Genomic DNA, 72,089 nt, shown 5'->3' on the forward strand with positions numbered 1-72,089 from the left:
CCAGCATGAGAATAGGGACCGTGTATAGCATCCATGAACGGGTAGAAATGAACACCATTTTATCTTTAGGCAGTTTGATGTAGGAAATTCTACTTTTATCTGGTTAGCAATTACAATTTGGATTGCAAAGAGATTATTGACGAAATTATCTTATACTAGGCGAACCTGCCCGATCTCGCTCGGGTTTTAATTTTGATCTGTCCATCATTTAATTGATTGAGGCGTACACTCTAGATCGATTTTAGTTCGAGCTTGATGGCTTTCTTCAGAACTCATAAAACCGTTGCATTTAGACAACTTCTCAACTTCCCCCAGCAACTTGTTCTATTTTTTCATATGCATAAACAAATAAGAGCCCAAAACGATTCGATTGATGAGTAAATCTTGCAAATTGACAAACCCGTTCGTAAGTTATAATGCCTCAAAGGAAAAGCAAACTCATTTTTATATATAAATAGATAGCAGATAAGATAGATAGATAGATAGATAGATGATGATGATGATTGAAGAAGATGAAAAGGGAAGGGCCAGGGAGCGATCCCTTGATCGTAGTGGCATAAAGGCACCAAGACCTTCTTCAAAATATTGTGTAAACGCGTTAAAACGCGTGAGACCCAAAATCCGCATAAAAAGGAAGCCTCATATTAAACCGCATGAAAAGCGACTCCAGTGTATACCGTTTTGATCGATTAATACAAGATTTGTTCGACTGCTTCAATTTTGAATGAAAATTATTAAGCTCTTTTAAGGGAATGTCTTCAACGTGTAAAAATTAAATGGAACAGTCCTAAACACGCATTATGACAGTGATTGAATTGTTTTCTAAACAAACACGATAAATACAATAACCTACTGGTTAGATTAGCCAATTAATTATCATAAATTTATTCGCCACCACCAATTCCGTCCTTCGGAAAGAGGCTCAAAGATACTCAATGAGCAACTTTTTTCTCACCTAGGGTTTCTTACCCCATTCCCGGCCTAACATGCATACGACTGCATTATTTATTTGATATTTATGACAGGAAGCATGTTTTCCTCAATTTCGTGGGCCGTGCAATACTACAATGGGGTTCACTTCTGCTTAAAAATAGCTTTTCTTGGTAAACATCGTTTGAAAAGGCTTTTATTTGATTTAAATAAACGATGTCCAGCACTAATTTCAGTCATAGCGATTTCAAATCCGTCCCACTTCCAAACTAGTTCCCGGCCTAAGCAAAATTTCGCTCAATCTCTCAACATCTTACTCTCATTCTCTCTCGGGACGGTAGAAAATGCGACGTAAACAAAAATATGCACGTTCAACGTCGACATGATGCCAGATGTTATTATTTATAATAATTTTTATTTGGTTGAAAAGATATATTCGCTCATTCAAATTACTTCCAAACGCTTAAAAACTATATTTTTTTCACTTTTTGTAATCGAGAGAATTATAAATAACATGATAGCGTCAACGTATTAGATAGTTTTACTATGAACGATGAAGGATTTTTTTCATACTAAAAAAAATCCTGGCCTTTTCACGGTGCCCCGGTAGACCGTTATTATAAAATAAAAATGTCCATCAAAACCAAGTACAGGGCTCGATTCCTGTGGTAATTCCGCACCTCTGGACCAATTTTTAAAAAAATCCCTAGGAGGAATCTCGAGAAATCTTGATTTGAAGTTTTTAGCTAAGAAATTTCAAAAGAATCCATATGAGAATCCAAAAATATCACCAAAAACCCTGATTAATCCACCTAGATAGATGTCCTTCAATTCTTCTTGAACCTGCCAGTCGGAAGTAATCACCAGCTTTGCAGGGTTGCTGTCCGACATTCTTGAAATATGCCCTGCCCATCCAGCTTTACCTTCTTAGTACTGGGTTCGCCGTAGAGCTGGGCGAGCTGTTGTTTCAACCTTCGCCGCCACACACCATTCTCTTGAACAACGCCAAAGATAGCCCTAAGCACGCGTTGCCGTTATACTATAAATATGACCAAACTGACTTAAGGTGAAGGTGGGTTGAGTACCAAAACAAAGCTTTGAAAGTACTTGTAAAATAAAAACTGTCATATACTGTAGTAGTATTGGTGTCGTATTAAAAAAAACAAAGAATATTAGTAGGGTGGTTCAAAAAACGACCCAGCACTACCACGCTCACTCGATTCCGTCCCATGCTCCGAGTGTCCTCCAAAAACCGATTTGTTGAACAAAAAGTGGTTGAGCCGGTTCAAGTTTGTATGAAAACTAGTATGGAAACTGAACCTTTTATTACACTGGCTACAGTGCCTCCCCTCCATACGCTGGCGAAAAGAAAATCCACATAGCTGAAAGCAATATTCCAGAGACTTCACTGAAAGAAAACCGCACCGCAGAAAAGATCCATTGAATACGTAACGCAAAAATAGCATGTTATACCCCACTCACCCCCTTGTCACACTTTTTGTATGAAGCATCTGCCCCTGGTGCAATAGATATCATAGACAAATTCTGGCTATTTTGTTGAATTACACGTTTCACTGATGCTTTCTGAGAAGACTAATTATCATGCTAAGGGTTCGCAACCTCGATTAAAATCGACTCCCAACTATTGGAACGACCATTCAATATGGATTGTCTATGGAGTTGAAGCTCTTGAATATTTCATCCAGTCATATGGTCTCCCCCCTCGCCAGGGCCCAATGACGAAGCACCACAATCAGAATAATATTAAATTCTATCTCGCCATATAAACTGTCATACAAGCCTGAAACGACTTGTGCACGGTAAGCCTCTATTCAAACCAAACCATCGGATGACACACAAATTATAAATCACAATCGACTGAGCGGGAGCAAAATTATGTTTTGAACCACCCTAATTATTAGTTTGCTGCTGCCGGTGCCGTTGTTTACATTCGCTCCGCGATCAGTTTTTAATCATTATTTTCGGGCAAATATAGCAGTTTATATTAAGTTTTCGGTTTAAACAAGTGACTGATTTCGAAAAGTGATGTTCAATTTGCATTCCATCAACATTTCGGGCTCCTCATGTGCGGAGAAGTGAGTAAAAACTTGAGAAGAAGTGAAGTGCAGTGATAAGCCCACCAAATCGCGAACGGCTAATAAATTGGCACGAAACTGCTGATTTATGATATTATTCGAGCCGAAATGCATGGGACTCTTTGGATAAACATGTTCATTATCACGGGAAGTGAATAAATATGCTGTGAGCAGGTTAGTAATTTGAATATTAAACTTTTGTTCGATGCATTCGAATGTTGGTGGGAGAGGAGTGCGGGAGGTGTGGGGTTGGTCCGTGGAAGGTCCGGTGCCATATTGGCGGCCATCGTGGTACTCTTCCAACTATGTCCTTAAGTGTGTTGTTGTATGGCGAACTTGCTCGATTTAGTATAAGTGTTGCTTTCAATGTTTAATAGAATGAAAGGTGAAAATTAATTTTAATTTAGTGTTTATGTTCATAATGTTTATGTTCATAATGGAGAGAAGTAAGATTCGTGTAGAATAATAGTAGTTATTAGCTGTTATACTCGATCACAGCACTTATTAACCGATCTTTGCTGCCAAATCTCGTCAAAGTTCTAATCAACGGACTAGAAAAAGCATGTTTGATATGTAAGCCAAAACCTATTCCGGTACCTCTACAGAACTCAGAAACATGATAATTCAAGATATGGTACTTTGACGTGAATAGAAGCTACGGCTTTTTCCAGCTGCTAGCAAAGCCATCAATTGCTTCCTCAAAACCATGCTCGAATTTCAAAGAGCTGTATCTTGCGTACACTTTTTTTTGAAATCATTCAGAACCTGCTGATTGAAATATTAATTAGAAAACTGTTAATGTTTAAGCAGAGTAATGACGTAATCCGAAAGATCAGGATTCTAGTGAACTCTATGCAATTTGTTAATGCCTCATCTGTACTTGGTTCACCCATAAATTTACTCTACATGGCGCTTCTCGAGCAACTTTAAAATCGTATTAACAATTCTGAACTAGATGTGTAGTGACGGAGATAAGCAAAGGTGCATTTTGTTTCTTTATTAAAGTGTTTTTAAAAGTTCAAAAATTGAATATTTCTTCGTCGTAACCGAAAACCCAAGATAATATGCACAAAGCTAGTAAATTTTTTTCTTTCTCTTGTGCATTTTTCCTAATGTTTTCCTTGGTTCTCGAGATCTCATTCTATACGCCGAGCTCACTCGTAGCTTTTCCTTACCGCCATCTTTGGAGTCATTGCCAGTCCGATGATCCTTTTGCGGGGAAATCTCAGAATATGATAAAGCTCCGTCAATTCAATTGTTACAGCATCTGACGAAGATCTAACCTGTTATATAATGCTAAACAACTACACTACTTTAAATAAATATTGAGGCTGTTGTTTTTTCATCATTTTTTTTTCCATACTCCAATCTTTACTTCTGATGCTCAAATACATTTGTGAACACAATAAAAAAAATACAAACTTTAATCTGAATGGCATCCAACAAAGAATCTGCAGCCTGCACGTGAATTCATGAATGGTTCTGAACGTGATGTAGCATTCTTGAAGATAGACGGCTTCAAGCCATACAAAAAACATACCTAAGTCAGTTTGGTGAGCTTAATCAGTTGTAAAAATTTATAATTGTAATAAAGGCAACAAATGCAAACTGGTTGAAAACAACTTGGACCAATTTTTGGACGGCTTTGAAGGTATTTTGGAGATATTATTGAATTAAAATACAGATTCTTTTGAAATTTCTTAATTAAAAACTTCAAATCAAGATTCCTCGAGATTCCTCCTAGGGATTTTTTTTAAAAATTGGTCCAAAGGTGCAGAATTACCACAGAAATCGAGCCCTGTACTTGGTTTTGATGGACATTTTTATTTTATAATAACGGTCTACCGGGGCACCGTGCTTTTGGCAGCACGGTGCGGCTAGAAGGTCTTATGCCGAGGTGAATTTTTGTTTGGTTTGAGGATACATTTTCAAATGTATTCTAATATGTTTATATTAGTTCTTGTGAAACGAACAACTAGAAAAGATGAAAGTGCGTAAGTTTACAATTATTGTGTGGTGATTAACAGCTTCAACCAATGATTGTATCGAGTACTGTGGCGATTTCCAGGTAGGTGTTTATATGAAAATACTGTTTTGTAAAAGTGGAAAGATTCACTTCGGCTCAGTGGTGCAGCAACGGAGCGAATGTTCGAAATCTACATTTTTGTTTTCTATAATTGGACCAATTAGGAGTGAAATAAATGGTTAAAAAATATTGAGTATTGTGCGAAATAAACGGGAGACTTTTTTAAAATTATCAATCATAAGCCTACGGCTTCCAAAAAGTATAAATCTTTAGTTTTCTGTGCAGTGAGCCGGGAATCGGGTCCATAGGCCCAAGTATCGATTTACCCTAATTGAGTCAAACCATTTAGTTATCATTGAGAAATGAATATATTTCGGAGCTACCCGAAAAAGAGAGAAACGCAAAAGTACAAAAGAGAAGAGCAAAGATTCGTGTGTCGAGAGCAGTGTGCATTTTTTTTCTACTCCTGATTCGCTCTAAGGAGCATTCCATCCCTGCCCGGGAACACTTCCGGACGTGGCCAATGTGTCCAAAATCTCTGCAAAATTCATCTAGTGATCTTGTCTTAATTATGGAGTTTGATATATCGCAAGATAGGCTTTGGAGCTAATCGAAATTTATCCACTTCCTTAAGGGAACCAGGGGCCTCTTTGCGCATCTCTTTTCGACAGCTCTTTCGTATGACAGTTTGTATGGTTTGCTCGTTTCGAATCGAGATGCGCAATGCCGCCTCAGGTTCCCGAAAACACTTCCGGACGAGGCCAATGGGTCCAACATTTATCAAAAATGCATTTTTTGCTCTTGTCTTTCAAAATCATGAAGCTTGATATGTCGCAAGATGGAGTTCGGAGCTAATCAAAATTTGTCCACTTCTCTGAGGGAACTAAGTTCCCGGGTACACTTCCGGAGGTGGTCGGTGTGTCCGAAATCTCTCCAAAATTCATCTATTGATCTTGTCTTTTAAAATTATGGAGTTTGATATGTCGCAAGAAAGAGAAAATGAGCCCTACGGGTTATTTTAATTTTGTTTTCAAGGTCAGACCGAAACGATCAAAATAATTTGTTCAGATTCAGAAAAGTCTGAGTCTGTTAAACACGACTTTTAACTTTTTAGTGCCTAGTAATATTCGAAGCAAATATCACATTGATTAGTGTTGATAGCGAACCATTCTCAACGGCATGCGCAAACCTTCTGTTTTACTTATGTTGGCACTTGTAGTTCTTTGCATCTATTTCAAATCAAATGGGTGTCTATTTTAACATCTTTTATCTTTCATAAGCATCCAAAAAAACTTGGATAATCCATATATGTGCGATCATCTTACAAAACGCATGCCATTATCATGTCATGTTTACAAAATGATGAATAAATTGTAAAAATGTAATAAGTTCTTTACTGAGTGATTGTCCCTTTTTCGAATTTTCTTAATATTGCGGGACTTCAGGATAAAAGCGAAATGTGGGACGTTTCGCGGGACACTTTTCAGCACGGACAGTTGATAAAATTGCGGAACTGTCCCGCGGAATGCGGTACATCTGGTCACTTTACTTACCAAAACATTCAGCTTTTAGGGTAAAACGTCCTATCGTTGTGGTATGCCTTAATGTTGCGGTAGTGTTAAAGTAGTACATTCTGGATATAATGCCATTGAAAACAATTGTGGGTACGCTAAAAATCTTCGGATTAACGACTAGAACTGCTTTTGTTTGACAAAATTCCGTTCAAAATGATGAAAAATCAACATTTTTCGTTAAAAATTTGAATCCTTTGAGCCTATTATTGCGGTATCGCTCTCCATAAGAATTACATGCAATACCGCAACAATAGGACTGACCTTCAAAAAATATCGCAACGATAGGCAACTGCGTCCTATTATTGCGGTAGTTTGTTTTTATTGTGATAAAAAAAACATGAGTTTAGCACAATTGATGGAATATTTACGAAACTATAGTTAACGAGCATTCTATTCAACTACTGCAATGTGGAAATCGACCAACAGGTAATTTTTGAAGAATTTTTGTTATCAATTTTGTTCCGACAAGGTGCTTAACCCCTCCATAATAGGTCGTTTTACCCTACTAAACTTATTCGTATAGGGCACTGCACGGAAAAATCTCTTTCTCTTTCGTTCTTCATAAATTTTGACATTTACTGGCCTTGTTGTTTTCTAGTTTCTTTGCAGCGAGAAAGAGACAAAGCAGCCCGTGCAGTGCTCCATTGGGAATTATTAGTGCTGTCCAATGAGAGCTCGAAGTAGCTCGAAGTTTCTCCCTGTCCTGCTCATGCCCTTTTTTGTTGACAAAAAAGAACGAGCGGGACGGGAACAACTTCGAGCTGCTCATTAGACAGCACTATTATTGTATTATTGGTTCTATTTTCTGCAAATCCTCAAACAGAACTCATTTTAGTTTTATGCAATGAGGCGGCTCAATCCTAATTGGAACTCCTCTAACTTATTGTGGAAGTAAGTTAAACAGTTCTGCTGTTGAGATTGCAGTAAAAATCAAATGAATCTGTTAAATAGACATCAATGTATTGTTCCCGGACACAACGGTGAATTAGCGTGCCCATACCGATGTACATGCTTACTAGAGTGGGGCGTCATGGTCATTTTTTCAAATCAATGGTTTTTCGAAGCCATTCTGGGTCCTGAATAACTGTGCAGAATTTGGGACCGATTGGTTGCTTCCTCGCTTTCCGCATCGCGTTTGAAGTTTGTATGGAAATTAGTATGGGAGAACGTATATTTTTGCATTTCTACTACTAGAGGTTTCAGTTCATCGTAAACCAAGTGGCACATCGCGTTAAAGTATAACCCAAAGGATGCCGAAAAACTTTGCTGAAGAAGGCACGTTGCTGGAACGTCCACAAAAAAAGTTATAACGCTTCGAACATTGAGTGTTCAAACCATATGCAAAAAATCGTTTATTCTGCCAGCACTGCCGTACTACGTAGACCAATAATTTTACTGAGTGTTATTTCAAAATAATTGATCTTATAGGGCTTTAGAGCTAATGGGAGCTATCCGGAATTATTTCACAAAGAAAAAAATCCGACAAGAAGGAAGATGGGTTTTGCCCTTCGATAACCATAGGTTTTCCGGTAGTGCTGGCAGAAACATTGATTTCTTGCATATGGTTTGAAGAATCAATTTTCGAAACGTAATAACATTTTTTGTAGACCTTCCAGCTACGTACCTTCTTCGGCAAAGTCTTTCGGCGTCTTTCAGACTATATGCGTGATTGATGATAAATTGAAGCCACTAAGAGCAAAAATGTAAAAAAGTACGTTTTCCCATACTAATCTCCATGTAAATTTAAAACGCGATGCGGCATGCGAGGTTGCAACCAATCGAGCCCATATTTTGCTCAGTTGATTGGGGTCCCAAAACGATTCAGAAAAACCTTGATCTCACTTGATCGGACGAAGTTTGCGTTTTTTCCATGCAACTGCGCCCCACTCTAATGCTTACTGAAGCAACCATGGCTCGAAAGAAATACCGTCAGGTTAAAGTTTACTTCGCCATGTTTTATGTTTATCCACATCGACAGGTTTGGAATGAGCATGACCCACCTTCTTTTCCGCGTACTGTCGAGCTCCTACTGCCGCCTCGCCATTGAATAGATTTTCACCATCTTTCTCATATTTCTGGTGTCTCTCCGCTGATAACACTCTATGTCTACCACCATGATGACGTAGGGACACGGCAGGTATTTCCGTCCATCGTCGTAGGGTCTAAAACCAATGAAAGCAACGTCCATTTGCCATAATTTCACTATAGCTGAACGTTTCTCCTGAGCTTACGATTTGGTATGGATGAGTTTAGCAAAAAAGTGTCTCCTCTATTTTAGAGACTATAACGAAAAGACGAAAATACCTGCCTTAACCCTATATGGCCATAGCAGGAACGCACTTTTCAGCTTTTTGTGTTTCCGCTTGGTTTCCAGTGCATAACCCCTAGCAGGAACTCCATACCGAAGTATCGATGACGAGACACTAGCTAGCTGACCCCTCGTGCTACCTCGTGGACCTACGATCGGCAAGATCCACGCTATTGCGGTTATTGATTTCGTCGACTTTTTACAGGCGATGTAGACAAAGCTAAGTAAATAAGAAAGTGGCGTTATCAGTATCTTGAAGGTAGCTACAGCTGGAAGGATACGATGGACAGGGTATGTTGGAATGCAAGAATGTCGGAATAGCAAGAATAGTGCCACGTTCAATATTCCATCCGGATCAGTTACTTTCTTCGTTTTCAGTAACTTCGCTGTTTCTGCCAGCTCGCCATTGGACACTTGCCGATTCTCAGCGTTTTCTTCTCCTTCTTCGCCGCACGGTGTCTGTGCGCCTCCGTACTCCATATTAATCTGTCAGGATTGCATCTCACTCTAGTTAAAGTGCGCATTTAGTGCACCCCTAAGCTCCTCTTCCGACGTGATCTCGTCTAGATTCCTTCACAAAATCACCGTTACTGGAGTTTTTTTTTATTCTTTTCTTTATTTGTTAGGCACTATGTGTTACTTAACCGCTACTGTGCTCTACAGAATCCACACAGAATCTATGTTTAGATTTACATTACCATTATTGTTGTCGTTGCCAGTCCATCTAATCGTGAGTCCATTGTGTCCGTTTGTTCATGCCGTGTATTCAATAATCGTTGCATTGTTCGGTTGCCATTAATACGGGTAACGTTGGAGGAATGCCTCCGAGAAGAATAAGTTGTCAGTCGTCATCATGCAGCCGTGACGGTAAGGCGCTTACCCCAAACGCCACCGTATAGGCTGCGGATCCGGCGACTGACGAGGGTTTGGTGGAAGGGCTGGGAATCGAACCCATGACCATTCGCTTGTAAGGCGAACGTGTATCCAACTACGCTACGAGACCCCCCTAACCGTTACTGGAGTTAAGACTTTAATTTCCTCCTCAATGCCTAACTATTTCGTAATTCGGTCCTGCATAATCAAGCTATGAACCGCAGGGTCTTTCTTCAACTTGAAGAGCATCTCTTCGCGTATGTATGTTGCCCACAACAGTCTGTTTATTGTTTCCTTTTGAAAATTTTGTCGGATCGGACTATCTATGTGTTCAGAAATTATGGTCAAAATACGCTTTTGCAATTGAAAAAAATCTTTATAAATAAACACTTTATTTTTATCCAATTTGCTTCAAAACAACAACAAATTGCATTCAACGCAAAATTCTGTCCTATTATTCTATGTTTAAAACTGGGCAAATCGGACTATGGGCTAGAAGTTATAGGCAAAATATTATTTTTTCAATACACAAGAAAGGCACCATTACCGATAGGTGGGTTATTAACCTTTTGTCTGTGCTCTGGGGTCAATATGACTACCAGTTTTTTAGTTTTCAACCGATTCTCCTAATTTAAGTTTGGTAAAACCCGCCGAGATCTAGACCCTAGCTGCAAATTCGCTTGAAAAATCTTAAAAATAAGCGCTACAGTGACTTTTATCAAAAAACTTACGTTGTCTGTGCTCTGGGATCGTATTGACCCCATATTGAAATTGCTATAACTTTTTTATTGTTTGGTCAATTTTGAATTTTTTGGGCTGTTTCGGGAGATAATTAAAGGACGTTACCCAAGATTGACCATAGATGGGCGGGTTACTAGCGGGATTTAGACTACTCAAGATATTTCAATATATGAGATTTTCCACGTTGTAAATATTCTTATTGCACAACTTTTAAATAGGTAAAGATGATGTCTTCAGCAAAGTTCGTCTGGTGGGAATGGGCTGTCTTTTGACTGAAAAAAAATATGAATTTTACAGGTGGCGCTAATGTGCTTGCAATATTCTTGTATGTTTGAAACATTGCTCTAGCTTGAGATCCCTCGTACCTACTCCCAAATATGTATTCGGCAACATTGTTCAGGATGTCCAGGACTAAAAAGCGGTGCGCAGTGTAATGAGCACTTCTTCCAAGAGGCGGTGCTAGTAAAAGTTTGTGTTTGAGTATATTTTTCCATGTGAGTCGACTCTCTACATCTCGATGTCCAAAGATCAGTCAGTTTGCCGCCTATTTGTAAAATTCCTAAATATTTTTTCTGTCACAAGAAAGTACATTCCCACCGGATGACTCTTGTTTAAGACATCATTTTAATAAATTTCAAGAAAATTCCAAATAGGGAGCGGGACCATTTTGGCAGCACCCCCTTTTCCCGTCCGCAACGTTAATAACTCGACCGCGTTCCAACCAAATGACTTGTTTGTTTGTACATAACTAGATATCGACAGAAACTAACCATGTACTAAAACAAGTAATTCGGTTGTAATGCGCACGAGTAATGAACGTTGCTGACGGGAATAGGGAGTGCTGCCCAAATGGTTCTCTACCCTATCTGAATATTTTCAATAGTCTAAAATAATGATTTCTAAAAAAAACACCACCTAGCGGCCAAGTTCTAAGTTAATCAATGCCTCATGCAAAGCAGCACACACATGCAGGAATAACCTTTTTGAAAAGGTGCAGTTCAAATTGGATAAGTAAACTAAGCACAAAAAAACACTGTTTACAACAAGGATTCAACAAAAAATGCTTCCCGCGAGGTACCCACCTATAGTCAATCTTAGGTAACGTCCTGAAAGATGATTAAATTATCTTTCGAAACAGCCCGAATAATCCAAAATTGGCCGAACAATAAAAAAGTTTTGACAATTTCAATTTGGGGCCAATATGACCCTAGAGTACAGACAACGTAAGTTATTTGAGCACAGACCGAAGGTCAAAGGTTTCCTTCTTCAATTTTCTTTCTTCTTTTTTTCTTTCTCATTCCTTCTTCCCTCTTGTTTTTAAATTCTTTCGTTTTCTTTTGTTTTCCTTTTTCCTTGTTCCTTGTTGCCAATTAATTCTTCCTCCTTTATTATTCCTTTCTCCTTATTCCTTCTTCCTCTCCATTCTTCCTATTTCCTTCTTCCTTCCTTTTTTTCTTTCTTTCTTATTGCTTCTTACCTGTTCATCTAGAAGGACCGTCTCCTTTTTCTTTTTTCTTCTTTATCTTCCTTATTCTTAACTCTTCTTCTTTCTTCCATTTTCTTTGATATTTTTTCCTCTTCTTTCTCCCTTATTTCCTTATCCTTCTCTTTTTGCCTTATTCTTTTTTCTTCCTTCATTATTTATTCCTCCTTTATTTTTCCTGTTCATTCTTTCTTTTTTTCCTTCTCTTTTCTCTCATCCTTCTTTCGCGGGACACTTTTCAGCGCGAGACAAAATGCGAAAACGCGAAACTGTCCTGCGAAAACGGAACGTCTGGTTACTTAATGTAAATCAGACGGAAATATTTTGGTCCTTCTTTTCTTTGCTAAAATAGTGTATGCAGCTTGTTGCAAAACACGCGCAACTCCTGTTGAAAAGGTAATCTTATTGCAATTAGTTACAAAATTAACTACTTCAGCAGTGCTTTGGCGATACATTTATTGAAAGTAAAATAAGACTTCTTATAGTACTTCATAGCGCTGAATCATCCAATTGTACTTTTTCTGACCTTGATATTCTTAATGTTGAAGTGATTCCATGAGCAGCGATGTCGAAAAAATTGAAGCAATTCGAATGGCATCCAAAATTTATGATCGTATATCACTTAAGTCTGATCTGAGCACATCACCGATAAAAAATTTGCTATAATGATGCAATATAATTAGCACAGCATTTCCAATCTCTGTTCACTCCAGTTTGTCGCGGATCAGTCAGCCATGGTGTTGACTCTCTCACGCTTCAATCTCCATCGCTAGGTAATTAATCGTCTTTAACCAGCGTTTCTCAAACCATCGAATAGATCGAAACAAAACAAAGTAACACTTATATCTATCTGAATATCTATTCCTTTTCGAAATTCGTAGCATACAGTCACTAAAACAGTTTAGTCTTCGAAATGTTAGTATTCTTACTATGGTTTATCATGCAAATTGAGCGTAGAAAGACCGAGCCTACAGGCATACAACATAGCTCACGATGCACAAAGTTTTAGAAACACTGGTTTTCAACAATAATGGCCTGTTCGAGTTCGTTACTTTTCTACCATCATTTGGGAAGGGACACACGTCGCATCTACCTACGGTTTGCTCTTTATGTATTATGACCTCAGTGAGTACTCCAGTTTACATTTGCAGCTCAGTAGTGGTGACCTTGACTTTGCCACCGTTCAACCGTTCATTGGCAGAGCTGATCTAATACAAACCTAGTCAGTTATCTATTCTATCCAAAGTTTCTACCGTGGTGATAACGTTAACAAGACACGAACAGACTGGATCCCAAAGGCCCTATTAAATCCCGATCGTGACTGGTTAGTAGTTGGTGCCATATGTGATTAAGGAAAAAGTTGTTTCAAGTCCAGTTCTGAATACAAGTTGCGCGGAAAATTGCGAACCCTCGAACGGTATGGAATGCGATATGCGCGATAGACAAAGTCTACCAAGAACCTACACCTGATCACAGGCAACTGACATTTAACTTCGGTGTGAATAGTGTGTAAGAAATTATTCTTGTGACATGCTTGTGGAACAATCATCGCTGAAATACAAATAAATTGATGGATTCATTGCATATTAGAGTAGTAAAGCTAAAGAAGTGCATTTGGCTCAATTTGTATTTTAACTAAAATTGCAACGCGTGTGATTCTACTAAAGTCAGATACAGCTTTTGCTTAGATGTCAGTTCTCTGTGATTCTAGTTCTATTCTAACAGGGCCGTGAACTTGCCATTCTTCGTAGGGCCATCACATACTTAGTGAATGCTAAACCATAAGAACTTGCCAATTGACTTCGTGCTATGGCTGGTTTTGGTTAGGTACCTTATCAGAAAACCACTCCGGGCTCCTCGAACTTGATCGATGTACCGTGAAAATGTACAGCAACACGCCTCCACAGCGCATACCGTTTGACCATCGTTGATCATTGCTGTTATGATGTTTCAATGCGACCGACAGACGTTTGCCGGCGTTTTTCTGCATTGTAGAATAGGCAAATTGAATTTGTAATGTGAGATGATGCCTTACATTTTACATATCGTACAACCCAGACGGTATGTTTGCTAATTTTTTTGCCAAGTTAATAAGCATGATGAACGATGTAATCGTTTATCGTTGATTGGCGGTCGATGGTAGCGGAAGTTCTGAGGATTTGTTCAGTTTGTCTTGTTGACTAGGAGGTATCGTCGGTGTGAACAGCTGTCCGCTGTCTGGGTGGGAAAATTGGAATTTGTGTGAAGTGAATCGAGTGTTTTCCAAGTGGAGAGAGCCATAGAGCTAATAATTGCTGTGCACTTTTTACGACACGTGATAATTAACGGTCTTCTGTTTTTGTAATTATGTTTGATTTTCTAGAAATGAAGATTGCCAAACTGCAACAACATTTGCTTCTGCTGAATACGCTGGTGTTCCTGCCATGGATGTCCTGTCAAAGTGAGTATTGCTGATTTGTTATTTAATACGTTATTCAATAATATGGAAATTTTCGAAAAACTCTGCAAGCTTCAGAATTGTTTGTCTGATTGACATTCAAATTTATTTAACACTAGTTGAACCCAGCCGACCTTGCTCTATATAGATGCATAGATAGATAGATAGATAGATATCGCACATAAGAAACAAATCATCTGGAAGGTAACAAGATTTAGAAACCTCAATAGAATGTCTGTATAATATTTCTGAATTACCCAGGTATTACTATAATAGATTCACTTGAAAGTTATTCTAGATATTACTACAAAAGCTAATCAGAAATTTATTCAATGATTTTTTAGTTTACCATTTATTTAAATTGGCCTTACTGGAATTCATCTTAATTTTTTATATTTAGCATGCTATTATTAAGCATATTGGTTCAATAATCTATTTGTAAGTTCGTTGTGGTATTTCCTACACAATACCTCATAATGTTTATTAGTTAGTTTCTCAAGGACATTCAAAAAGAATTCCTCCAGAATTCATAGAATTTCGACCATAAATTTCATCAGAAGACACGTATGCGTTAATCTAGCTGTAATATTTGTCTTATTCCTTGTTCGAATCAGTGTTGTTTTAACGGTTGAGAGCATCATAGTTAAAAATTGGCAGGTATCTATTGATTTAAATTTGAATCATATGCGGATGTTCCGGAAGGTGGCAGTGTAGAAAAGCAATGGATGACCATCAAGAATGCCTCTATTGAGACAACGACCTGGGTGAGCTGCGCACTCAGCAGAGAGTGTGGATCACAGATGCATCGTGGCGGAAGACTGAGGAGCGTAGAGGAGCGAAGGCCGCGATAGAAGTCACCGCATACGGGACAAGCAAACGTGGATCGAGTCCCTGGCCGACGACACCTCGTCGTGGTGTGAGTCGCCAAGGGTTCGACACACTACTCGCGTCAACTCCGAAGCTCCATCATTGTAGGAGATTAAATCAGCCATCCGAAGCATGAAATCCAACAGGGCTCCCGGGGTCTATCGCAAGTCTGCCGAGATGCTCAAAACTGCCCCATGCTGTCTGCGCAAAAATTGCTTAGATAGGCACATCACGACTGGATACAGGGTGTTCTAGTACTTACTTGATACTTGATAGGCTACAGCTCTTCGCAGAACCTACGCCGAATGGAGTATCCTTCTCCACTGGACTCGATCCTGGGCCAATCACTTCCTCGTCAAGGTCCTCGGAGTCTCCATCGACCGAGGACTGACCTGCGTCCCTCATTTCCAAGCTGTCAAAGTTGGCTGCAAATCAAGGATCAATCATGTTAAAACATTATCAAGACCGCATAGGACGAACAACAGGGCCACTCGGTATCGTATCGGCCAAGCGCTGATTGACAGCTGTCTTCTGTACGGACTGGAACTGACTTGGGTAGCACGTTGTGAGCTTGTTAACATACTCTCCCCAGTCTTCAACCAATACATCCGCATAGCTTCCGGAGTTCTTCCTTCCACATCCGCTGAGGCTGCTTAGGCCGAAGCAGGTGTCCTCCCATTTCGCCATCATGTGCAAGTAACTATTTGCCTAAAAGCCGCCGCATACGCTTCCGCCACATCCGGAAACCATATGAACTCTCTTCTTGTTCAAGGGGGTCGGATCATACACACGATAGGCGGCACTCATCCACAGCCAACATAAAAAGCTCCATTGCGAGGCGCTTTTAAAAGAGGGGACAACACAGAAGCTCTTCGAAGATCGGTCGCCGGGTTGCTGAACACTGAGCTTAGGGACCATGAGCATCGATACACTGACGGTTCCTGAGACAAGGGGTCGGCTTAGGCGTTACTGGAAGCAACCTAATGATCTCGGACAGCCTTCCTACACTATGCAGCGTCTTCTCGGCGGAAACCACAGCTCTGTTGATTACCGCTACTACCCCTCTGACGTTGAAGCCTGGATCAAAAAGATCGTCAGCCAGGATTGGGAAAACCAATGGGCTGCTTCCAGAACCACGCAATTGCGGAAGGTCAAGGGATCCACGGCACGGAACGACATACCCAGTCTCAAGGACCAGCAAGTAATCTCCCGCCTCCGCACCGGCCACACTCGATTCTCACATTATTTCGGCGGAAGGCCCTTTCGTACTGTTTGTGACATGGAACATGTGATCTGCCGATGTCCAAAGTTTGACGTTCCTCGCTCCAGCTACGGAATACCGAAAAACATAAGGAATTCCCTAGCTGACGATACCACTAGCCTATCTGTCCTCATCAGCTTCCTTGAAAATTTGGAGGACTGTACCACTAGATCTAGATCCAGCTTGGACTTTCCGGGCACCTCAACCCGGAAATAATTCCCATCAAAGGAGGTGTGTGAGCCTCCCTGGTCTTCCCAGGGCTGTGGTCCCCACGCTCCCCACAGTCCCCATGGTTGCGTTTCCTCCCCAATTTCGCTCACATCGTATCCTCATCTTGATACTAACCTACCAAGTCCTGTGTAGCAGGAATACGAAAGCTGTCGCTCTCATATTGAGCCACGCTTTCTTCGAAGTTTTTTTTTGTTTTTAAATGCGTTCTGAATTTTGTCATCGTTTAACTTAAATCAGTTTATTGCGGAAATCCTTCACTCCGAATATTTCTTGCGAAAGTGCTTCGCTCTGAAAATTTTTCCCTTCTTCGGTTAGTTTAATGGATCGATATTATGCGCTAAGGTTGGGTTTCCTATCTGGCTGCAGCGATTAAACTCCGGAAAACAGCCCACAGTTGACCACCTGGCCAAAGTTTATCGAAGGAGACTCTTACCGCGAAAGACCGTGATTGATGTCCGTTTTTGTCGACCAGCTTAATTTTATGAATAACCAAATTTTTACCGTTTTTTGAAGGGTATAATTATAATTTTATTTGTTAATTATTATGTATTGTACTCTCTGCTTGCGGATGGTCCTTAGGTTGGACCTGAGGGTCGCTGCTTTCAGCGCTCACCCTTGCCAGTTGCTCCCTTAGCGTTGGCAATATCATGACAAGTGAGGAGCTGAAGTAATTTCAAAATTCACAGAAATAAATTAAAAAAAACATTCGCTTCCAGTCGCACTGAACGTTCTCTCCAACTACAGGAAGCCATCGTCTACGTGGCTTTCTACGAAGCCTGTAGTAGTGATGTAGTGATGTAGCCCTGAGGGGCCCTCCTTAGCCTAGCGGTAGGACGCGCGGCTACAAAGCAAGATCAAAGAAAGAAGGTGCTTCGGACTACCATTCCGCGGGAGGCTGCGAAGTTTATGCATCGTTGGCCGTTGTCATTCGATACGGTGTGCAGACTATCCGGTCCGATGACCGGTCTATACATTTCCTCCCTTCCTACCTGTGAGTTCATGTCACCGATGACGATTTTGACGTCCCGCAGTGGGCATCCATCGTATGTCTGCTCCAACGTGCGTAGAACGCTTCTTTCTCGTCGTCGGGTCTCCCTTCGTGTGGCCCTGCACGTTGATGATGCTATAGTTGAAGAAACGGCCTTTAATCCTCAGCTTGCACATCCTTGCGATGATTGGCTGCCACCCAACCACACTATGGCGCATCTTACCCATCACTATGAAGCCGGTTCCCAGCTCGTTGGTGGTGCCACAGCTTTGGTACAAGGTAGCCGCTCGATGCCCGCTTTTCCACACTTTCTGTCCTGTCCAGCAAATCTACTGCAGCGCCACGACGTCGAAGTTGCGAAACCTAGCGACTTGCAGTTCCATGTTCCAAGCTTCCAATCGTGATCCTTTATTCGTCGCCTAGGTCATTGCCGATTATATCGAGTCGCATTATCTCTTATATTGTTCGTAATTATTGGTTTTCCAGGCGGCTGATTGCGCCTGCGCAAACCTCCTGTCTCGTCGGAGGGCCGTCGTGTCAGGGCTGTTCAGCGTCCCACCTAAGCACACGGTCGCTTTGGTGGGGCCTACTTGCGGATACATGCAGCTTTTTATAGGAACTTAACAGGGCCCACTGTCAAACCCCACCACATCCTAGGCAAGCCCCACAACTCGCAGATGGCCTGGGGAGGGATCGTCAAGTTCTTGGACATAGTCCCTGCTGCCCGCAAACTGTTTCCAAACACTGAACTGAAACTTTCGTCTAAGCAGACAATGATTTTCCCCGTTACCAACGATATCTACTGATTTGTTTATTTCTCTGTCAACAAAGAAATTTACACAAAAGTTGCAATAAGTCGTCTTGGGATCCACAACAATGCCCCGGGCCCCCACATAACCTACCTTATGTACCAAAAATCAACCTTTTTCGTACATTTAGGGGACCCCGAAAACTGTCAGCCCCGGGCCCCCTTCCGGTAAAGTCCGGCCCTGGATTCACCGAATAGCAACATTTTTTCACGAATTAATTCTTCCTGGGATGAGCAGTGTTTATTTATGTTTATGAAAACATGAAACGTTTCACTGTGAAATACAAGGTTGTGGTTTAGTTTGAATAAATCCTTTAACCGAAATCGATTTACAGCATGGCGCTGCTAGCAACCTAATGATTGACAATAAGAGAGAAAAACTAACCTAAGCTTATTATTTAATTGGTCACAACTAAAAAAAAATGTTTTCAATAAAAGGACGATGAACCGTATTTATCTAATTGATTGCAGATTCGCTATTTTGAACTAAATTCGGTTATCATTTTTGTTATGTTGACTGGTAATTCTAGTTATCAATATAACTGGTTAATAAAATTTGTTATCAATAAGTTATTCTGCTTTGCACTCTGTCCAGCCGACTATTATTTACCTAAATGGTCATGGCATTATTATTTGATTATAAATAGTCTCCAGTAAGTGCAAGATTGTAGAAAGCGTAGTACTTTTCTCTACTGCTCCTCAAGAAAGCGTAATTGGGTGAGTGCCTAGAGACGATGCCGTACAATCACTCGATTCTAGTTCGAATCCTCATAAATGCCAACATTTTTTTGCGTGATGGCTGATAACTAAATACAGTAATATCCCGATTTTATCACCCCCCCTGGTGAATTTTGGGGTGATAAAACAGGTATGTGACAAAATTGTAAAAAAAATATTTTCATTTTTTTTAATTCATTCCACAAATATGAATCATTTTATGCCTTGGAAAGGCCAAATGCGTGAACGGTACCCGTTATTTATTGTCGAATTGCTTACAGAATATTTCCCAGATACTCAGAAGTCGTTCGTAATAAACTACAGGCGGTGAAAGTTATTTTTATTTTTGGTATTATTTACGAAAATAAAAGAATGACAAAATTTTTGGGGGTGACAAAATCATGTCGAAAACGTGATAAAATCGGGTGGAAAACGTGATAAAATCGGGGGTAGACAAAATCGGGGAGTGACAAAATCGGGTCAACACTGTAATAACTAAATTAGTTATTTGAGAAAATAACATGTATAACAAAATGTGTTATCAATTTGGTATCAGTGATAACCTAATTTGTTTTCATGTAGTTAATTCAGGAACAAAATTCTGGTATCCTTTTTGTTATGTTGGCTGTTAATTCGGCCAAAATGATAACAAGTTCAGTTATCAATATGTTCGACAAACGGATAATAGAATTTGTTATCAATTATTATTCATTTTTGCTGAACCATAAGAACCATAACCACCCCCCAAAAATAGTATTTCCACTCTACACAGAAAAAAATTATGAAAATTAATAATCGCGTAAAAAATAAAGACGCGGAAAATTACACTTTTCGAGGCGTACATGGTTCTTTTCCAACAAGTTCGCCCTAAATGTATGCAATTTCTATAGCATTATGTCAATTGCTATAGCATAAATCATATGAAAAGTGGCATAATGCAATAGAAATTGCATACATTCAGGCGATAATATCGTTTAAATTTACACTCTTTTTGGCATTCCCTTTATGTGCATTACTTTCGTGTAAATTTCAACAACTTTTTCTATCTGTGTAGCTCAATCGTTTTTAGTATTATTTGAGTTCTCGTGGAAGCATACGAAAGCCAATGAGATTAACTTTCTTTCCAGATATAAAATGTGTAGTTAGTTCAGCCAAGTATATTAAAGAATTCACAATATAACGAAATTTTCCTCCAAATATATAAAAAAATACTATAATTTGGCTTCTAATCAATTTTTTTGCAAATAATTGTAATACAAGTGTTGCATCACATACCATACAATAAATTTAGACTTATTGTAATTCATATGCACTCTCATGTGCTAATAATGGGCAAGAAATATATGAGTTATGTACAAATTTATTTTCTAATTCCAAGAGGTGTACATTTGGCCGATGTAAGTCATACTTTCTCACTATTTCAGTAAATATAAACAAATCAAGATTTTTTGCTACACAGCAAATAATTTTTAAAATTCAACGACTTGTAAAATTGCAGCTTATTCCATCAAACGAATTAACATTCGACATTCAATTGAATTTGATTGCATTTTACAAGCGAGCATTGTTTAAATTTCATTCGATTTAAAAGAATAGGGAGATCGATTGAATGTTACGTTTATTTGCATGCTCCAAATGTGTGCATGAAAATACATTTAAAATCACAACATATTTATGTTCACATACTAGCTTTAAAATTTTGTCGGCTCATTTTCGAAGAATTCAGGTTTAAAAAGTTATGTTAATGCTGGACAAAAAGTGCAACTTTGGTTCAAATTTCAACACGCATACCATTAAAAATGTGTTCTGTCAAGCATCTCAAGCTCAATATCTACTCATTTTCTTTCGAATGAGCCATGAAGCTCACAAATCGGACATAAGACTGAAGAAGTATGTGTACAACATTTTGCCATATTTATAAAACGATGAACTTATGGCCGGGAGTATAGATGGGGCGATGTGTTTTAAAGCGGGTCGAAGATGATGGTCTTTCCCAGTCGGCTGTATCGTTGCGCTATCGTAGTCTCTTTTTGATGTTGAAAGGAGAGACTAGGATTGTGATCTGCATTGGAAATGATTTCTCGCCTAAAGGTTGGAAACAACTTCCCACTTTAGTTTAGTGTCACGTCGACGGCGGTAGCGGAGTGGCTGAATAGGACATTTGGCCGAATATGACATTTGGCCGAATGGGACATTTGGCCGAATAGGACATTTGGCCGAATAGGTCATTTGGCCAAATAGCACATTTGGCTGAATAGGACACTTGGCCGAATAGGACATTTGACCGAATAGGACATTTGGTCGAATAGGACATTTGGTCGAATAGGACATTTGGTCGAATAGGACATTTGGTCGAATAGGACCTTTGGTCGAGCAGGATATTTGGCCGAATAGGACAATTGGTTGAACAGGACATTTGGCTGAATAGGTCATATGACCGAACATGTCATTTGGCCGAGCAGGATATTTGGCCTAATATGTCATTTGAAAAATGAGTGAAATGTGAAAAGTGAAATGTTGAATTTTGTTGGTCTAGAAACCGATTCAGAAATTAGGATTATGTCCTCAGAAGTATACGGAGGGGCGCTGCTGTTGACAGGACTTTCTTATAAGGCCAACCTTGAGTGACAACCACACCCAGAGATAGAGTGAGTGGAACTGGTGTGGTTGGCTGACATTATGATCCGGGTTGCCTGGCACGCAGAATCTGATGGGACTTATAATCCGGGTCAGAATCCCCGAAATGCCCGTAAAGCTACTAAAAGGGATGCGGCTTTCGATACTCTTAACGTCCGAAATTCTAACTGTTGTCTGATGTAGCTTTGTTGCTTGATAAAAATTATTCCGCGAGGGAATACAAAGAAAAATTTCCAGAAATTCAGAAGAACGTTTCAAAAATCTAGAAGAATTTTCCATGGGAAATAAGAAAAATTGCCCCACCGGGAATTATTTCATACGTTTACAAGCAAAAAAATGTTCCCGAATTCGTAAACCAGCAATAATACACCGTAATTTAAGTCAAGGATTCGGGACCAACAGTCACGTTTTCAAGAACGTTCAGGAAAACGTGGCTGTTGTTCCCGAAATCGTGGCCAAAAATACTTCGTGATCTTGTTAGTTCACGAGTTTATGAACGCTTTTTGGCGTGTATTCACTAATTTCTCCCGAAATTCACCTATGGATTCTTCGATTATTTATTGTTTCTATGAAGCCATTCGTAACACTTTTTGACCTTATTTCAAAACCATCTATAAATAAATTTTCCTAAAAATGTAATTAAAAATTCTAAAGTGTCTTAAGCGATATTCTCCTGAACATTCAAGAAAGGGATTTTTTCGAAGGATCAGTAATTTAGTCAAAAGCTTTTATGAATTAAAGGTTCTTTTTCAGTTAGTATGAAGTTTAAAATCCTTTAGAATATCCTGAAAATGCATCAGAAGAAATTTATTCAAAAGTTCCTTAAAAATTCCAGCTTTATTTTAAAGAGTTATTTCGTTTGTTTTTCGGCAAATTTCCCAAGAGAATGTAAACTTTCTGACACAATTTATCTTGGCAGCAGTCTTCCTTGATTTCCTTTAAACGCGCTGTAATTTTTCTTCAACTATATGTTATAAGTAAATGTGGTTGGCATTTGTTCAGTAATTCTAATCAACGAATCTCCTCGGGATTTCTAAAAACGTTTTCCGGATTTCCTCCATGCTTAAATTTTTTTTAAATTCTTCAGTGTTGTCACAAGAAATTATTGTTAACCAATGATTGTATGAGTTGATAGTTGATACACTGGAGTCCCTTTTTACGCGTGTTGCTTTTGCTTGATTCTAGTCTTTGGATTTGATAAAACATTGAGTTAAACCTATCAAAAATTCCTCAAAACGTTGAAGAAAAATCAGGTGGTATTTTAAAATTGTTAACATTTAGACCGAGAAATTGATAATATTTTTGAGCTTTTTGCCAATAATGCTAAAATACCGTCTTATTTTATTTGATTTTTTTTATCTTTTTAAAGAGATTTTCAGCGCACGGCTGGCTCATCTCTAAAGCGTCCGAATCGATAAAAACTAGATCTAACGCGATTATCTTTTTTCCGTCTTCCGCAGGACTTGACACGCACCAACGCCCCAGCCGGAGCAATGAATTTACGACGACTCGGCCAAGACGGGCCATATCCTACCGCAATGACAATGACCGACGGCTCGGTCTCTTCGGAGACTATGACAGCGAAGAGGTCAACTACAATCCATCGCCCAGCCGTGCGCGGTTTGGCCTTAACGCGAACCCGGACTTTTATTTCGATTATGCGCGGGATTTGCCGACCACCACTCGACGCAGCCAAAGTATCTCGCTGGTTCGGGAAAGGCCCCGAAATAATGAAGCCGCTGGAGGAGCGGAGTTTTCCTATCGAGAAAAGAACAAGTATGGGCCTGCCAATTGGGATCAGATTGCACCACAGTGCGGTGGGAAGTACCAGAGTCCAATTCTGTTGAACACGAGTAGCGCGCTTTACGTCAGAAATAAAAGACCGTTACAGCTGGTAGGGCAGACCAATCTTCCACAATCGATCAGACTACAGAATGATGGTCATTCTGCCAAATTCACTTACGTGTGGCGAAACGGGGAAAGGCCGTACCTCCGGGAGGTCCCTGAAGACTAAATACTATTTCGAACAGTTCCACTTCCATTGGGGATCAGACAGTTCATCCGGTTCGGAACATGTTTTAGATTTCCAGCGATACCCGATGGAGCTGCATTTAGTCTTCTATAATTCTCTGTACTCCTCCTTTGACGACGCTCGCTCCGAGGTGGACGGTTTAGTGGTGATGGGTCTTTTCTACGAATTGTACGAAATCAACGATGAACCTCTCAATACTTGGACACGTTTCCTGCAGGAAATTGTAGTACCAGACTCGGAATACCCCATCCAATTCATCGACACTTTCCCGCTGTACGACCTGATTGGAGATGTGGAGTGGCCATACTTCTCGTACGAGGGAAGCCTGACGACGCCACCCTGCCTCGAGACGGTAACCTGGATAGTGTCGACCAAACCGCTACTGATTACGCCGCGGGAAATTCAAGAGTTCCGCAAGATCAGATCCAAGAGCGGCCCAATGGTGAACAATTTCCGCCCGGTGCAGAAGCTCTACAATCGACGAGTTTACCGGTACTGAGCGACGAAAAGAAGTGGTTAGGATTCCTACGACGCGTGATAATCAAATGCATTTCAAAGACAAAATGATTTCAGCTGATTTAGTTTAACTTAGCTCAAAGTATCAACCAAAGTATTCGCTTTCGAGCGGGCATTAATATTAAGCTTATTATTAAGTAATTCTTTTACAAGGGCACTGATTGAAGAATGTTTGAAAAGTTACCCAGAAGGTGTTAGCAGATGATTGAAAATGTGTTCCACTGAATGACATAAACCAAAGCTGTTTATTCAAGCTTAAAATAATATTCATCCTAATATTTTTTTTTCTTTCTATTTTACACACCTATTTCAATTGTTACATACATTATACATCAAGATATTTTATTGAATAAATTATTATTAAACGTATGCAAAATGATACCTTTTCGAAAGAAATCCATGTCCAATACCGATCCTTATATTACCTTTTGAAATTAAATCTACGACGCGACGGCTTTAAGTTCGATTTAGACGTAACATTAAATAAAAGTTATATTCTCAGGTCATGTTCTGAATGCGGCAATGATTATCTTTTAATCATATTTCTTAGGTACAAAGAGTTTCCATTGCATGTCAGAGAATAGCAGATTTTGCCCTGGTGGCATCCAGTGTTCTCTATTGTTTGGCCAACGAAGTCCACACAATATTGTAGGTATCGCACTATTGCTAAATTTTGCTCGTTGTCCGATGTTTTGCGTTGACAGTCGTAATATTTCTGTACATCCGTTCAAGTTCCTTATCCACCGTGATTGGGCTGCTGATTATTTGGTTTTTTGGTCGTTAAAATGATTAAAATAACAAAATATGCAGCATAAAAATCTTATTGTGGAATCAAATTGAAAACTGTTTCTGCTCTCGATGAGAGCAAATTGAAAACTTATTTTAATGTGGTTAAAACTTATTTTTATGGTTAATGTGGTGTGGATAGAGAAATAAGTAATCAGTTTGCTATCAGTTCCTATAATTTAGAATTCAAAAGCAAACTGTAATCAATTACGGAGACCAAGATTTGAAAACAAATTATGATTTCAATTTGATGTTTTTATGTTTTCTATTTGCCCTCATTAGGCCTATAACAAATATTAAAAAACAATAACCCCTCCCCCCCTTTCGGTTTTTTTTGCCCAAAAATAATATTTTGAGGGGGCACCAAAAAAATTTGGAAAATTTTGAGGATTTTCAAAACAATCTTTAACAAATCCGGGTTTTATTGATTTTTTCCATTTTAATATTTATTTTTAATTATACCTCCTCCCCCCCTTGACCTTTCAGAGCCCAGTAGGACATAATTTAAATTAAATATTTGTAACGGGCTTATGATGTCAGGCTTTGCTCGAGCTATATCCAAACATTTAACAGATGTGTTATGTTATATTAGGTTCGAGGCACCATTAGATAATAAGAAATAAATACATATTGAAATGAAAAAAAAAATGACTCCTGGGATTTGTTAAAGAATGTTTTGAAAATCCTCAAAACCACCCAAAATTTGTTTTGCTGCTGCCTCAAAATATTGTTTTTGGACAAAAAAAATCCGTGGAGGGGAAACCGCCAAATAATGAAAAGCTAGTTTTGTCGCCTATTGTTGAACTCCCAACAGGAATGCACGTGCGTTCAACAATAGGCGAAGAAATTAGCCGTTCAACATTCGGTGAATTACCTTAATTGTTTTTAAATATTTGTATCGGCCTTAATAGGATGACGCCAGGGTACATCGAACACAACCGTATTTTTCTTGGTGTATCATATCACAGACTTTGGAAGTGCAATGTATGGTTCATGAATGCAAGTGTATCCATAGTTAATTGCCGCTGATAAAAGAAATGCATTTATAATGTGATTTGTCACACTGAACCAGTAATAAACCTAGTTGTTTGTGACCAATTTAACTGTTTTTTTTTCCGCGAAGCATTAGGTACCTTACATTAGAGAACATTATGCATAGCGGCAGAGTGATACTAATGTTCCTCACATAGAAGCCTCACGTGACAGCTGTGATCGATGAAAAGCGGCAAACGTGAAAGTACTCAACGCGCCCTAACGAGATACCCTCGGGCAGAGTTTTTCATTAGCAGCAGTAGCAACAGTGTAATAAAAAAAAATGGCGATACCATGTGGCAGCAGGTTCTATGAAAATTCAATTTTTCCTTATCTTTTTGAGCATTGTCGGGGGCGAATAACTGTTTAATAAATACCGATGCTTTTCGACGATTTGAACCATTGCATTAGAAGTGTAACAAAGTTCACAATGAAAATGTGTACGATCCTTTTGGTGCTGCTGGGCCTGTCAGCCCATTTGGTTATCGGTGGTCAGCGTAAGTAATATTGAATTTCAACATCAGAGATCGGAAGTCTTCATACGTCACGTGATCGTACATATTTCACAGCCTTCGGACCAGCAGGCGAGTCAAGGCAGGGTAACGATTATCCAGAGTGCAGAGGAACCATGCAGAGCCCAATCCCGCTTTCGGCTTTTACCGCTCGTCCTGGTTACGAGTCGCAACCGTTAGAGTTGACCAACTATCAGATGGATCCCAGACAGGTCACGGTCACAAACGATGGAAAATTAGGTAAGTTTGCAATTCAGACATTGAAAATAATCATAAAAATCTACCATTTCGAAGATTGATCCAGAGCATACTTTGATGCTTTCAATGGTAAAATTATTTAAGAACGACTGACAGCAATCTAATCGTATGTTTTTTAAACTTTGATCACCTAAATGTTGGTCACGAGAATAGGACCGACATAAAGCAATTTTACACTTTTGCTTAACTTAGCTTGGACTGACTGTATATATCAATGGTTGCTACTCCGTGATTGATCAGAACTGGTGCGAATTGCACTTCGATCCAAGTGAATAGTGCTTGGGATTTACAGTAGAAGCATAAGTACTAGAACGCTAGTGGCGCTGTAGTCATTTAAATTATTTTGCCAAATTATGCTTCAACAAGCTTCAATTGGCCATAATTTATGCATCATGTTGGCGGTGTTGAACTTAATCTATATGTTGAGAGGAGTTTAATAACTTGAGTGAAACTGGCAACACTGGTGGTTCAATAATATCAGATTAGTGATTTAGAGTGGCGATAGAGCCTGGGATTAGTGAATTGAAGTAAAACTAGATTGTAAATCATGCACATGTATATTGACTTTATAATTTATTAATAGATAATAAATTGCATTTTTTTAGAGCAGTCTTCCATTACAAACAGCTTCAAAACTGGAATTTATTGTCTATTAATAAATTATAAAGTCAATATGTAGTGCAACTTCAATCAAGTTATTAAACTCCTCTCAACATCATTATTATTATTCTTGCCCTGGCATTCCCTGCTCCACATCTCAGCGTTATTTTTGTTCCAAATCACATCTATCGAAATACTTTCGATCCCGGTGGTCGTGTTCAAACCAGCACATTATTGACTTTGTTAGTCTAGCAGTAGCACTACGTAGTATGTAGAAAAGTAAATTTTTGGTAGATAGGGCTACAATCTCTAATGTCACTAGTTTCACGGGTGGGAGGATGTTACGAAGGTTTAACGAGAATCATGGTGAAACTGGCGACACTGTTATGAGGAAGAATCAACAAAGGTAGAAGTAATTTACAATCAGTTGGAAAGGATTCGTTATGTGTCTTTGACGTCGATTTCAAACTTGCATGTAAGAAATATTGGTAAAATAATGCATATATTGTATGAATTAATGGAAAATATATTTATAGCATTGAAGCTGTCGTAACTAATACGCTGCTATCAATATGTGGTAAATCGAACCAGTCACAATTTCCAACACTATAGATTGAAAAACACTTCAATAAAGTTAAAAAATGCATCACGTTGTAGTGCATGTTTGGTTTCATCACCAACATCGGTTTGACACTTGTAGTACTGGTACTTTGGCTGCCAGGTCGAAGTAACCTAGATGTTAGTCACGTGAACAGGAACGACATTAGCAATCTTATACTTTTGAATCAACTGGATTTCTGAATATCTATTCTCGAAGTGCTCGTTTCAGCAGCTCGCAAATGTTAATTAATAACGGCGCCGGCCAAGCTCTTACATTCAGTTAGGAAAGTGAGGGAATGTTAGTGTGTGATGATTTTTGCTACTAGAGACTGAAAATACCTCTGCATCTCCACAATTACCAGGAAGTTGGGTGGGGTAATCAGTAACATAGATTGGGATTCACCATGTGATGTGATCTATGCAACTTCTACACAACAGTATTAGCATTTCCTCAATTTGTTCAATTGATCATTTTTCACGAGAATAAACAATTAATCGCTCAAAGTGAGCGATTGTTTATTTGAATTTCGGATTAAGTGCCCGCGTCATTATTTCTTTGACGTAAGGAAAGTAAAAAAGAAACGGGATTAAAATTGAAAATAAAGTAATATTCACGGTTCACTGTGGTCGGTTATCATGAAGTCCTGGCATAAATAAATAGCTCCTTAGGGTTGCCTCGTAGAAGTTGGATGTCTTCACAAAGTTGCTGCATGATATATAGGCTTCATATGGTTATGAAAATATACTTCGGAACTCTCCCGCTTCAGCTAACTTTTTATATGAGAGGATAATGGTGTCTTCAGCGAAGTTCAAGAATTCAGTATTATGATCAACTCTTGTAAAGGAACAATCTTTAAAAAGGCTTTTAATTCTGATACACAATGCATTTTACGTAAAATATATCCAAAATTTGATTATTTTTAGCTTAACTTTGTATCTATGTGCAATATTTATTTCCGCATACTTTTTCTGAAGAGCAATATCTAGTAGTGTCTGGGCTGATTTGGCCAGGAAATAAATTGGAGAATGCCTTATTTATTATTGGAAAATATTCATTATTGGAAAATATTCAAAAATATGAATTATTTTCCTACTCCCTCCACTTCCCACTTAGATTTTATCTTGGATAGAATTTTTGAATTATAAAGAGAAGGATCGAAGTAAGCTTTGCGCGCGGACGGAAGTGTGTTTCATCATAACAGTTTTTTTCTATCCGTTTCGGCTGAAAACTTCGTGAATTTGGCTGGTGCTAAGCCACCATTTAGTGATGTGAAATGAAGTGATGTGATTCTGGTCATATTGATGACGCAGAGCAGGTCATGTTCGAAATAAGGGCTAATTCTTGATTATTTGAAAACCTAGTCCTGTTTGCTGTGTACCTCTAAAATTTTTGTACGGTCGGTAAGGTTTATGACACTCTGGAATCAGAATCGTTTTCTGGTGAAAGAAACGACGCTAGTATCAAAAGATATTTTAGTTACTAGATAAAGATTGTCGCTGTCGTCCCTGTCCGGAACATCTTTTGCCGGATCTAAATGTCAATGAAGGAAAAATATATACGATTTGACAGTTAGGTACCACATATGTTTCGGACAGCAGAACAAAGGGAACCGAAGCGACAATCTTTATGTGGTAACTAAAATATCTTTCCTAGTATCGAACAATCATCCCACCAAGAGTGAAATGAAATTCTTTTTTGTGTGCCATAATGTTTCCATACAAACCTGTTTCAAATCAGGTGGCTTCTTTGAATGCGCCAAGGAGTAACATCGATTCTACGGTTCTAATTTGGTGAGATCTATCTGATTCATATTGTTCTTACACTTATGTGTTATATCATATCTGAAACTTTATCTACGTTCTGGGGGAAAGGCCCATGCTAATTTTGGCTTAGTTCTTGTCAGCGACAAGATAGTATTTGAGATGCAAGACATTTTTAACGAAGGAAAGAGCTTGCCGATCTAATCACAACCGATTGTATGTCGTTTGTCTCTTTTATCCTCTGCAGAAGTATTAGTGCAACTCTCAGCGAAAGCCCTAAAGGTTCCCCCAAACACACGCGATGCGACAGTCGCGACGCGATTCTATCGCTTGGCGACAGCGATTCTGTCGTCGTTAGTATGGAAGTGTAAATAGAACATTGCCTGCAGCGACCCAACGATAGAATCGCGGCGACTAGTTGTCGCCATCGCGGCGATGAAATCGCTTAGGTCTGGGGGAGCCTTAATACTCTCAGTGGCTGTTTGCCGATTTTCTTTCCTCCTTAAATGTACGATCCGAAAGAATGAGATACTTTTCCATAGCAATCAATTTGTTACTAAAATTAGGGTTTTTATAGCAGCTACAAGTTGCATATAAGATAATTTCTACATTATTTGGCAATTGTTTATGGGAAGCATGTGTTTGTCCATCTCGTAGAATACTTATGCATATTCATTAGGAAAAGATCATCGCTACCGCCTGTTGGTGGTACAGCTCAAAAAATCATGTTAAAATTCGAATCTGTATTTTTTGTTGACAAAAATTATGATTTTTATCTTTGCCGAAGTTTCTTCTGTAACCAATAAGGGAAGTGATTATTGACATGTATTGGGAGGTGGATGGGGCAATTTTTTTTCTTTCTCGTTTCAGAGAGCGAGTATTGGCGCTTAAACCTAGGCTAATTAGCCAGGTCAAGTCTACCCACCCCAAGAAGAAGCAACACTATGGAGAACGGAGGGACGTAAATTTCTTAGCATTGTCACTCCCAACGTCTGTACAAACTTATATAATTTGCTTATGATGAAATTCCTAAACTATATTCCCTACCAACCATCCAACTCCTTGACATCTATGAGGGCGTCAGTGAGTCGCTGGCCTCTCGTTAAGTAGATGTCATATCATCATTTCCTTCCTTTCTCTAGTAACGGAGAAGATGGGCATGGCCGACAATGGTAGCTTTCATGCTTTATCATTTTGGACCTCCAATTGGGTTGCTATTATATCCCAAATAGTAATCCATAAGCAATTGGGGTAAGAAAGTTAAAGAATATACATGACAGCTATCAGTATGCAATCTACGAAATACTCCGTTACCACGCAACGCAACGCAACGATAGAATTTTTGAATTATAAAGAATGTTACGGATGCGAATTCGGTTGCAGAAACTTGCCGTAAATCTTCCACAGTGTCTTAACATTTATTGAGTTTCGCATGTGTTTGATGGAAACCTGTCACTTATTCAATCAAAGTAGGCCGTAAAATTCATATTATAATGAGCACATACACTTTCTGGGCCGTGTCCAAGCTTCGTTTTAGTTATGTTGCAGTATTATTTTAAAATTTATTGGTCTGGAATTTAGTTGAGAAATCACTAAATCTAGATTGCTTTGAGAATAGGTCGTATGTGCAAAAAAGAGGCTTTCTTTGTTCACGCTCTCTTTCGCAATAGATGGGCTAGTTATGGATTTTTTGCTACTTTTTCACTCATTTAATGGCGCTACAGATTTAGTTCCCTTGAAGTTGAAGTTCGTACACTCTTGACGTACTTCGAAACAAGAAGGGTTTATTTTTATTAAAAATACAGGAACACCGTCTTCGACCAGAGGTCGTACAGACTGAACACTTAACACCTAGATCACGGACAGGATACATAACACCCAGTGGACCGGTGGAGAATTTTTCGTTCTCGAAAAGTTTTCTCCTTACTGGACGGGAATCGAACCTACGCTCCATAGCCCTTGCTTCTAGACGATTGACGTCGCTAACCGCACATTTTATCCATATTCTGAACAAAATCTGAGTAGTTCATATAAAAACGTTAATTATTTAACGTTGTCCGTAAATCTATGTCTATCTCGAGAAGATTCGTCAGAAATACCTACCACCTGGGCCAGTATATTTGGCGATATTCTATTTTCGTCTTCAAGCACTAAATCGTTGAAAATGGGCTCTCATGAAGCATCACCGGAAACTGTGAAACAGCTCCTAGTTCTGAAAAAAGATGATTACGTTCTTTGATGATTAATATACAAAACATTTTGTGTTTATATTATATTCATCAAAATCAGTTCCTATACCAACGTTAAATAAATATTTCAACTATTATTTAAGAAAATATAATATCAACATAAAATTTCTATTGCATCGCACTATAAATGCTAATTTACATTCCAAGGAATTCGTGACGTATGTTAAATATAGCGTAAAATTACTCCATTGAACAAATAAAAAGTAGGTCGTAACAAAGCTACGGCAAAATTCTGCAACCACCTCCTTTACATTCTTTATAATACAAAGATTCTATTCGAGATAAAATCTCGGTTGGATGTGGAGAGATTGGGAAAATAAACCGATTTTTCTATATATTTAAATATATTACTATAATTAAGGCTTTTTTAGGTTTTTCGTTGGTTAAATCGGGTCAGACCCTACCATATATTACTCTCCGGGATACAGAAAGATTATGCGAAAATAATATTGCACATAGATACAAAATTAAGCTAAAAATAATCAAATTTTGGGAATAAAAGCACATTTTTTACAAAAAAGGAATTGTATCTCAGAATCAAAAGCCTTTTCAAAGATGGTTCCTTCACAAGAGTTGCTAAAAGACAAAATTCTTAAACTTTGCAGAAGAAATCATCATCCTATCATGCTCATACCGACCGGCCGGCCGTCTTCGTCAAAAGGCATATCGAGAGTTTGCTCGTTCCACTTCTTTTCTTGTTCAGGTCTTCGATCATCAATGGTATTTTCCCCTCCTGCTGGAAGTTTGCACTAATGTTTCCAGTCCACAAAAAGGGAGACAAACGCGAGGAACAACTATCGAGGGATTACTCGCATAACTTTTCAAAAGCTTTCACATTGGTGTGTTGATTGCGCTATTCATATTAATTCATGAAAAAAAATGTTACTTAGGACCTTTTGAAAAGTTAAGCGAGATTACGTCATTGTGTGCCGTCTCGTAGCGGTTCGAACTCGTCATTATGGAACCACTGCTTTCACACTGTAAGCCACTGTTTTGTGATGATCAGCATGGATTTACTGTCGGTCGCTCAACTTCCACCAATTTACTGTGTCTCACGTTCTACGTCACAAACATTCTAACATAACTGGGTCAAACGGATGTTATTTATACTGACCTCTCTGCAGCTTTCGATAAGATTAATCACTCATTGGCCATTGCAAAACTTGACCGATTCGGAGTCAGCGGCGGTCTGCTGAACTGGTTTCATTCATATCTTTCTGGCCGCTATCTGACCGTAGCTATTGGGGAATGCACCTCTCAAAGTAACGCAGATGACCTTAAAATCTTTTTGGAAATACATAGTATCGCCGATTGTCAGCTCTTACAACGTCAACTAGATTGCTTCGTGGATTGGTGCTCTCTAAACCGAATGGTGGTAAACCCGGCCAAGTGTTCTGTCATAACGTTTTCACGAAAAAAAACAGCCCATCGTTTGCAACTACAGCCTTCTTGGTACAGAAATAGAGCGAGCGAGTCATGTGAAGGACCTCGGCGTGATCCTAGACTCGCAACTAGTATTCAAGCAACACATCTCATTCTTCGCCGACAAAGCATGCAGAACTATGGGATTCATCTTCAGAGTTGCGAAGAATTTCACTGACACTGTTTAAAAGCTCTCTGTTGCTACCTGGTGCGCTCGACTCTAGAGTACTGTTCTGTTGTCTGGAGTCCGTCTTACAACAACGGTGCTGTGAGAATCGAATCTGTTCAACACCGTTTCCTTCGATTCGCGCTTCGTAGGGAACCTTGGCTGGATCCGTTTCGCCTACCGAGTCACGAAAGCCGATGTCAGTTGATCAACTTAGAGCTTGGAGTCGACAAAGCTATTATGATCGCCGATACCCTATAGGGACGAATCGACTGTGGAGCTATGTTGGAACAAATAGACCTGAACTTCCAGCCACGCATGCTCCGTAACAGCCATATGTTGAGGCTGCCCTTTCGTCGTACAAATGATGGCATGGAGCTATTTATGGCCTACAGCGTGTCTTCAACAGAGTCGCATCACTCTTCGATTTCCACGCCACACGGAACATGTTACGCCGAAGATTTTCATCGTTCTTCGCAGACATAAACAGACGAAGACAATGACTATGCTTGTTTAAATGTTTTATACCTATTTTATGTTATCACTTGACACCATCTTTTAATGTTCACTTTTTTCTCCAAATGCTCTACATCATTGGGGCAAAATGAAGCCTGTTGATGCAACAACAATAAAGATAAAGATAAAGATATAAAAAGTTAGCTGGAGCGCCACCCTTGCGGGAGAGTTCCACATGCTTATAGTACACGTTCACATTGGAGGAGCGTGAGTATTTAGAATGTCTGGCGGCTACACACATTCTTCATCAGCAACTGTACTGACTGATCAAGTGAGGTTGTGTGAGCTATTTGCCAGTCGGTCGTCAAGCTCAGACCCGACCGCATTGCATAGGCAAGAGCACGCAACTCAGGGTCGTGGGTCAAATCACAATCTTCCACATAATGTAGATATTCACATATGAGTTTTCATAACATTGTAAATTAATGTCCAAGTTGGGTGGTTTAATCCCCGGAATATAGGAGATTAACTTTGATTGAACTGAACTCTGAGGAGTTATTAATTAATGCCATGATTTCATGATATCCGACCACAGTGCGATGGCCGATCTCGTCTCTCGAGAAAGTTCCAGAAACTTTTTGCACTTTGACGCAACTTTGCATCGACCCTTACATATTATGCAACCTTCAGAAACATGCTCCGGATGTTTAGATACTGAAATATTATTACCCTCTTTGGAACGGAAAAGTGAGAACGAAAGATTTCAGATGGTGGGCATTGGACTTGGAAAACGTCTCTTAATGGGCGTTTAGATACACATTGGATTTCCTGTGGCCCCTCACTTCACTATGCGTTGGTTTCATTTCGTTGAAGTCAATCGGGAACACAACAGTGCTAGCTGCTTCAGCTAACGAATACACCCAATTGCCAAAGGTCGCCAGGTTTACCCTCTGAAGTGTCTGCCGATGTCGTGCCCAGTCTAGCTTGAGCGATAACGGAAGCTTGTGTACCAACTGATGCAGAAGGGAGACATTGTACATATAGTCGTCCAACTCATACGCATCCACTGTTGTGCAGAAGTTTTGCACGTTGACTGCGAACTCCACCAACGTTTCTAGCTTGTTTTCTAGTATCGCTGACAGGGCGTTTACCTTCTGGATTAAGGAATGAGCCACGGCTTCTGGTTGCCCGAATCTCATCTTTAGAGTACGAATGACTGCAGGCACGTTTGACGGATGCATCAATAAATTTCGCGCCGTGTCGTACGCCTTTCCTTCCAATGATTTTTGAAGCCTGATAATGTTTTCTTCGTTGGTGAAACCACACATGTTTGTGGTACTGTTGAATATGGGCACCACTCTTCAAACTTGCCGGAGAATTTAGGCGAATCTTTGGGAACACCTTGGCGAGCAGCCAACTGCTGCCGAGAATACGAACACGGCTGAAAATCATCTTCTTGTCGTTCTGAGCGAAAGCTTGGCTTTCTAAAAAAAATTCTTTGCTGCTGTTGTGTACTCGGTGCCAGAGCCACACCACTTCTGGCTGAGTGAACGGAGTGCTCGTGATGTTTTACTGACTCCTCATTCATCTGATGGGTTGAAAGAGAATATCTTGCCGGCGAAGTAGAACCGATTTGAACCTGTGCCGAATAGTTCTTCGTTGAATGCCTCTGTCTTGAGCCCATTGCCTGACTCGGTTATGGGAACCGCTTGTGAACCGATTGTGGAACTGCTATAGTAGTTCATACTTTTTCTCCCAGTAGGCACGGTGCTTTGAAGCTTCATGTTCCTCGAACTGCTGTTCTTCCTCTAGTCTTTTCAACTGCAGTTTTAAGGGGGAAAGGCCAGATGAAGATGAAGAAATCGATGATGTTTTCTTATCTTGATTGGAGACTCCACGGTTTAAGGTGAACTTCCCTTCTACCGGTTCTAAGCGCGTGTTACCGCGAACAAACTCCGAGTGATGCTTTAGAGATGAGGTGTTTTTCAACTGCAGTTAGCTCCTGTCGTGCTCCACGATAATTCGATCCAGAGGGCGGGGGATTTAGGACAGAAGTCGTTGTTTGCTGGACCCCGGTTGTATTTGCACATTTGGGACATCTCCAGCTTTCGTTCGCAATTTCCTCAGTCACCCCGACGCACTCAAAGTGGATCCATCTGTCACATTTGTCACATTGGACCATCTGATCATTATACGAATGTGCAACTTTGCACGTGTTTAGGCACTAATTATAAGAAATTCAGATAGTTTTAGGTACACATTTTTGACGAGTTCAAATTACCTGTTATAATTAAATTTACTTGAATATTAATTAGATTTCTAGGCTCAAATAGGAGAAAACGACTATCACTGTTGTGTAGGTACGATTTAGCACTTGTTTTCATCTACTCACGAATGTGACAAGCGGTAGCCATGTCACTCCAACACATTGCCCGAAGAGCAGCGAGCAGGGCTGTTCTTCAGGCACATTCAAAAAGGGCGCGTGCTGCTCTATGGGGCAGCCAATACTTTTTTTCTTCTTTTTTTAGGGCAGCCAATACTTGCAGTAACAAGTGACACGTTTAGCTATAGGCAACACTGCATTTTTAAATCAGTAACGGCAATAACCAGATGATCCAATACGTTTAATCGACCAATATATTGGCATTTCGTCTAGCTTGAATCCAGTTGTGCTCGTGCAAGCACGGATATTCCTTAGCCGACTGGAATATTAACCAATGTTGTGAATAAAACTATGTTTTGTATAAATATATATAATAGAGTTAGTGGCTGGTTGGTTGGTTTGGGGGCTGGTTATAAAAATCCGACACACTGGAACACGGAATATCGCATCCAAACCATTTCGTAGTTGATTTAATAGTTGTATGGTAGATTCCAAGACGTTTCGATCGGAGCTCCATCGATGAAGCCCATCATGTCTCTATACTTCGCTATTTTCTTGCTGTTGTGGTGGGTTTCCTACTGCTGTAAAGCTGCCAAAATAAATCTGGTACGTACCATGTAAGTCAGAATAGTAAGGGTATGCGATAACATATTTTTTCCTGACGAAACGAAACGAAACAAAATGAAATTAGAAATGCTACAATTGTTTCGAAACGGAATTGAGGCTTACTTCCGAGTCTTCGAAGCGAAACGAAATCGAGGTCCATTTAATTCAAAATTTTACGAAACGAAACGAAATTTAATTTTTTTTCGCGGAATTTTTATTTTCTAATTTTTGTATAATATATGTACATAAGGCCGATACAAATATTTAATTTATTTTATGTCCCCCCCCCCCCCCCCCTTTAAATTTCCCAAAATATTGAGGGAACGAAAAAAAAAATTTTGTTTTGGGTTTTTATACTTTTTTTATATTTTGAACTTTATGCAATACTGTTTTTATCTTGATACGAAATATAATATATTTATGTATTTTAAATGAAAATACGTGCATTTATCTCTATCGACATAGATATTCTATATCCTATCCTTACAGATTCCGTATAAGCTCCCTTACAATATATGGCCGACCCATTTCCATCCACGTTTTCGAACATCTATTGTTATCGGTATTTGATGTCTTTTATGGTGCGCGGCATACGACATCCAGCTGTAGGGCCGTTTGCATTATAAATTTTAGACATCATCGGCGTTATTTTTGCCTAAACACAATACGTTTCACGATAAAGTAGTACATTCGAATGTTGGTGCGTGGATCAATCCGGTTGGGTATCCAAATATTTCGAAAACTCGCGAAGGTAGCCACAGACTTCATGACTCTTGGTTCTATGTTAATCGCAACTTCGCAATCTGATGATAGACTGTCAAGATATTGAAGTCCTCCGATTGTTCGGCTACTGCAAAGTTTGAGGAGCTTTTCCCGTTGACACTCAACCACCTGGTCCTGCGGGCGTTGAAGGTGGTCCCGCCGCGAAGAAGCATACGGTCAGCTCATTAAGCACACACAAACGACCATCGCAGTACTAATATGGCGTTTCGTGTTCATTAGCCAAATCAGAGTCGTCTAGATATTCCACAACAATAATCTGCCAAAGCAGCTCAAGGTATGGTACACGGTCAATCGCACCCACCAAGATCTTTTCGATTACGCTGAGAAGTAACAGTGCAGATGAAATGCATCCTTGCCTCACATTAGCGACTACCCAGATGAGGTCAGACAAAGCTCTGACCCTATTTGAAAACCCCTTGCATCCCTGGGCGCCAAACAGATTTTTATGATTCAGACAGACATCAAAAACAGTATAGGGTCTCCTCCACCAACTTCCAATCGCTTTTAGATTTAGCGCCGTTAGATTTCTTGCTTTGGATGGCTGCTTTTTGAAGAACGCTGGGTGAGACTTGAAGAAGCTGTCCGAAGTGATCGAACCAACATTTCAGCTTTCCAAGCCATTGAGTTTATTGAGGCGATAATCTTCGGTTGTTGCAGCCATCTTTACTTCATCGGCCAGGATGTTCACCCACGCTAGCTTGTCCTATCTGCAGCAACGTCCGACTCCCACTTACAGAGATACATACCCTAGACGGAACTCGTACTTCACTCCTCTGATTCTTCCCGTTCCTCAGCCTTTGATTCTATACGCTTCTCAATCTCCAGTCGGGCTACATCCATTCTATTCGCTGAGTGCGCAACTCATCCAAGTTGATCCCACCGGATTCGATAAAAGCATTCTTCGCCGCCCACTTCTATTTTACGCGGCCATCTTCCAGAACATCCACTAACTGAGTTCTTTATTCTCCAACGAACGATCTCTTCACAGCTGGTTCTTCTAGTCGGTCTATGGTGAATCGACACCGGAGTGAATTCTCCCGTGAAAAATGCGTGGTCATATCTTGCCAATTATAAGATGATATTCTCAAACGCGATGTCACCGCTGCGTTTATTACGAACTCAAGAAGGCACCGTCTCTATTTTCAACTGATCCTTTTCCAGAGAAGCCAAATACTAGTCCTGACAACTAAAAGCGGCTCTAGATAAGTAAGTCAAACACTGTTGGCTGCATACGGGAGAAGTGGGCGCCGGTTGACTCCCCGGTCAACGATGATAGAAAAGCCGCAACAACCAGCGATAATCGCCTCCTCTACGATATTTCACGACGCCTGATTGGAACAAGGACAAATCCGTGGGTGCCACAAGACAAGACAAGACATGTCAGTCACTCACCGATCCAACAGATCAGCTGAAACATTGATTCGATCACTAAGACCACTTTTGACGACTTATCCTAATTCAGATTCAATTCTCCGACGGCAGCAGACAAGATTCCGCCTGGATGATCATGTGAGAACCATACTGCCATGCTTTGCACCATCCTGGAGCAGGTGAATGAATTTCAAGAGTCCATTGGTACTGATTGACCACGAAATAGTCTTCGATCGTCTGAATCACGAAAAACTGAGGGGTGTCCCTAAAAGCAAGAGAGGTCTAGACAAAATCCAGAGTAGCACAATATAATCGCTAGAGTGAGGCAAGGCTGGATGTACTATATCTCTCTTGATATTGCCCATAGAATTTAACGAAATCATGGACCGCTCTTGCAGCCCACCATAGAGCAATCATACTACCTCGTCCCAGATGACGATACTGCAGTACTAACGCAACAGTGCACTGGAGTAAACTGAATTACCTGGTTGAACGTTCCCCTCATTAGCATCAACAACACCGAATCATTGGATGTGAACAACTCCAACTCCACGGTAGCCGGGAAAACAGTGGAGAAGGTCGAAAACCAAATCCAGTCAACGTTGGGTGGCAGTCTATTCAATGCACTAAACCCCGAATACTCAACTCTAACGTGGAATCTGTAATGTTATACGCCAGTAATACTTGGTAGGCATTAGGAGATATCTCTTAGATTTTCTGATTCAACTGATTCAACCGATGTCAATGTTTTACAACTCGGACCTGGTGGTCTCACAACTGGATTCTGAATGTTGAGTCCCATCGACGATGCCATCGAAATCCGATATCAACAGCAACTCCACAGTGTGAATGGACGTAGGCCTCCCATACACTACGTAAGAGCGGAGGCGAAATTTGCAAGCAAGCGCTGGAATCTGGCAGGACATCGCAGCAGGGGCACATCCCCTGGTGAAGAAACCCTAACAGAGAAATAAATGAAGCCAATAGGAATCAGGGCCCAATTCAAGGATGGAGATCTTTTACGTTGGCCCTATATCCCCCAAAAAGTGCGCAGAACACGAGAATGAGTGTGTGACGATTGGATCCCAGTTTATAAATACCACATGTATATGGGGCTGAGAGGGAAACCAATTTGCCATATAACATATGTATTATGTAACTCTGATTAGCTATTTTTACAAAGCAATAGAGATTTATTTTGAGACTGTTTGGAAGAATGTATTATTTTTCATAAATCAATTGGAACTGTAACTCTTGAAAAGCAAGGTTATTTTCAGTGTATCGTACCTTTGCTTGGAGTAAGGTAAACGAAAATCTGCAACCTGAGAAGACATCTCAGATCGTGTGGGGGTCGGGAAGCGCCCAGGCTACAATTGCCGTCCATGAATCGAAATGATCTCCTTACGACTATACAGAAACTCCCGCAGCTCATCCGCGCATGTTTCTTGTATGGGTGAGTTTAGCGTCCATTGCATCTACGGGTTTGTCCGAGGTCGCTATAAAGTAGCATGACATTCCAACAATTTTAGGATCGTGGGCTATGTTGATATGGCGTGCTCCACCGATTCTACGTCACCTAAGTATTTTAGACGTCACCTAAGTATTTTATAGTCGTCCGGGAAGTCTGCAATTCCGAGCCTATGCAAGAACGTCATAAAACAGCCATGTTCAATCAACACATATGTGATTTCAGAAGTACATCTGACCATTGCCCCTATTGATTAAACAGGTTTGAGTTTCATACTTGCCTTAAACAAAAGCTTTTAATTCTACCAGTGCTTTGGTGTTATGGATTCAACAGTTTACTTAGAGAATTTTTCTAAAAAGAAAAACAAAAATTTCTACAAAAATAATTTCCAGTATATTTGCTTTCTTTGCTTCTTTGCTTTCTCTGGACATTATTTGCTATCATTTCCCATCAAAATTTAAAATTTTCAATGGAATAATTGCATTCTGGACTTTTTTTTGTTTCCTTGTTATTTTTTTTATCAAGAGACACCCCCCCTCGTACATTCCAAGAGCTGTCGGACATAAAATAAATTTAATATTTGTATCGGCCTAATGCAAAAACGAATAAAAATTCCACGAAGAAAATTTATTTTGTTTAATATTTTAAAGCCAAATTTTCTTACAAAAATGCCATAGAGAGAATCTAGCTTAATTTTACAAACGGACATAATTAACAGATCAGTTTTGGACCTGTTGCCCATTTTCAAAAGTATGCCCTCACCATAAACAAAGAAAAAAATATTCATAGTTCAATATGTCCAACAGACCTAAGTAAAAATAAAAAGAGCCGATTTTTTAACTGCAAAGAACAGATTTCATATTTATTGGATCTGTTTGATTGGATCTATTTTGGAAAATATTACAGATTCAAAATGGTATCCCTCCATTGTAGTACATTTTGAATAAAGTCCCCAGACAAATTTTCAACCAAGTTCATGAAGATTTATTTAATCTGTGAAACTTTCCAAAATGGTCTTTTCAACAGTTCTAAGCAGTTCTATTGGTTGCAGTAGAAAACTTGACTTTTAGTAAATGTTTTTTGAGGTCCGTTGGGAATATTAGGCGAGCATTTTTTAAATTATGGCGAGGAACATTTTTCATCCATCCCTTTTCTCTATGACTTGGGTGATAAACGAGAATCGTTACTGCTAGATGAAAACCTTTCTTCGTTGCATCACTTCACCTCTCACTCACTTTGTGTGAGAACAATTAGAAAAATCTATGGTACGCTGTGGTGGGAGTCGAGACTTAAACATAATAGCCGCTTACTCTAGCAACACCATCATGTTATCTGCATGTAGGCATTAGGTTACATTGGCCAAACGTCCCGGATCATGCGAGACTGTCCCGGGTTCAGCCTGCTTGCCTCGCAGTGCGATTTGAAATGGAATGTAAAGAGACTTGAGCCTACTGGAGTCGAGGGTCTTGAGGGTCTACTGAAGTTATAGAATCAAGGTAATTTTAAGTATCTAAACAACTCGAATCCCGAACACTGGCGTTTTAGCGCCTTAAAACTAAAGTTTCCATCGTTTTTTTTTTCGTACTGAGGATCAAGATTATAAAAGAATTCAAGCTCCTATGGAGAAAATTACATAAATAAAGCCAAAATGGCCATTTAAAAGCGAGTGTTCGGAATTTGAGTCAAAACGGTACGTGTTTGCTGAAAGATAGGACATGATGTGACAATTAAATCGAGACATCCTTCAATCGGTAGCTCTGGCAAGGTGGTGGCCAGTGTAACCAAATTAATTTGGTACGTAATCATGCAAACAATGTGTTTCAAAACTCAATGTTTATCTTTCTTCGTATCCATTATTTATTGTAGAGAAGCGAAAGATTCAAACACAAAAGATTTCACTTAAAAATATGACTGTTAGATAAAAAATGACAAAAAATTAATATAATACTTGAAATCAACAGTTATAAATCTTTGAGAATAATGTATAGGCCTTTTATGCCAACACACTCAAACGCAGACATTTACGTTTATTGCTAAATATTAACTTTTAAAACCAGCAGCACGTCCAAACTAACAACAAACTGCCCTACGGAAAACGCGCCGCACCGGCACGATTGTAACAGAAAATTGATACAACTTTGAAGCATTTGAATAATCTGGATCTGCAGGATCTATAAAATGTAAGAAAATTCTAGATATCTACACGCAAAAAAAGGTTCCCGAACTCCGAACCAGCATAAATACAGTGTGATTTAAGTCATGGATTCAAGAGCTTCAGTCCCGAAAGCGTGACTTAAAATACATCGTGAACTCGTTAGTTCACGAGTATGAACGCTTTTTTTTGCATGCATGATATACGGAATCAAAAATATCTGAAGGTAAAAGTTTAGGTCATGCCAATGATCTCAATCGGAAGGATCTTAATCAGTTCCAGAATCTGAAATAAATGAGATATCAGAGAATGCCCCAAATCTAGAGCATTCTTGAATCTGCAAAGATCTAAAAATCTACTTAATCAGGAAAACTTCTGAAACATCACCATCTTCATTTCACTGTTTTCAAACAATGGTTGTTCAAATTGAATACGTTCAAAAGACAACGGAAAACAAACAATACTCAGTAGATCAGTGACGAATATTTTGCTTACCGAAAAGTTTTCACAACTAGAGCACAGATCGAAAAATCGCCTCATAATACAATACATTTCCCCAAAACTAACACTATGTATAAAAATACAGAAATGTTATATTAAACTTGACCTCGGCTCCGTAACGCTTCACGTCAATTCAGCCTCCAAGATTTTTACTTTTTATTTACACAACTCAGTCAACTTAAATAAAAATAGAGCTTACCAACACGATGAGATATACAAATTATGTTTACGTCACTGAACAATATTATATAAATCAATGCATTACGCAATGCAATGATATGCATTACGATTTATACTTGAACACTTTCAACAAAACATTGAAGAAATTTTCAAGTGAAAACCTGAATGCGTTTCAGTTGAAGATACAGAATTGTATTACGTAGCGAGATTTAGTGAGAAATTTATATGAATAAAAATTTGAGTAGAGTTTCAATGATTTATTCAGCGGCGCAGCCGAAATTTTTCATGATTTGACAACTTGAATTATTGAATAATTCATTTCGAAATTCCGCGAAATTTCGTTTAATTTCGTTAAAAGTATGATTTTTCTGTCGAAATTTTTCAAATTTTACGATACGAAACGAAATCAGAATATCAGATTTCGCCATACTCAAATTCCGCGGAATTCCGCGGAATTTCGTTTCGAATGTCCTGAAACGAAATTTTTCGAAATACCGCATATGCTTACAGAATAGTGCTCTAATCTGACAGCTTTTCTCCGATCTTCTTAAGCATTGCAGGTTTCTCTCAAAGTCGCTCATTAGTGGGTTTGAGTCCCCCATAGGTCTCGTTCTTGAGGCTCTTCTCTGGCAAAATAGCGTTTAGATGCGCCTTAACAATTAGCTTCTTGTTTTTGTAGCGACTCTCGAGTACCTTCCTTCCACATAATTGGCTACAGACAAATCAATGGAACTATTTTCTCGTGGAATGGACCTATATTTGCTGCAGAGCATCGCCAGCTAAAAAAGACCGGATACAAGTGATACTATCGACATTCGAAAGGCTCGGAAGCCTCCTTTCAAGAGGCTCGGAAGCCTCCTTTCAAGAGGCTCGGAAGCCTCCTTTCAAGAGGCTCGGAGGCCTCCTTTCAAGAGGCTCGAAACCTCCTTTCAAGAGGCTCAGGCCTCCTTTCAAGAGGCTCAGAAGCCTCCTTTCAAGAGGCTCAGGAAGCCTCCTTTCAAGAGGCTCGGAAGCCTCCTTCAAGAGGCTCAAGCCTCCTTTCAAGAGGCCTCAGAAGCCTCCTTTCAAGAGGCCTGGAAGCCTCCTTTCAAGAGGCTCAGAAGCCTCCTTTCAAGAGGCTCAGAAGCCTCCTTCAAGAGGCTCAGAAGCCTCCTTTCAAGAGGCTCAGGCCTCCTTTCAAGAGGCTCAGAAGCCTCCTTTCAAGAGGCTCAGAAGCCTCCTTTCAAGAGGCTCAGAAGCCTCCTTTCAAGAGCTCAAGCCTCCTTTCAAGAGCTCAGAAGCCTCCTTTCAAGAGGCTCAGAGCCTCCTTTCAAGAGGCTCAGAAGCCTCCTTTCAAGAGCTCAAGCCTCCTTTCAAGAGGCTCAGGAAGCCTCCTTTCAAGAGGCTCAGAAGCCTCCTTTCAAGAGGCTCAGAGCCTCCTTTCAAGAGCTCAAAGCCTCCTTTCAAGAGGCTCAGAAGCCTCCTTTCAAGAGGCTCAGAAGCCTCCTTTCAAGAGGCTCAGAAGCCTCCTTTCAAGAGGCTCAAGCCTCCTTTCAAGAGGCTCAGGCCTCCTTTCAAGAGGCTCAGAAGCCTCCTTCAAGAGGCCTCAGAGCCTCCTTTCAAGAGGCTCAGAAGCCTCCTTTCAAGAGGCCTCAGAAGCCTCCTTTCAAGAGGCTCAAGCCTCCTTTCAAGAGGCTCAAGCCTCCTTTCAAGAGGCTCAGAAGCCTCCTTTCAAGAGGCTCAGAAGCCTCCTTTCAAGAGGCCCAGCCCTCCTTTCAAGAGGCTCAGAAGCCTCCTTCAAGAGGCTCAGGAAGCCTCCTTTCAAGAGGCTCAGAAGCCTCCTTTCAAGAGGCTCGGAAGCCTCCTTTCAAGAGGCTCAGGCCTCCTTTCAAGAGGCTCAGGCCTCCTTTCAAGAGGCTCAGAAGCCTCCTTTCAAGAGGCTCAGAAGCCTCCTTTCAAGAGGCTCAGGCCTCCTTTCAAGAGGCTCAGGCCTCCTTTCAAGAGGCTCAGGAAGCCTCCTTTCAAGAGGCTCAGAAGCCTCCTTTCAAGAGGCTCAGAAGCCTCCTTTCAAGAGGCTCAGAAGCCTCCTTTCAAGAGGCTCAGCCTCCTTCAAGAGGCTCCAGCCTCCTTTCAAGAGGCTCAGGCCTCCTTTCAAGAGGCTCAGGAAGCCTCCTTTCAAGAGGCTCAAGCCTCCTTTCAAGAGGCTCAGGCCTCCTTCAAGAGGCTCAGAGCCTCCTTTCAAGAGGCTCCAGCCTCCTTTCAAGAGGCTCAGAAGCCTCCTTTCAAGAGGCTCAGAAGCCTCCTTTCAAGAGGCCTCAGAAGCCTCCTTTCAAGAGGCTCAGAAGCCTCCTTTCAAGAGGCCTCAGAAGCCTCCTTTCAAGAGGCTCAGAAGCCTCCTTTCAAGAGGCTCAGAAGCCTCTTTTCAAGAGGATCACAAGCCTCCTTTCAAGAGGCTCGGAAGCCTCCTTTCAAGAGGCTCGGAAGCCTCCTTTCAAGAGGCTCGGAAGCCTCCTTTCAAGAGGCTCGGAAGCCTCCTTTCAAGAGGCTCGGAAGCCTCCTTTCAAGAGACTCGGAAACCTTCTTTCAATAATAATGTAGGGTACCTCAATTAATGCAAAAGTGCGAAGGGGTACCTCTCAAGAAAAGGTTGAGAACCGCGGACCTAGATTATAAATAACAATATTGCTTTCGCTAACTAACCGTAAGTGATGTTTCCCCACTCAAATTAATGGTCATTTAATATCCACTGTAAAAATCAAGTAGCCTTTAAAAATCGAAATCTTATTCGGTTTTATTTGAATGAAACAAAACGTACTCGAGTATATGATCATTGCCATTATTAACATTTATAGAAATACGTAAGCTGGAGAACTTTAAGTGTATGGGTATCATTGATGCCTAATGCACACTTTTCCAGAAGCAAAATGACAAATAATCTCCAATATTTAAATTTGAGTATGACATAATTTCGGCACTTTGTATCTGTTAACTCTTTATAATAACTTTTAATTAAAGCCAAATACGAATCTTTTGCATGATTTCCAATTTACCTTACCAACACATTATTATTTTTTCAGCCATTTATCGGTTCGAGTTTCCTGGTGACGCAAACGTCACCATTCAGGGAGGTCCCCTACGAAACATCTTCCAATTCGATAGCCTTCATTTCCATTGGGGGGCAACTTCCGAACGTGGATCCGAACACGTCATCGATTCTTACGGAAGAAGAAGACGATACTCTATGGAAATGCACTTGGTATTCTTCAATCAGCAGTACGATTCCTTCGAAACGGCTGCTCCGTTGGAAAACGGCCTTGCTGTGTTGGGAATCTTCCTGTCGAACAGCACGACCGAACCGGATTACGGGTGGATTCCCGCTTTGAATGAAGTGCAGACGGCCGGTACGACCTATACTCTCCCGGATCCAACGGTGTTTAACATCAAGAAGCTGATCGGTGCCCGAAGAAGGCCATACTTTTCCTACAATGGCAGCTTGACTACACCCCCGTGCTATGAATCGGTCAATTGGTTGGTGCAGAGAAACTACCTCCCAATTTCCGAGGACCAGCTGAACGTATTCCGATCGTTGCGAAAGGAGAATGGTGAGCCACTGGTGGACAATTATCGCAATCTGCAACCAGTAAACGATCGGCCGATCTTCCTGTATCGGTAATTTGGTGGGTATGATTTTATGGGTGATAAACATAACGACACGACATTGAATTTTGTAACAGAATACTAAAGGAAATAAATTTGAAATGATTTTAAAATTTTGGTAAAATTTTGAAATAATTTTCATTTCCTGATGACAATATCTGCTTTGCACGCGATTGAGTGACTAAAGGGCGTATTATTCATTGCATTAATGAACATTACTCTCACTTATTTAATTTTTTTAATGAAAAACCAACAGTGGAATAGAAATGCATGCTGTTCATATAAACTAGGTCTTATTCACGGGTAATTAAAATAAATATTTTTGAGAGTAAAGGGTTTGGATTGGATGCAAATTCCATAAATGCTAGTTAGTCGAGTTTAGTTCCATATCTTGGAGACTGTTGACAATGTGACTGATACTAACTCTCAGTAAATCAGACGGAAGTATTACGGATCCGAATAATAGAGTTAGAACCAGTTCTCCATCATTAAAAAATAGTGCGTGCAATCCGTCAATGTATCAGATATAGACCATTACCGCATACCGTGCGATATGTGTAACGCGTGCCTATTAAATGCCTGTTGGAACATTCCAAGATCCTTCGTGGAATCAGCAAAAGTTTCAAGCTTTTTTATATGAATATAATTAACGTTGCAGCATCATTTAATAAACTTAATGTATATTTTCACGAATATTGCAATAAATCAATTAACATTCATTCGTTCCCACCCATAAAGGCCTTGAGCAATATCACTCTGATTATTTGTCGAGCCATAAAAGCCTTCAGTTTCCCTACTTCTCACGACACAGTCCCGGTATAATTTCCTAGCCTATAAAGGCGGTTGCCTCAAAAAACATCCGGGTTTCCTGTAATGCAGAAATCCCAACAACCAATCCTAGAAACAGAACATATTGTGTGTTACGAGATCTGGACCCGGTGTCCCAAGAACGGTTAAAAACTGGAGCAGCCGGTTATCGTCGCCCCAGTTCGAATCGTACCGCGCGGGTGTCAACAAGCCAGTGACAAGCCATAGTCCCCCAGTTCCGCCAACCCTGAGAAGAAATTCGACTAAACGTGTGAGAAACGCCAGAAGCTTACGGTGATCTAAAGCTTGGGCGTGGCGTGGCGGTTCACAAATTCAGACTAGCTGTAAAGGAACTCGAGCGCGCGCGCACTTGCACGGTGGTCAAGATCAAGTTCGCGATCAATTTATTCCTCTGTTATTATCTGCAAGCGCTGTAGAAAATAACGGCGCGGCGTGGGAAAGCAGCTTAAGCCACATGGACTGAGTTGTTTCTAAGTGATTTATCAAGTTCAGTTATATCGATAGCGGAGAGAAATTAATAGTGCCCTGTCGGTTAAAGCATGGGAACACATTTCGTTGCTGCATGATTAAAGAAATGTGCTGTGATTTGTCGTTGTCGGTCATTGATTCGAATGCAGATTATGAGCGGTGATTGGTTGGCGAAAATGGAACTGCCTAATTTGGTAGCATGGTTTGGAGCCATTGTGCTGACAGCTGTGCCATTGGTGAATAGTGGGCGTAAGTATGTTCGATTTGGGTTGATATACGCTAAACTTTTCAATACCGTATACAAGGAGATGTGGCTGCTCAGAAGCCTAAATTTTGCGGAGAAGCCTCTAGTGATAACTGATTTTGCAGCAACATGTTGCAATCGTCAGAGAATGTGGACATCGATTTAAAAAGTTGAAAGAATAATGACGAGGGTTCGACTGATGTTGTCATATCGGAGCGACTTCTAACGATACTTAGTTTTGGACAATAAAAACGACCGTTGCAGATTTTTCACGGCCTTTCAACACTAATTCAAGTCTTCTTCAAATGGAGAATTCTAATAAATCGTTTCTTGTGTTAGACAACGTAATCTGTTGACGTCAATTTTTCAGTTTTACATAGTATATCACGTATAAGTAAAAAAGCAGCGAATTTTTTTAGAAATAATTTTTTTCTTGAATATTGTAGTGGGTTTGATGCTGGAAAATGCATAGTCGTTTGTGCCTTAATTAGAAAAAGATTTAGTAGTATTCTCTCTTTTAAAAAATCTCGAATTATAGTTAAATCATCAGTTTTTTGACTATCCATGACTGCAGTGCCGTTAAAAGGAGCTCTCATTTAAACAGTTGTATTTAACAAGTAGGTTTAAGCAAAGTAACTTATAGCAAAGCTGAAGACATAAGTTGAATGTTAGATGTTAACTTGAAGTGTTTCGAGCTGCGAATCTGCTACTCAAGCCCTTAAGAGCACCGAATCCCTGGGGTGACGTCTACAGGACTGTGATAGCCAAGGATGCTCTTCACCCGAACGGTCCTCGAAAAGGTTGGCGAGGATTATCGAGGTTCTCTTCCCGTCCCGAGCTATAAGTCCATAGTTTTCTACACCACACGACGCTATGGATGCTACCGAAATGGTGGAAACGAACAAAGCTCCAGGGTCTGATAAAATTCCGAACAGCGCTACACGTTCAGCATAGATATGCAGAGATGCCTCAATGAGTGCAGTTTCGATAAATGGAAAAGTTGGTATGTACTGTTGTCGAAGGCCAAGAAGCCGCCGAACAACCCCTTGGCGTACAAACCAATCTGTCTAATTGGATTGTGCGACAATTCCCCGAATGTAATTTCTCCTAATGTAACAATTCAACGAAGATTGTACGACAATTCCCCGAAAACCAATTCCCCGAATGCAATTTCCCCGAATGTAACATTTCCCCGAATGGAACAATTCCCCGAAAACATAGTACCTCTTACAAACACATCTTCGCAATCGACTGTATGCGTCCGAAAAAAGCAGCGTTTAAAGATACGTTCAAGTGTGTCTTATTGGACATTACCAGCGCAATATCCTTTGGTGAAGATGGGCGTGGCCAGGAGTAGTAATCCTCGCTTTCGTGATTTTTATCCTAGATTGAAATCAAGGATCACACCTTCCTTGATTTCTGATAGCAATTTGAATAAGGATTTCAAAAGAAAAACATAAGTATCACTAGTGTTCAATCTACAAAGTACACCGTAACTATGCTACACTTATCAGCTCAAAATCCTTTGGTAGTATTAGATATTTTTGATCATTCAAGATCTGATTTAAATTTAAAAAGTATCAGAGTAGTATGATTTCCAAGATGCTTTTTAATATATAATAGTCGAACAACGGCTGTGTTTTTTAAAGCAGAATCGCAAACGGCAATTTCGATTGGAAGCGTTTTTGGTAAATATTTTTTTAACTTCGAAATTAAACTCCTGTCCTGTGAATACCTTCTTAAGAAGTTTGAGGCAATGGTTGATGTAAATCCTTTTAAACAAAATATTCGTTTGCCCGGACCAGCCCTGCCGTCCTTCTTAGTCACACTTGGTCGACAACTAAGAAGCTTTGCCCAAATCCAAAAATTTCTATTAGTCTCTTTAGGCTATATGTGTGCATGTGAGCGTGTATGTGTGTACAAAATAGTGTGCCGTACGGCCGAAAACCTTACAGTCTCTTTAAAATGCTCCTACAGGTGCGGATTCGCACTGCTACCGCCCACATGGGTCTCAATGATGCACTGTTGGTTACTATCAACCCCCAAAGCCAACATTTTGCGCTCTCGCAGGTGCGGTTTCGCACTGCTACCGCCCACATGGGTCTCAATGATGCACTGTTGGTTACTATCAACCCCCAAAGCCAACATTTTGCGCTCTCGCAGGTGCGGTTTCGCACTGCTACCGCCCACATGGGTCTCAATGATGCACTGTTGGTTACTATCAACCCCCCAAAGCCAACATTTTGCGCTCCCGCAGGTGCGGATTCGCACTGCTACCGCCCACATGGGTCTCAATGATGCACTGTTGGTTACCATCAACCCCCCAAAGCCAACATTTTGCGCTCTCGCAGGTGCGGTTTCGCACTGCTACCGCCCACATGGGTCTCAATGATGCACTGTTGGTTACTATCAACCCCCCAAAGCCAACATTTTGCGCTCTCGCAGGTGCGGTTTCGCACTGCTACCGCCCACATGGGTCTCAATGATGCACTGTTGGTTACTATCAACCCCCCAAAGCCAACATTTTGCGCTCCCGCAGATGCGGATTCGCACTGCTACCGCCCACATGGGTCTCAATGATGCACTGTTGGTTACTATCAACCCCCCAAAGCCAACATTTTGCGCTCTCGCAGGTGCGGTTTCGCACTGCTACCGCCCTCATGGGTCTCAATGATGCACTGTTGGTTACTATCAACTCCCCACAAAGCCAACATTCTGCGCTCCCGCTGGTGCGGATTCGCTATACCAGCACCCAGACTGGTCCCAGTTTCGTATTGGAAGTATTGATTTGTTCCCCTAAAATCCAATTTTCAAACCGCATGAAAAAATAGTTTATTTTGGGATACTTGGGTCATACAGCCCTGCCGTCCTTCTTAGTCACACTTGGTCGACAACTAAGAAGCTTTGCCCAAATCCAAAAATTTCTATTAGTCTCTTTAGGCTATATGTGTGCATGTGAGCGTGTATGTGTGTACAAAAAATAGTGTGCCGTACGGCCGAACACCTTTACAGTCTCTTTAAAATGCTCCTACAGGTGCGGATTCGCACTGCTACCGCCCACATGGGTCTCAATGATGCACTGTTGGTTACTATCAACCCCCCCAAAGCCAACATTTTGCGCTCCCGCATGTGCGGATTCGCACTGCTACCGCCCACATGGGTCTCAATGATGCACTGGTGGTTACTATCAAAACCCCCAAAGCCAACATTTTGCGCTCCCGCAGGTGCGGATTCGCACTGCTACCGCCCACCTGGGTCTCAATGATGCACTGTTGGTTACTCTCACCCCCCCAACGCCAACATTTTGCGCTCTCGCAGGTGCGGTTTCGCACTGCTACCGCCCACATGGGTCTCAATGATGCACTGTTGGTTACTATCAACTCCCCATAAAGCCAACATTCTGCGCTCCCGCAGGTGCGGATTCGCACTGCTACCGCCCACATGGGTCTCAATGATGCACTGTTGGTTACTATCAACCCCCCAAAGCCAACATTTTGCGCTCTCGCAGGTGCGGTTTCGCACTGCTACCGCCCACATGGGTCTCAATGATGCACTGTTGGTTACTATCAACCCCCCAAAGCCAACATTTTACGCTCCCGCAGGTGCGGATTCGCACTGCTACCGCCCACATGGGTCTCAATGATGCACTGTTGGTTACTATCAACCCCCCAAAGCCAACATTTTGCGCTCTCGCAGGTGCGGTTTCGCACTGCTACCGCCCTCATGGGTCTCAATGATGCACTGTTGGTTACTATCAACTCCCCACAAAGCCAACATTCTGCGCTCCCGCTGGTGCGGATTCGCTATACCAGCACCCAGACTGGTCTCAGTTTCGTATTGGAAGTATTGATTTGTTCCTCTTAAATCCAATTTTCAAACCGCATGAAAAAATAGTTTATTTTGGGATACTTGGGTCATTCCGGACTAAGACAATGGTGAATATGATTCCTTCTTTAAAAATAATGCATTTGCTCGGACTAATGCAATGGTAAATGTGTCGCTCCTTCAGGGAGTGTTTACCCAGATTATTATTGATATTATTCTATTTTTAATAACACGTATCTGCCCGGAATAATATAATATGGATGTAATCCATTCTTTAAAAGAAATCATTTCCACGAAGTAAGACAATGGTAGATGTGGTCCCTTCTTCAGAAATAGGCGTTAGCTGGAAATAATGCAAATATGAATGAATTGAGAATGATAATAAGGATTAATGTGCTCTCTTATTTTGATGCCAATTTGGCCAGAATAAGTAAAAAATATTTAAGCAATATGTATTGAATGTATAATATTTTATCGAAAAACATTTTGCCGAATTCATTTTCTCAGAATAGCATTAGGCATTTTTTTTCAGATTGTTCTTAAAATTGGCTTTTTCTTGGATAAGTGTAGCATAGCAGCAGTTTTGAAACATATAATTGCTCCATATCAATCCTTTATTATATCTGGCAAGCGCGCTCCTATAGTGAACGAATTATCTCCTCTTCTTGCCTTATTATGGACAGACGTTCTCTCTCGAGACGCTTTATACTGGATAGACGAGTTTATATAAAGAAGGCATTATCTCCTCCATTAGCATTACATCGGGTAGACGGGATCATTTAAAGAAGGCACTGTCTCATTGACTCACTTTATTTCAGACAAACGAGTTCATTTAAAGAAGGGACTATCTATCCTCTTTGCCTTATACCCGGCAAATGTGTTCATTTGAGGAAGACATTGTCACTTCCTTTTGCTTTAAACTGGGCAGATGAATTCATCATACCAAGGATACTAAAACATTTAAAGAAAGCAATATCTCTTCACTTCGCCTTGGGCTGTTTTTCAACTTAGTGTTCTACTAGCATTTCCACAGTTATTGAAAGCTTTCCCGTGACTGCCAGTTACATGAATGTCTTGTGTGGCAAGTGCAATGGACACACTGTGCTCAAAGAGCCGAAAATGCTTCTCACCCGGAAGCATCCTATCCTAAGTCGAACCGAGAATCGAACTCGCAACCTCCGGATCAGAAATCCTCCAATCGCATTGTGCCGCACTCAAAAAAAAAGAGAAGCATTCGGGGAAATGTTACATTCGGGGAATTGTTACATTCGGGGAATTGTTATTCGGGGAAATTGCATTCGGGAAAATTGCATTCGGGGAATTGGTTTTCGGGGAATTGTCGTACAATCTTCAACGAATGTAACATTTCCCCGAATGGAACAATTCCCCGAAAAAAGTACCTCTTGCAAACACATCTTCGCAATCGACTGTATGTGTCCGAAAAGAGCAGCGTTCAAAGATACGTTCAAGAGTGTCTTATTGGACATTATCAGCCCAATATCCTTTGGTAGTATAAGATGTTCTTCGTGATTTACCCAACCCGTTAAGAAGACATCATCTTTTCCCTTTGCTCTAAAACGCTCAGATGCGTTCATCATACCAAACAAGCTTATACATTTAAAGGAAGCAATATCTACTCACTTCGTATTGGGCTGTTTTTCAACTTAGTATTCTACTAGCATTTTCACAGTTATTGAAAGCATTCCCGTGCCTGTTAGTTGCATAAATGTCTTGTGTAGCATTGTACGGATACGATTGTACGACAATTCCCCGAATAACAATTCCCCGAATGCAATTTCCCCGAATGCAATTCCCCCGAATAACAATTCCCCGAATGTAACATTTCCTCGAATGTAACATTTCCCCGAACGTAACAATTCCCCGAATGTAACATTTCCTCGAATGTAACATTTCCCCGAACGTAACAATTCCCCGAATGTAACATTTCCCCGAATGCATCTCCCTTCTTTTTGAGTGAGGCACAAGGCGATGGGTATTAAGTTAGCCATGCGAACAAAGTCGTATGATTGCCGATCCGGAGGTTGCGAGTTCGATTCTCGGTGTGGCCTGAGATGCTTCAGGGTGAGAAGTATTTTCGGCTCCTTGTGCACAGTGTATCCATTGTACTTGCTACACAAGACATTCATGCACCTGGCAGGTACCGGAAAGCTTGCGATAACTGTGGGAATGTCTTCTTGAAATGAACGCGTTTGTCCGGTATAAGATGACAGTAGGAGATAATTCCTTCTTCAGATGATAGCATCGCTCGGTATTAGGGGAAAGAAAGTGATAATGTCTTCCTCAAATGAACACATTTGCCCGGTATAAGGCAAAGAGGGGCCGGGGCCGGGGCCCTCCTTAGCCGTGCGGTAAGATGCGCGGCTACAAAGCAAGACCATGCTGAGGGTGGCTGGGTTCGATTCCCGGTGCCCGGTCTAGGCAATTTTCGGATTGGAAATTGTCTCGACTACCCTGGGCATACAAGTATCATCGTGTTAGCCTCATGATATACGAATGCAGAAATGGTATCCTGGCTTAGAAACCTCGCAGTTAATAACTGCGGAAGTGCTTAATGAACACTAAGCTGCGAGGCGGCAATGTTCCAGTGTGGGGATGTAATGCCAATGAAGAAGAGAAGGCAAAGAGGATAGATAGTCCCTTCTTTAAATGAACTCGTTTGTCTGAAATAAAGTGAAAGAATGAAACAACGCCTTCTTTAAATGATCGCGTCTGTCCGGTGTAATGAGAATGGAGGAGATAATGCCTTCTTTAAATTAAGGTCTCTCGAGACAGAAATTCTGTCCGCAATATAGCAAAAAGAGGAGATAATTCGTTTACTAAGCAAGTATTACGCTTGCCAGGTATAATAAATGATTGATATGAAGCAATTATATGTTTCAAAATTGCTGTTATATTACACCACACTTATCTAAGAAAATGCTTATTTGTTTAATATAACATTCTGAAAAACGACATTCTTCCAAAGGTCATTCTGAAAAAGGTAGAATCCATCAAAAGTCACACCGCGAAAGTTACAGACCGCCTAATGCCATGTTGAGAAAATTGGATTCGGCAAAATGTTTTTCGGTGAAAAATAATACATTTAATAGGGTACAATGCCCAATAGTGGACCCCCTAGTAGCGAAATTTTACTCTTCCTGGCATAAGGAGTGGAAATTTTCAAAATATTAATTTTGCGTGATATCTAATATCAAACTCTGCATCTCTTCTTCACGATACATACATAAAACACTCAAATACTCGGCGTTATTCGTTGAAATTAACATTTCAAAGTCTGACTGAATTCGCCCTATTGTAAACCCCCTGGGGGTCCATAATAGGAAATTGCTTCCCTATAGTCGACACTTCATTTGATTTTTATGTTCCGTTTCGGGACGTTCTTCTTCCTTATTATGGACCCCCCAAAATATTCCTATAATGGACACTCTCGTGTTTATTTTTTATAGAATTGTAAAAAATCATCTAATTTTACTTTCCGTAGCATTTCCAATGAACGTAATCAAATCATAGGACTGTAAGGTAGGTTCTCCAGATGGAATTTCATAGCAAAATATTTACATTGTGCTGTAATAATGCAAAAATGACTGGAGGGTCCACTATTGGTTGGGGGTCCACTATTGGGCACTTTACCCTACATATTGCGTAATAAGGAATCTTATATATTTTTGCCTTATTATGGCCAAACTCGCCTGCATCAAAATAAGAGATCAGATTAGTCCTTATTCTCATTCTCAATTCATTCATCTTTGCATTATTTCTAGCTAACGTCTATTTTTGAAGGAACACATCTATCGTTTTCTTACTTTGTAAAACTGCCTTCTTTTAAAGAATGCATCACATCCCTATTATCCCCATAATCATGACAGATACATGTTATTAAAGAAAGAATAATAACATTCATTATCTAGGGGAACACCACTAAAGAAGGGACACATTTACCACTGCATTGTTCCGAGCAGATGCATTCTTTTTAAAGAAGGAATCACATTCACCATTGCCTCTTTCCGGGCAAACGCATTATTTTTGTTTACAAGGATTCACATCCACCATTGCCTTATATATTTGAAGAAGGTATATGCAAGACAGGAGTATGATTCCGAAGATAGGAAAAATATTTACCAAAAGGCTTTCAATCAGAATTGCAGTTTGATACTATTTTAGGAAAAAAAAAACTACCTTAGAGAACACTGTACTCTGATATCTTTATAATTCAGCAACACATCTTGGAGGATCAAGAACTACAAACACTACCAAAGGCTATTCAGCTGATAATTTCCAATAAGACACTCTTGAATGTATCTTTAAACACTGCTTTTACGGACGCATACAGTCGATTGCGAAGATGTGTTTGCAGGTATTTTATTTTCGGGGAATTGTTCCATTCGGGGAAATGTTACATTCGGGGAATTGTTACATTCGGGGAAATTGCATTCGGGGAATTGTTACATTCGGGGAAATTACATTCGGGGAAATTGCATTCGGGGAATTGGTTTTCGGGGAATTGTCGTACAATCACGGATACACTGTGCTCAAGGAGCAGAAAATGCTTCCCACCCGGAAGCATCCTAGGCCGAACCGAGAATCGAACTCGCAACCTCCGGATCGGCAATCCTACGCCTTTGTTTGCATGGCTATCTGGATACCCATCGCTTTGTTCCGCACTCAAAAAGAAGAGAGAAGCATTCGGAGAAATGTTACATTCGGGGAATTGTTTTATTCGAGGAAATGTTACATTCGGGAAATTGTTATTCGGGGAAATTGCATTCGGGGAATTGGTTTTCGGGGAATTGTCGTACAATCGTCCACAGAAAAAAATTCCGTGGTAAAAACTACTATTTTGTAGACTACGCTTTGTTTTTAAAACTACCATGAAATTTCAGTAAATTTTACCATGGTTTCAGAGAAATTCATCACTGTTTCAGTTCATGTGACAACATTCCGCATGGGCCACAGTTGATTTTTACTGCGCGCATGGTAAAATCAAACGGGTTTGTTATCTGCTGAAAATCGTCGGTGCATATTCTTAAGGTTCCCCCAAACACACGCGACACGACAGTCGCGACGCGATTCTATCGCTTGGCGACAATGATTCTGTCGCCGTTGGTATGGAAGCGTAAATAGAGTATTGCCTGCAGCGACCCAACGATAGAATCGCGGCGACTAGTTGTCGCCGTCGCGGCGATGAAATCGCTTAGGTTTGGGGGAGCCTTTAAATTAACCCTCGGAATGGTAGTTCCGACTGCAATATTTTTTGCGTGTCTAATTGACAAGTCGGGCAAGTTGCTGGAGAGGATTATTCTCAACAGGCTGACTCTGTACTCAGAGGGTACGGACGGCATGTCACTACTTGATTCTACCTTTGACAGAATGATTTCAACCGCAACAGTATTGGAACGTACACACGGTCAAGCAGTTTGATCAACATTGACTCCACCTCTCCTTTATTCAAACATTCATCAAGTTTTACCAACAGCGGCACGAACAATCAATTTATTCAACCAACAATATCACACACTAACGACCGAAGCGCCAACTTGAGCACTAACCATCAAAAAATATATGGGAGTTCGTGCAACTTCACTACAAACGCTCAAACATGTTCGGCGAACCTTGACTCCATCCCCGACAACTCAAACCAAAATCAAACCGTTTTAATTTTTTCCAACCGATCCGCCAACTGTCAAATGGTTGTTCGAACAACTTCACACACGTTCAAACAAAGCAGCAACCGAATTGTTTTCTTGGGGCCGGAGTCAATGTTCGTCAAACTGCTTGACTGGTGTGTACGTTGCATAAGGCATTCAAGATATCAAGGTATCTGTCAAATGTAGCGTGCACGCACTACACGTAAAAAAATAACCTTATATGTTATGGCAAAAAACCATTCGAAAATACTTATGCTCTTCATTATGCTACCTAATGAATGATCCCATATCAAAAAGCTGATAAAATTCATAAGATAATGAAAAGTATAAGTTTCCGAATGTATGTGACTAATGCGATGTATAAGTTTTTTTCTTATACGTGTCATTAGGCGCCTGCTTTGGCAAAAAAGTATTAGAAATATTAATAATAAATAACATTTAATTTTTTCACATGTACACACGTTCAAACACGTTGGACTAACATTGATTTCGCCCCCAAGAAAATGCTTCGGTTGCTGCTTTGTTTGATCGTGTGTGAAGTTGTTCGACCAACCATTTGACAGTTGGCGGCTCGGTTGGAAAAAAATCAAAGCGGGTTGATTTTGGTTTGTCCTGTCAGGGGCGGAGTCAAAGTTCGCCGAACATGTTTGAGCGTTTGTGGTGAAGTCACACAAACCCCCATATATTTTTTGATGGTTAGTGTTCAAGTTGGCGCGTCGGTCGATATTGTTGGTCGAATAAATCGTCTCGGTTTGTAAAACATTGTAGATGCTTGACTAAACCACTTCTCGAGTCAATGTTGGTCAAACTGCTTGACTGGTGTGTACGCTGCAAAAGATTCAATCAAAGTTGACTCTTATTGTATCAACAATCGACGAGCGGCACTCCCACATATCCAAGGTGAACAAAAGGGGGAAGTTTGGTCGAAACCCATTTGGCCGAATGTCCCTAGGCTGAACAAACCATTAGGACGAAACCCGTCTGGCTGAAAGTCATTTAGCCGAAAGGGTCATTTGTCCGAAAGAGAAAAATGGAAAAGCGTCGTCGTAGAGTTTGTCGAGAAATGCTGAAATCAAACAAAGCTACCACTCGATTAAAAATCCTTTGCAATCCTGGTATAGCACCATGCATACTATAATTCATACTCCGGAATGGCGCTGTACGGATTCGATTCTCTCAACTCCGTTGTTATAGTTGGAACTCCAAACTTCCGAGCAATACTCCAGGCTAGACCCACACAGAGAACAGTACAGTGATTTAAGGCAATAAATATCGGTGAAATTCTTTGCTATTATGAAAATGAATCCCAGCGTCTGAGTAGTACAAAATCACCACTGGCCACTGGCTGCACGGGCTCGATTGAGATGAGTGGGCTAGGGGTTTCCTCAAGGGTGTTTGTAACTGTGCGTCCCAGTGATGTTGAAGATATCGACAGGGGCTGATGTGTCTGCCCAGTTGAAGTTGTGCGTGACAGTCCGAGCGGCTCCTGACCAGATTCAAACAAGCGGCAGGCGTTGTTAGTGATGAGCGAGCTCAAAAGTTGCAACGCACGAATCGCTCGACCGAGGAGAGTACTTGCCTGCATATGGGTTTCGGAAGACCTCTCCACCGACCCCAAACACAGGACAGGAACGACTCATGCGCGCTGGCTGGAAAAGCTCGACTGCGATGGGGAGTTTCGAGGCTTCCATGGAGCTAAGAGCAGGCGTGCGTACCGGTATCCAGAACGAGGGTGAAGACAGACGGATATCCGGCCAATCACTTGAACCAGAATTTCTTTGATACTTATGTTAGAGTCGAATGTAACCACCTAACCACATCTCATTCACACCATTTTCGATTTAAGACTAAATGCACGCGTAGAGATTTTTTCAACGCCACGTGCACGCAGCGCTTAAATAACGCTTCGTTGCTGCTTTTTCCCGATGCAAACTTGCGTTCTTTTGACGACACACGCACGCAGCGTTGAAAATAAGTTTATCTTCAGTGTCTCGTACGAATCGTACGGGTTGAATTATAATATGAAAGGTAAACTTACTTTTGGGTCCTGTACACCTGTTTCCAAGTTAGTTGTCGATCGACTTTTTTTATTTTTTTATGAAGACTACACCGCCATGCGTCTTTGCGTCTGTCTCTGTCGCAATATCCAGCTGATGCTTGTTTACAGATTGTGTTTCTGCCCCTATGTAAAGCATGGCCGACCCAGCCGCACTTCCGTTACCGAATTCCAGTTACTATCGGCCTCTGGTGACAACGACGACTGTTATTTGAGATCCAGTTGTGTAGCCACCAGGGACGAATCATGTACCGCAGGTTGATGAACTCCTGTAGCCGTTGAGTGTTCCCCACTGATACACCCCACGTTTCACTCCCAAAAGAAGCCCATGTCGCTTTGATTCATGCGCCTATGTTGATCTTGTTACCGCCGTCTGACGCCATTTGGCTAAACCAAGATATTGGAAGCTTTCAACATTCTGAACTGGGTACTGTGAAACTAGAAGGGGTCACTGTGTTCACATCCAACGATTTGATTTTGTTGAAGCTGAATATTGAACTTGCCGAATAGGAGCGCTTAGATGTTGAGCTTACTCTGAATATTAGAGCAGCGATGAGCTTGAAATGCAACTTCATCCGCCAGTTCGAAGTAGTTTAGTCGCTTCATAATATCATAATTATAGTCAATAATCAGTCCGTATTTTTTTATTTTAGGATTCTCGAACAAACTGATGTTCCATGAACAGTAGGTTATTGGTTTATGGTACACCTCTCAATACGGAAGAAACGCACAACTGTCATCGTTTAATTTCAGCAAGTCAGCCATCTTGGATTTTTAATGCAATGAACACCGAGTTTGTTTACGTTTTACAAAGAAAATGAACTTCTTCCCCCACGCTGGGGTCGGACGAACGAAGTCGTTTGACCTGGTGTATATATGTAAGGGCCTTGGATTGGAACGTGCTCGATTTGGTTTTCCGTTTCTTGGTTTTGCCGTTTTTGTTTTTCACGTTCCTTGGTTCACAGGGCCATATGAAGATCATAATGGCCTTGTAGATATTCTTTCGGGGGAAGAAGATACTTCGAACTACCATTCCGATGGAGGCTGCCAGGCCATTTATCTTTGGAACATATGTTCGCGCCCAAAGCGAACGTGATAGAATGTTTGTTCTAAGTTACCAATCCTAAAGTTAATCACCCCAAAATCCCACATTCCATCCTACTAACCCCGAGTCGACCGCGGGTGTTTCGGTCCCCTTCCTACTAACAACCATGGTTTGAAAATGAACACGCACTCCTCATCCAAACGGTAATTGATAGCTTGATGCTTGGCTCGCGAAGTCCCGTTAGCGGAAGGAACCGTTATGAATTGGACGCCAGCAGCGAGGAAGAAAAAGAAGAAGAAGCCTAAGACGAGAGCACCGACAGCAATGATGACTTGGCAACATGACGCACGCTGATTGGCCGACCAATCAGGAGGCAGATAGGATTCAATATCTTGTATATAAGAAATGTGCATTCGCTCAAGAGGATTAAGTTTGTTGTAAACCATTCCGCGAAATACATCTTTGTTTTGATTAAACCGCTTTATTTTCTTGGACAAGCCGAACCAAACAGCCTTTCTCAAGGCTTCATGAGTTAAAGAATAATTTTCGTCGCTATCGTACGGATTTGGAGGCCCTTCAGCCGAAGGGCGTTGATACAGTCCACATCCCCAACCGAGCCAACTGGTGGCTCCTCCAGGCAACACTTCAGTGGGAAGGTTGCCGCTGTCGAGGTTAATATTCCGACAGTTCCACCGCTACCCGTCCGTGACCGGACAACATACCCTATAAAGAATGCATAACAAAATTATAACAATGGAAGTTAATTATTTCAGAAAAGTATCGCAATCAAATTTGTTATAAATTTGGCTGGTTAGTTGTTAAAATAACAAAAAAAAATATTACAAAATATTATTATGTAACAGCTAGAGGGATTTTTATTTTATTTTAAAAACTGAGCAGCCAAATCGATAACAAATTTTGTAACAATATTTTTCAAAAGTGAAGTGTTATTATTTTGTTATGCATTCTTGATCGGGTATTACTGATCGGGATTTATACTAAAGGTGATTTCCTCCGATTTTTTCCCAATATCGATATACAAAAATAAATGTAGGCAATTTTGGTAAAAATATACATAATTTTATAATGTTGGTATGCGTTGGAGATCGGGTAGCTGTCTAGCATGGGGCTGCTGCAAGGCTAACTGGAGATCTACAAACGGTTACACAACATGTAAACATATTGTTAAGCAGGGAATAACTTTTTCGATGTTTTCGACAATAAAAAGAAGAATATCAAGTTCAGAAAAAAAAATTAAGCTCTTTTTAGTGGAGTGTATTCAACCGTCTAAGACGAGGTTAGTGCTTTCTATTTAATTCCACTGCGTTAAGTCCAGTCAAGTACGAGACACTGAAGACGGCCTCACAGTTGAGGTTGAAATACGTATCTGCAAAGATAACAAATGTAGTGGAATTAAATGGAAAGTACTCGTCTTAGTCGGTTGAAGAATACCAAACCATTTCAACGTGCAGATACAAAATTTACAAAATCAGCTACATTTCTCAATGATCTTTTTCTCAATGGGCTTGTGGCAAAACGCCTGAAAAGTGGTGTAAAATGCATCAATTGCATGTGAAATAAAGGTTAACGCATAGGGTTAAGGCAGGCATTTTCGTCTTTTCGTCATAGTCTCGAAAACCAATAAAAGAGACACTTTTTTGACAAACTCATCCGTATCAAATTGCAAGCTCAGGAGATACGTTCTGATATAGTGGAGTTCTAGCAAATGGACGTTGCTTTCGATGGTTTTAGCCCCTATGACGATGGACGGAAATACCTGCCGTGTCCCTAGTTGTTTTTTGTTTTGTCTCAACGGATTAAACGAAAATCTTGAATTGGGGGAGGTGAAATAATCGCAAATTGTAGAATTAAGTAAAATGAAGGCATTTTGCTCATTTAGTTTCCATTGCAGCTTGCCAAATTAGCAAATTAGCCAGAATTAGCAAATATGTAAACGGGCCATTATGTTTCAGTTTTCAATTACCCATGAAAATATCATTTTCAATAGTTTTCGAGTTGTTCCTTGTAAGCACTAGTGGTTTTTATGATAAAACGACCCACAAAATGAACGGTAATTCATCTCATGCTTATCTCTCTTTTTCAGCGTATCATCGTACAACAGATTCCTACTACAACTCGAATAGATTCTTCCAGTTTGGTAAAGATCCACAAAACAGAATTTACAACTTTTACCAACACGGACCCAATCAATCCGAGAAACTCATCGAAAACAATGAAGTTTGGCCAGAGGGTACAACAGGCAGCTCAATGTCACAGGATTCTTTTTCCTACCGCGAAGAAGATGATTTCGGTCCATCGAACTGGGGGGCACTGAATGCGACCTGTGAGGGCATGTATCAGAGTCCAGTTAACCTGATCGCCAATCGCTCTTCGATCGTTCATCGGAAGCGACCCCTCGAGCTGCAGGGTTCTGGAAACATACCGATCAGCATGGTAGTGGAAAACGAAGGAGGTGTGGCAGCTTTTTTCCCACAATTCAGGAAGGATGATCAACCGATTCTTCAAGGGGGGCCACTACGGGGGGACTTTCGGTTCTATCAGTTTCACTATCATCTGGGGTCGGAGCATACATTTGATAGGAAGCGCTACTCGACGGAGATGCATTTGGTGTTCTACAATGGGTTGTATGGGTCGTTTAAGGCCGCCCGGGATCAGGCCAACGGGGTGGCTGTCATAGCACTGGTTTTCGAAGTACTGAAAAGTGGCAGAATCGAATCGCTGAACAAGTGGACTCAATTTTTGAACGAAGTAGCTGAGGCGGGCAGTGAATACAGCATACCGCGACATAAATTGTTTTCGGTTGGCCATGTTTTGGGAGACATTAGGTGGCCATATTTTGCATACGAAGGCAGTTTAACGACGCCACCCTGTTCGGAGACAGTGCAGTGGATTGTGGCTAGCGAGCGGAGGCCGTTGACGCGCAGCGAGTTGAAAGCTATGCGAGCGTTAAAAGGAAGAGGTGGAGATTGGGTCCAGACGGCACGACCTGTGCAGGCCTTGAACTTCCGCAGAGTGTTCATCTATTGATATGAGCGCGTAACGAAATATTTAACTATGAGTTGTGTGTTGGTTTAATTTAATATATACTGCCACGCGTATTGATACATTTGAATCAATAAAGAAAAATACCTCGCTCCCTATATCAATACAACATTGTGCCATTGAAAAATGAAGATTGAAAACGGAGACAAATAAATAAAGTTATAACATTTAAAAAGTAAACCCATATGCACTAAAAGTTAGTGCACATTAATAATCATCAGAAGACCACATACTAGCACCCAGCTTATATGCAATTACTGTGTAATTAGTTATATGCCATCATGAATGAAAACAACCTTAATTATTATCATAAGTCATTAAATGTTTGTGATAAATGTAATCTAATAGTTTTAATGCTTCGAAAGTCCAGAGGCTATTCCGAAATCATTTAGTCTTATATGTGGGTTGGAGACTATTCGCAAATGACCACGATTAACCTGAATGAGGAAGTAGAAAGGAATTGTTCACTCTTTGACGTCTTTGAAGAAGTTTTCTCACCGCCCATCGATTTATAACTAAAATATATTTTCGCTTTCCTGTTCCTTAAAATCTAGTATTAAATTATCTTCTTTTATACATAATACAAATCTGCATATTACGCATTGTTCATTTCGTCTGTAGTTTTCTTCTGCTGCCCTCGCATAAACAAATAATAATCTGTTTCAAGAGCTTACTGATAGTCTGTGTCCTAACTTCGAATTTCTCTTGCTTTCTTAAAACAAAATATAGCAAATGTCATTCTAAGCTTAAAAATAATTGACAAAAGTAAAATAGCATTGCCGGAAACAGAAAAATGATCTCACACACACAAAAAGAAAGACAGAGAGAAAAAATAGATAAACTAGAATGACACCGGTTTTTTTTGTATTTATAATATATGACAATGTATGAAATGTATCAATGAGAGAACTAAGAAACCGAAAATTCTAGTATGGGTAGAAGGAAAAGGCACATTATAACTCTCTTATTTCTTATGTTCTTATTTTGTTTCACAAAGGGAACAATCTTTCCCATTCAAACACACATTTTACAAAATAGTGTAAAATTACAGACAAGAAGATAAAGTTATATTAAAATGGAAGACCCAACGGAGAAGTCAGTTCTATGTAGAGGAGTGAGTTGACGTTTTCCTAGCTCAATCAACAGCTCATTCAGCGTGCAAATCGAATGCCCTTCGCCGTTCACGGGGAAATTGTGGTCTTCTAGAATTATTCTACAGGATTGATAGAACAAAAGCAGAAACTTGTGGGCGAGATTGTTAAAAGTCAGGTTTTAAGTAAAAATAAAACCGCGTGATAAGAGAAGATGTAGCGCTATTTCTCGGCTTCATTCGCATCAGTTTCCGCGGTTTTATACCTATGCGACGCTTCGATTTCGAATTTAATAAAGTTTTTATTATTTCAACCATAACGGACAGATGAGTCAAAAGTTTAATTTTACTTATAAATTGCATTTGTTCTGTTTCGCATGTGTATGATTTCTAAACTGTGGCCTATCATAAGAGGATGCGCGTTTAGTAGTTATACGGTCCGTACTGCGATCCGTGATAGTATGGCTGCGGGTAGAGCTGAGGTTGAGGGAAACCACCATAGGGGTAAGGGGGCTGCTTTTGAGGATACACTGAAACCGGAGACAGAAGGTTAGCGATGTGCGATAGAGGATAGCTTATTGTGCCGGTAGTTGTGCTCTCGGAAACACCTGAACCGCCCGAAATTGGGTACTTACCTGGCATCAAGTATTGCAGGTTCAGTTGCTCTTCCTTTTCGCGTTCACCGCGAAGGCAAACGGCCGCCCCGGACAGCAGTATAGAGGCCAACAGACTGGATGCCACACCGGCCCAGGCCACGATGTAGGACCAATCGTACGAGATGCGGGTGTTGTCACGGAGAACCTGTAAGTGTTGATATGGGTAATGGTGGGTTTAAAAGTTAGCTACATAGTGATTGGTGAAGAACCAAAAAAAAATATCGATAGGGAATTTATTGTAATTATCAATCCATCAAGTATTGAAGTAACCTAAAAATGATTCCATTATTATATGCTTCAGAGTTAACATGGCTTGCGTAACTTGCCTCAACCTTCCGGAACTCGTATGGTCCTGGATGACTCACGCAGCCCCGCCGGACTTGTGTACGACAAACGTGCTATTTCGAAGGTGTTGTACTTTTTACAATGACAACGGTGCGAGTCCCGGAAGGTTAAGGCTAGAAGCACCTCTACGATATCTTACGACGCCTGAGTGGAGCAAGGATGAATCCGAGGATGCTGGTGAAAGATGCGACAGGTCAGTTACTCACCGACCCAACTGATCAGCTGAAACATTGGTTCGAGCATTTCGAGCAACTTCTTCAAGTTTCGACGACCGTCACTATCGCAGCATGAGCCGCCAAGGGTCCGACGTATTACTCGCGTCAACTCCGAAGCTCCATCATTGCAGGAGATTGAAGCAGCCGGTAGAAGCATGATCTCCACCAAAGCTCCCGGGGTCGATCGCATTTCAGCAGAGATGTTACCCCATGCTATCTGAGCAAATGTTGCATCAGCTATTCTGCAATATCTGGAACACCGCAACTTTTTCGTCTGACTGAATGCAGCCTCTTAGTGAAGGTCCCTGAAAGGAGGATCTGGCTGTGTGCGACAATTGGCAGGCATCATGTTACTATGCAATGTTCTCAAAGTTCTGTGCAAAGTTATCCTAAATCGGATACAGAAGAAAATAGATTCGACTCTCCGACGGTAGCAGGCAGGATTCCCTGGAAGATCATGTGTGGACCACATTGTAACGCTTCGTATCATTCTGGAGCAAGTCAACAAATTCCAAGATATTCATTGACTACGGAAAAGCATTCATCGTCTGAACCACGAAAATTTGTGGGGCGCCCTGAGACGCAAGGGAGTTCAGGATAAAATCGTCGGCCTCATCGAAGCGTAGTACGAAGCTTTTACATGCAGAGTCCTGCATGACGGAGCTTTGTCTGACCCCATCCGGGTAGCAGCTGGAGTGAGGCAATAATGTATTCTATCTCCACTACTGTTACTTATAGTAATCGACGAGAGCATGGTGGGTGTGATTGACCGTGGGTTGCTCTGGCAGCCTATTACTATGGAGCAGTTAAAGGACTTAGATTTGACTGATGATATTGCTCTACTAGCACAACGGCGCTCTGATATGCGGAGTAAGCTGAACGACCTACCGAACGCTCCTCACGGCGGGTCTCATCATCAACGTCAACAAGACCAAATCGTTGGATGTAAACACAAACAACCTCTCCCACTTTACGGTAGCCGGGCAAGCAGTAGGGCAAGAAAACTTTTAATGTCATGGCAGCCGACATAGGAGCACGGATTAAGAAGGCTAGGGCTGCTTTTGTGAGTTCACGAAATGTATGGAGATCCAATCATATTATTTAACGCACCAAGTTTCGAATATTCAACTCAAACGTAAACTCTGTGTTGTTATACGCCAGTGAGACATGGTGTGTATCACCCGAGATTACGCAGAAACTTCAAGTGTTTATTAACCAATGTCTACGTTTTATAATTCGGGCCTGGAGGCCTCACAATTGGATCTCGAATGCTAAGCTGAGAGGCAGACGCAGGGGCTCGTGGCGGGGTAGGAATCTGACCTGGGCCCAGGTCAAGGCTAAAGCTAGCAGCCCAGGATGTAGATCTTTCACGTTAGCCCCATTGTTCCCCTAGGGGTGATGAGGATACATGAGTGAGTGAGACGATGGAACATTTCTTCTATGTGTTATAATATCAGTGTTGTCGTTTTCAAACAAAATGTTTCAGAGTTTTCTCTTTATTTTGGTTTATTTTATTTCTTCTCGATATTTTGGTTCTGGAAACTTGAGAGCGTTTCAACGATACACGCGAAGTAATCCATACAACTGGGATTAGCGAAGGCAAACATTCATGTACTCGAAAATTCGTACTGTAAATTCGCTTTAAAATGTTTTCGGTAGGATCATTTGCAATATATATGACATCTATAAGGCGTAAGCTACTGTCGTGAAGTTCAAGAAAGTGATCAAAACAGCATGTTCCAGCATTTATGCGTGAAGTGTCGAAAACCGTAATATTCGATGGCAAAACGGAAGAAAATGGTGTGCAAAACAAAACTGATTAATGCTTTGTTGGCTAATTAACTATTTTGTGCTGATATAAGCTTGAAGAACTTCAATATAACGAAGTTTTATGATGATACTAGCTGTATGTACCCGGTCTTAAACGTTGTTGAACGAAGTTATCGTGTTTTGTTATTGATACTTCCTCAGTTGATAAGAAGATCAAATATTGGTTACAGAACATCCAATGATTGAAAAAAGGTAGATAGCACTTCTTAAAACATTAATTCCGGCAGATAAATTATTGTTAGGAAATTATATTACTGAGAAAAAGATGTTTACTGAAACTGTCATATTCGGGGAACTGTCATACTCGGAGAAATGTCATATTCGGGAAATGTCATATTTGGGAAAATGTCATATTCGAGAAATATTCATATTCGGAGAATTGTCATATTCGGGGAATTGTCATATTCGGGGAAATGTCATATTCGGGGAATAGTCATAGTTGAAGAAGTGTCATTTTCGAGGAATTTTCATATTCGGGGAGCTGTCATATTCGAGGAAATGTCACATTCGGGGAAATGTCATATTCGGGGAAATGTCATATTCGGGAAAATGTTATGTTCGGGGAATTGTCATATTCGGGGAAATGTCATATGCTAGGAATTGTCATATTCGGGGAAATGGCATATTCGGGGAAATGTCATATTCGGGTAATAGTCATAGTTGGAGAAGTGTCATTTTCGAGGAATTTTCATATTCGGGGAGCTGTCATATTCGAGGTAATGTCACATTCGGGGAAATGTTATATTCGGGAAAATATCATATTCGGGGAAATGTCATATTCGGGAAATAGTCATAGTTGGAGAAGTGTCATTTTCGAGGAATTTTCATATTCGGGGAGCTGTCATATTCGAGGAAATGTTACATTCGGGGAAATGTCATATTTGGGGAAATGTCATATTCGGGAAAATGTCATGTTCGGGGAATTGTCATATTCGGGGAAATGTCATATGCGAGGAATTGTCATATTCGGGGAAATGTCATAGTTGGAGAAGTGTCATTTTCGAGGAATTTTCATATTCGGGGAGCTGTCATATTAGAGGTAATGTCACATTCGGGGAAATGTCATATTCGGGGAAATATCATATTCGGGGAATTGCCATATTCGGAGAAATGGCGTATTCGGGGAAATGTCATATTTGGGGAATAGTCATAGTTGGAGAAGTGTCATTTTCGAGGAAATGTCATATTCGGGGAAATGTCATATTCGGGGAAATGTCGTATTCGGGGACCTGTCATATTCGGGACAGATTCTATGGTACTGCCTCGAATGTCACTAACCCGAACGCCAGTACCCCGAAAGGCTATTGTCCCGAAAAACCCGTTACCCCGAATGGTCACTACCCCGAATTATCATTACCCCGAATTTGTCAAATTGTTTTCCCCAAATTACTTAAAAAAAACATGTACTCACTTTCTCGCTCACTTTAATACTTTAATTGATAGCATAATGAAGTTGAAAATAGAAACTAATCAGTCAAAAATGATATTCGCGGTAGTGACCTTTCGGGGTACTGGCGTTAGGGGTTGTGACATTCGGGCAGTGGCGTTCGGGTTAGTGTCATTGAACCTTCGGCGAAATGTCATATTCGGGGAAATGTTTTCAAGGATATGATACTTGCGGAAAATGTTATTTTCGGGGATATTTTATTTCCAGGAAAATGTTTATTTTGGGAAATTTGAAGTGTGCCCAACGCCCGATAGGCCGTTTTTCACGCCTGAAGTATTGATGCCAAATTTCACGCACCTTACTCTTTCTTTACACCTCCCTCTTTTCCGGTCAACTCCATCTATAATCGCCTGCTTAGGCTAAAGTTTATATGTCCCAATTCTTAAGAATATCGGTCAAGTGGCTCAGAAGTTTTACTCAAGAGGTAGTTTTCTAAATAATATACCACACGCCATGTAACCACGTGTACGCGTACGTGTCCTAAATTTGGTTTAAATATTGCGTTTAAAAACGTTCGTGTCATTAACATGTCCCTCCCTCCTTTCTCTTTTGACCCTCTCATATTATATAATCGTCTCATGACAAAGAATAAGTGTTCCAAATTTGGTGGAAAGTTGCACTGATTTTATTGTTTTCTAAGGAGTTTCCCTTCCCCTTACCCTCCCCTCTTGTTCCAATGTCCCTCCCACCTCCTTTGTTAGTTTTCTCTGAAGATAGTGAATGTGTGTTCCACATTTGGTTGAAATTGTTGAAAACATACATACATTGTCAGGGACATAGATTGGTTTATGTGAAAACAATATTTAATGTGCGGATATTTTCAATACTTCGAGAAGATCCATAAAGTCTGCTTCTTCTTATTCTTCTTCTTCTGAAGAAGATGCAGTGAACACCATGCTCACCCCGACAACAAAAACGTTGCGGGTCGGCTGCGGTGACCTCCGTCGTTGAAGATCGTAATGATCACAATTCGGCTTGGTGAGACGCCCGCATTCAATAGATTGTTCCTTTGCGTTGGTGGGACGCCTGCAAGAAGAATGGTGTTGTTGTGAACCTAAATGATCACAATTCTGCGTGGTGAGATGCCCGCAAGAAAAATGGCGTTAAGGATTAGAATGATCGTAGTTCCGCGTAAGTGAAACGTCCACAAAAATAACGATATTATTGTGGATATATATGATCACAATTTTGCGTGGTGGGACGACAACATTCAATATATTCTTCCTTTGCGTTGGAAGGACGCCCTCAAAAGAATGATGTTGTTGTAGATCTTGAAGATAACAATTCTGTGTGGTGAAACGCTCGCATTAAGGAGTTTCTTCCTCTACGTTGGAGGGACGCCCGCAAGAAGAATGATGTTGTTGTAGATCAGAATGATTGCAATTCTGCGTGGTGGGACGCCCGCATTTAAGAGTTTCTTCTTAGTGAAAGAAGAATGGTTGTATTGTGGATCTAGAAGGTCAAAAGTGTTCGAAAATTTTGGTTTCATTGAAAATAGATATTTCCCACGATTGTAAGCTGTTCATCGATACTATTCCGGTTACGGTTTCTGGTTTTATGTTGTTGGTCATTTTACAAATTACAAAGAGATTAGAGACGACGTTAGACTAGCTTAAAAACGGTAAGGCCGGTGGAAGGACGGAATCCCGGTCGTGCTTCTAAAAGTGGGGAGTGACCGGCTGAGCGAAACGTGAACGAGTGGCCGGCTGAACGAAAAAAAATCCATCAAGTTATTGAAATGATGTGGGCATTGGCGTAAATAAGGGGGGGGGGGCCGGGGGGGCCTGGCCCCCTCCAGACCTACTTGTGCCCCCCCCAGAAAATTTTGAAAAGTAATTCCAACTTAGTCAGTTTTTATTTCATT

At 40.6% G+C, this 72,089-nt stretch overlaps 3 protein-coding genes and 1 pseudogene across 3 annotated transcripts in view; 3 read left to right on the forward strand and 1 right to left on the reverse strand.

The window, feature by feature from the left end:
* Positions 1-12,780: 12,780 nt before the first annotated feature.
* On the forward strand, positions 12,781-24,901 carry LOC134204453 (carbonic anhydrase 2-like; annotated as a pseudogene).
* A 1,819-nt stretch (positions 24,902-26,720) lies between these two features.
* Positions 26,721-47,541, forward strand: LOC134204452 (carbonic anhydrase 2-like). The gene is made up of 3 exons (XM_062679277.1): positions 26,721-26,840; positions 26,913-27,095; positions 46,868-47,541. The coding sequence occupies exons 1-3, from the start codon at positions 26,723-26,725 to the stop codon at positions 47,461-47,463; spliced, it is 897 nt and encodes a 298-aa protein (XP_062535261.1). The 5' UTR covers positions 26,721-26,722; the 3' UTR covers positions 47,464-47,541.
* A 901-nt stretch (positions 47,542-48,442) lies between these two features.
* Positions 48,443-64,929, forward strand: LOC134204451 (carbonic anhydrase 7-like). The gene is made up of 2 exons (XM_062679276.1): positions 48,443-48,992; positions 63,684-64,929. The coding sequence occupies exons 1-2, from the start codon at positions 48,887-48,889 to the stop codon at positions 64,625-64,627; spliced, it is 1,050 nt and encodes a 349-aa protein (XP_062535260.1). The 5' UTR covers positions 48,443-48,886; the 3' UTR covers positions 64,628-64,929.
* A 217-nt stretch (positions 64,930-65,146) lies between these two features.
* LOC134204454 (uncharacterized) overlaps positions 65,147-72,089 on the reverse strand; it is a 10,650-nt gene continuing 3,707 nt past the window's right edge. Inside the window, exons 4-5 of the mRNA XM_062679279.1 lie at positions 66,368-66,533; positions 65,147-66,262 (exon numbers count right to left, since the gene is read on the reverse strand). Coding sequence (XP_062535263.1) covers positions 66,156-66,262; positions 66,368-66,533 — 273 coding nt within the window. The 3' untranslated portion in view covers positions 65,147-66,155. The remainder of the gene's footprint in view (positions 66,263-66,367; positions 66,534-72,089) is intronic.

This window comes from Armigeres subalbatus, unplaced genomic scaffold, assembly GCF_024139115.2.
Source record: "Armigeres subalbatus isolate Guangzhou_Male unplaced genomic scaffold, GZ_Asu_2 Contig592, whole genome shotgun sequence".
In the NCBI taxonomy this organism is placed as follows: Eukaryota; Metazoa; Arthropoda; class Insecta; order Diptera; family Culicidae; genus Armigeres; species Armigeres subalbatus.

Excerpts from the sequence above, each read along its gene's own strand:
- LOC134204452 (XM_062679277.1), top strand. The coding sequence starts at position 26,723 with ATGCTTTTCGACGATTTGAACCATTGCATTAGAAGTGTAACAAAGTTC. Across the intron at positions 26,841-26,912 it reads TTTGGTTATCGGTGGTCAGC|CCTTCGGACCAGCAGGCGAG; the intron begins GTAAGTAATATT and ends CATATTTCACAG. Across the intron at positions 27,096-46,867 it reads CACAAACGATGGAAAATTAG|CCATTTATCGGTTCGAGTTT; the intron begins GTAAGTTTGCAA and ends TTATTTTTTCAG.
- LOC134204451 (XM_062679276.1), top strand. The coding sequence starts at position 48,887 with ATGCAGATTATGAGCGGTGATTGGTTGGCGAAAATGGAACTGCCTAAT. Across the intron at positions 48,993-63,683 it reads GCCATTGGTGAATAGTGGGC|CGTATCATCGTACAACAGAT; the intron begins GTAAGTATGTTC and ends TCTCTTTTTCAG.